The 63,608-nt window shown below is 45.2% G+C and overlaps 2 protein-coding genes across 2 annotated transcripts; one reads left to right on the forward strand and one right to left on the reverse strand.

Moving 5' to 3' along the window:
* Window positions 1-3,974: 3,974 nt before the first annotated feature.
* Window positions 3,975-25,753, forward strand: LOC116373156 (tumor necrosis factor receptor superfamily member 16-like). Its single transcript, XM_031821873.1, has 6 exons — window positions 3,975-4,599; window positions 19,840-19,972; window positions 20,105-20,470; window positions 23,535-23,778; window positions 24,018-24,160; window positions 24,407-25,753. The coding sequence occupies exons 1-6, from the start codon at window positions 4,558-4,560 to the stop codon at window positions 24,727-24,729; spliced, it is 1,251 nt and encodes a 416-aa protein (XP_031677733.1). The 5' UTR covers window positions 3,975-4,557; the 3' UTR covers window positions 24,730-25,753.
* A 7,389-nt stretch (window positions 25,754-33,142) lies between these two features.
* LOC116373160 (histone-lysine N-methyltransferase SETD2-like) lies at window positions 33,143-59,936 on the reverse strand (the record flags this gene model as incomplete). The annotated part of the gene is made up of 18 exons (XM_031821875.1): window positions 33,143-35,430; window positions 36,402-36,503; window positions 37,537-37,611; window positions 45,497-45,614; window positions 45,813-45,961; window positions 46,375-46,500; window positions 46,674-46,880; window positions 47,137-47,779; window positions 48,682-49,000; window positions 49,144-49,192; window positions 49,274-50,656; window positions 50,873-51,001; window positions 52,579-52,713; window positions 55,311-55,461; window positions 56,592-56,689; window positions 58,729-58,806; window positions 59,076-59,199; window positions 59,725-59,936. Coding segments are annotated over 18 exons (4,260 nt in total), but the record flags the coding sequence as incomplete, so codon positions are not given.
* Window positions 59,937-63,608: the final 3,672 nt, after the last annotated feature.

Genomic DNA, 63,608 nt, shown 5'->3' on the forward strand with positions numbered 1-63,608 from the left:
ACTGGTCTTTGTTGAACTAACACTTGATGTTGTACTGGTCTTTGTTGAACTGACACTTGATGTTGTACTGGTCTTTGTTGAACTAACACTAGATGTTGTACTGATCTTTGTTGAACTAACACTTGATGTTGTACTGGTCTTTGTTGAACTAACACTTGATGTTGTACTGGTCTTTGTTGAACTAACACTTGATGTTGTACTGGTCTTTGTTGAACTAACACTTGATGTTGTACTGGTCTTTGTTGAACTAACACTTGATGTTGTACTGGTCTTTGTTGAACTAACACTCGATAGCTGCTTTATTGACTGTCGTGTTTTTATCGTACCAAACATTTGTTTGTTTGTTTACATTCCCCTCAGTTGAGTCACACTGTTAATCTTTGTTGGCATGTTCCTCTTGCAGTGAGAGAGTCTGATGTGCAGCGTTTTGGCCCCGAGATCTTCAAGTGGTCGAGTCACTTTCAAAGCCTATAGTTATTTTTCCTAGTGGTTACTGATATTTATATTTGTGGCTAATATTCTCCCCCGCCAGTATTTTTATGAGCATGAATAACACTAATATTAGCCTATAGTTTTAGTAAATACACTACATGACCAAAAGCATGAGCATTAATATGGATTTGGTCCCCCTCTTTGCTGCTATAACAGCCTCCACTCTTCTGGGAAGGCAGTCCACTAGATGTTGGAACATTGCTGCAGGGACTTACTTCCATTCAGCCACAAGAGCATCAGTGAGGTTGGACACTGATGTTGGGCGATGAGGCCTGGCTCGCAATCTGGTTTCCAATTCATCCCAAAGGTGTTCAATGGGGTCGAGGTCAGGGCTCTGTGCAGGCCAGTCAAGTTCTTCCACACCGATCTAAATAAATAATTTCTGTATGAACCAAGCTTTGTGCTAGTTGGCATTGTCATGCTGAAACTGGAAAGGGCCTTCTCCAAACTGTTGCCAGAAAGTTGTAAGCACAGAATCCTCTAGAATGTCATTGTATGCTGTAGCGTTAAGATTTCCCTTCACTGGTACTAAGGGGCCAAGTCCGAACCATGAAAAACTGCCCCGGATATTTATTCCTCCTCCACCAAACTTTACAGTTGGCACTATGCATTCGGGTAGGTAGCGTTCCGGCATCCGCCAAACCCAGATTTGTCCGTCGTACTGCCAGATGGTGAAGCATGATTCATCACTCCAAGTAATGTGTTTCCACTGCCCCAGGGTCCAATGGCAGTGAGCTTTACAACACTCCAGACGACGTTTGGCATTGCGAGTGGTGATCTTAGGCTTGTGTGTGTCTGCTCGGCCATGGAAACCCATTTCATGAAGCTCCCGACGAACAGTTATTGCGCTGATGTGGCTTCCAAAGGCAGTTTGGAACTCTGTAGTGAGTGTTGCAACTGAGGACAGACGATTTTTACGCGCTACGTCCTTCAGCACTCAGCTATCCCGTTCTATTGGCTTGTGTGGCCTACACTTTTGTTTGAGGCTGAGCCGTTGTTGCTCCTAGACGTTTCCACTTCACAATAACAGCACTTGGGGCGGCAGGTAGCCTAGTGGTTATAGCGTTGGACTTGCAACCGAAAGGCTACCGAAAGGTTGCAAGATCGAATCCCTGAGTTGACAAGGTATAAATCTGTTGTTCTGCCCCTGAACAAGGCAGTTAACCCACTGTTCCTAGGCCATCATTGAAAATAAGAATTTGTTCTTAACTGACTTGCCTAGTTAGATAAAGGTTTAAAAAACTTAAAATAACAGCACTTACAGTTGCCCGGGGAAGCTCTAAACAGGGCAGAATAACAGCACTTACAGTTGCCCGGGGCAGCTTTAAACATGGCAGAATAACAGCACTTACAGTTGCCTGAGGCAGAATAACAGCACTTACAGTTGCCTGGGGAAGCTCTAACAGGGCAGAATAACAGCACTTACAGTTGCCTGGGGCAGCTCTAACAGGACAGAATAACAGCACTTACAGTTTCCCGGGGCAGCTCTAAACAGGGCAGAATAACAGCACTTACAGTTGCCCGGGGCAGCTCTAAACATGGCAGAATAACAGCACTTACAGTTGCCTGAGGCAGAATAACAGCACTTACAGTTGCCTGGGGAAGCTCTAACAGGGCAGAATAACTGCACTTACAGTTGCCTGGGGCAGCTCTAACAGGACAGAATAACAGCACTTACAGTTTCCCGGGGCAGCTCTAAACAGGGCAGAATAACAGCACTTACAGTTGCCTGGAGCAGCTCTAACATGGCAGAATAACAGCACTTACAGTCGCCTGGGGCAGAATAACAGCACTTACAGTTGACCGGGGCAGCTCTAACTGGGCAGAATAACAGCACTTACAGTTGCCTGGGGCAGCTCTAACAGGGCAGAATAACAGCACTTACAGTTGCCTGGGGCAGCTCTAACAGGGCAGAAATTTGACGAACTGACTTGTTGGAAAGGTGTGCATCCTATGACGGTGCCACATTTGAAAGTCACTGAGCTCTTCAGTAAAGCGATTCTACTGCCAGTGTTTGTTTATGGAGATTACATGGCCCTGTGCTCAATGTTATTCACCTGTCAGCAACGGGTGTGGCTGAAATATCCAAAACCACTCATTTGAAGGAGAGTCCACATACTTTGTATACATAGTGTAGGTACATGCTTATAAAAGTATATGTTGTATACAAATTAAATAGGATAATTAGGATGTCAATGTATAATATTGTAACCTAGCACTTGTAAAACCATGTAGGCTAAGCTCTACTGTCGTAGCATGTTGAAGGACAATCACTGATATTTAGCTTAGGCCTAAATCATTTCTGGGCTATTTAATAGGCCTATTAGTTACAATCAGAGGTCATCCATTTTATGGGTGTGGCCCAGGCATGCAGAAAGTAGCAGCTTTTCAAGTTCATGTTAGATCTTTTAAATGATACAAAAGGATTTCTAAGACAAACATTGGGTGAATGACACACCTTGTAAATAGTTAAGAAGGCACTGCATGGGGTCCTGGGACTTCAGAGGGGGACAAATGGAGATATCTCTCAGACACAATAGCAGTACCACTTCAAAGACTGTCTGGCTGCTGGAGAGAGAGACAGAAGAGGAAGAGACAGCCAGGATAGAACAATCAACAGAGTAGGTCACTGATATGTTACAACTCTGGTAGGCTACTGTCGGAATGTCCCAATGGCACCTTATTCCCTATCTAGTGCACTACATTTGAGCAGGGCACTATATAGGGAATAGGGTGCCATTAGGGACGTAACAATAGGCTACTGCGTGAGACTACTTTCTAGGCTACTAAAATTAAGAAGTACCTGAAATGAGTTATGTGTAGAGGCAGCTGGTCCAAAAATCTAAAATATAGAGGCCATACCATATGCCTTCCCTGAATATTTGAAAACTGCTTAAATAATGTCTGGGCTATTACATGTATATTTTAGTCATTAGCAGAATCTGTTATCCAAACCGACTTGCAAATAGTACATTAATTAAATAGCCCTGACATTATTTAGGACTAAGCTAAATATCTGTGTTTGTGCTTCAATAGTCTATTACAGTACAGTTTAACCTACTTACCGGTATTACAACTACTAGGTTACAATATTCTACATTGATATCTTAATTATCCTATATAATTTATATACAACATATATCATTTTATAAGCATGTGCTTATTTACATATCTACAAAAATATGTAGGCTATTATTTGTGTTATTAATGTTCATAAAAAAAAGAGTGTGACGGAGAATATTATTCTGTAACCCCCCTGGAGAAATAACCGGGGGTTTAAAAATTAAGACCGCAAAATACAGCCCGGGCTACATCAAAGTCCCAACTTCCATTATTTAAACAGATCCCTAAAGGCATCTTCCGGAATGTATCCCCTTTATTTATTACAGTGTATCAAGTTTCATCCCCATTTGAATATCACTTCAATGTGTTTATTGCCGTCGCGTATCAGCCAATCACAAAGCGAGGACCCGGGTTCCAGCCGTAGAGAGCTGAAGGCGTTGAAAGTGAACCAAGCGCTTGAAGATCGAGAGGCCAAAACGCTGCGCTTCAGACTCACACTCTGCAAGAGGAACATGCCAACAAAGATTGAAGTGTGACTCAACTATAGGGAATGTAACAAAGAAACGGTCTACAGTAAAAGTAGATGGTGTGTAGCCTAAAGAAGAGGATTTTTTTTACTGTTTTCCTGACGTTTTCTTTCATGGCAGTTGATTTCACTGAAGAGAAGCGGCACTCGGACTGAAGAGAAGCGGCACTCGGACTGAAGAGAAGCGGCACTCGGACTTGCTGTTGAGTTTTGGGACGTTTTTTCTTCCGCCGTATGTGTAGGATACTTTGATGCAGTTAAAAAAAATGCTCTCATTTGGTCGTGTTCTTGTTACTTTCAAAGTGGTTTCTTGACAGCTGTGAAGAGTTTTTAGGAACCTAGGTGCGCTTTTTTTGGCATTTACCTGGGTTACGTCTCACGGAGTAGGCTATTGAAGCCTTCTTTGGTCCCAAAGACTTTTGAAGGGGTATAGCCAACTCATTGTACGGGATTTTCCATCGGCGAAAAACTGTGACATGGATGCGCTTTGGGTCTGCACACTTTTTCTGTTCGTAAATGTAAGTGTCATGTCGCTCCTATTCCTGATATACATAGGCTGTAACTCACTAATATATCTCATAGGCTACTGTACAGTAATACACGAACAGATCAATTCCCTCCCTGTTATTTTCTGCTGAGAGTGCAATGTATAGTAACGCACATTACTGGCCAACATGAGGCGAATTCATTATTTAGCCAATCTGCATAAAGTTTATGATTTTGGCTGCATTGTAAACTATGTTGGCATTACGCACGCGCTACATTGTAAACTATGTTGGCATTACGCACGCGCTACATTGTAATTACATGCATTTATTTGATTTAACCCTTATTTTACCAGGTCATTTGACTGAGAACACATTCTCATTTACTGCAGCGACCTGGGGAATAGTTACAGGGGGGAGGGAGGGTGGTGGTGAATGAGCCAATTGGAAGCTGGCAATGATTAGATGCCTTGCGTCTTGGTTGTGTTACATTGTAATCTAGCCTACTTCTCACTCTACATTGACAATGTTCTGTATAGCTACAGAATGTGACATATTGTCATTATCTACAACTCTCCTGCTTTTACTCAGAGATAAACTCTGTTTTTCTTTTCTGATCTTAGTTTATCTTCCTTACCAATTGATAAGGCTTAGGCTGTATTATAAGTGTGTGTAATTGAAACGTTAATGCAGGTAGTTAAAGTCAGAATAATCCTTTCCACAGCTGGAGACGATGACACTGTGACACTCCATCTCCTTTCAAGTCCAACAGACCCGAGGGCCTGTAGAGGAGAGGAGAGGCAGCATGTCTTGTCATGTTCCCAGGGCCTAACCCTTTCTTCAAGATCAAAGCGCTGGAGATAAAACTCCGTCGGATCTTAATTCACTCTGCATTCATGTGACCCCGGAAAGATATGTATCTGTTTAATGAGGGGATAATAACAACAAACGTTCATTTTAAATGGAAAACAAAGTTTTGTTTCCCCAAAACACACCTTTGTTTCTATCACAGAGGTTTGTTTGAAAATTTAAAAAACAACATTTTTTTTGTGAACTTCTCCAATTAGTTTTCTCTGCTTAATATGAATGTTTTTTCAAACCTCAATGTATTAAAGATCATATTACTTGTCGTTGAATCACACCGGCCCACTAATGTTAGTGGTGTGATTGTCCAAGGTTCTCTGTTACATTACCAAACTGTATTACAATTCATAGATAGTGCCATAGTCCTTCCTTGCGGCAATTCCTGGTAGAAATGCGTCATGAGTAAAACTATCGCTGCGGTCTGGATATCCGGAGCAAAGAAATTATAATTTCTCTCAGTCTGTGGCGAGAGAAGGGCGACCCTGTTTGTAACAGAACAGTAAATGTAATTTCCATGTTGACGCTAAGCAGTTTTCTGATTGGTTTTCTCTTGAACTCACGAGCGCCGCTTTGCTTTCCCACAGCGACATCTTTGAGACAGTAAGTCAGCATATTGAGAACTTTAATAATACATTGCGGACAGACAAGCAGGCTTACAGTGGCATGACTATTGGTATCCAGTAGTTTGTCATGCTGTTAGGAGGAGATGGAAAGCTCAGCATATTCCCTGACTGGAACAAAACATGGTTAACAAAAAAAAAAGTTCCAGATTCCAAACGTTGACTTTTTAAAGATGACCTGCAACTGCTGATGACAGTAATCAGTGTGCAGATTAATATCATGGACCAATCAGACAGGCAAGCAGCTCTAGCTCCACCCTCCCTACACATCCCTCTGCCTTAGTGTGTCTGTCCCAAAATGGCACCCTATTGCGTATATATAGTGCACTGCCTCCCAAATGGCACCCTATTCCCTATATTGTGCACTACTTTTGACCAGGGCCGATAGGTCCACATTTTGACCAGACTTGCCCAGATAATGAGTCATGGAGGCAATTATGTGCATCCCAAATAGCACCCTATTCCCTATATAGTGCACTACAGGACCTCTATCTACATCTCCTGTTCTTCTGTCTGCTGGACATCTCAGGGTGGAGGTGGTGACACCACGCTGCTATCCTCAGGGTGGAGGTGGTGACACCACGCTGCTGTCCTCAGGGTGGAGGTGGTGACACCATGCTGCTGTCCTCAGGGTGGAGGTGGTGACACCACACTGCTGTCCCCAGGGTGGAGGTGGTGACACCACACTGCTGTCGTCAGGGTGGAGGTGGTGACACCACGCTGCTGTCCCCAGGGTGTGAGGGTCAGGGAAAAGGTGGTGACACCATGCTGCTGTCCCCAGGGTGTGAGGGTCAGGGTGGAGGTGGTGACACCATGCTGCTGTCCCCAGGGTGTGAGGGTCAGGGTGGAGGTGGTGACACCATGCTGCTGTCCTCAGGGTGTGAGGGTCAGGGTGGAGGTGGTGACACCATGCTGCTGTCCCCATGGTGTGAGGGTCAGGGTCAGGGTGGAGGGAGAGACCTGCCTCCTGGGGCTCCCCACCCTTTCATGTGCTCATCACTCTCACGTGGAAACTAGTGCTGCTGCAGACAAGGAGTCAAATATCATGTCAAATGGGATCGCACTGCAAAAAGGCCGAAGGGCGGCTTTAGGGAGTGTGTGTGCTCACGACTGGGTGACTGCACGCTTCTGTGTGTACGTGCGCTTCTGTGTACATGAGCTTCTGTGTGTATTCACACTTTTGTGTGTGTGTGTGCGTTGATTATGTGTGTGTGTTGACGGAGTGACCGTGACAGCCGTGGAGTTCATAGCCCCTTTTGAAAGCAGATAGGGCTCCATGGAGGTCTCCTCTCACCAGGGAATCAAGTCCTCTACTACTGAAGTGGAGAGAGCAACTGCGGCCCCTCAACTCTCTCCAGTGGCCCTGGAGCAGACCGATCAGGTCTGTGGGTTCTCTTTTCTCATGGTCCTTGAGCCAAGGAGGTGTCGACTGTGTAGGCTGCTTGGCTCTGTATGTAAGCAAGTCCTGAGCTACCACATAACAGTCTGAAAATGGTTTATATAAGCTAGCATATAACAGTCTGAAAATGGTTTATATAAGCTAGATTATAACAGTCTGAAAATGGTTTATATAAGCTACCACATAACAGTCTGAAAATGGTTTATATAAGCTAGCATATAACAGTCTGAAAATGGTTTATATAAGCTAGCATATAACAGTCTGAAAATGGTTTATATAAGCTAGCATATAACAGTCTGAAAATGGTTTATATAAGCTACCACATAACAGTCTGAAAATGGTTTATATAAGCTAGCATATAACAGTCTGAAAATGGTTTATATAAGCTAGCATATAACAGTCTGAAAATGGTTTATATAAGCTAGCATATAACAGTCTGAAAATGGTTTATATAAGCTAGCATATAACAGTCTGAAAATGGTTTATATAAGCTAGCATATAACAGTCTGAAAATGGTTTATATAAGCTACCACATAACAGTCTGAAAATGGTTTATATAAGCTACCACATAACAGTCTGAAAATGGTTTATATAAGCTAGCATATAACAGTCTGAAAATGGTTTATATAAGCTAGCATATAACAGTCTGAAAATGGTTTATATAAGCTAGCATATAACAGTCTGAAAATGGTTTATATAAGCTAGCATATAACAGTCTGAAAATGGTTTATATAAGCTAGCATATAACAGTCTGAAAATGGTTTATATAAGCTAGCATATAACAGTCTGAAAAGGGTTTATATAAGCTAGCATATAACAGTCTGAAAATGGTTAATATAAGCTAGCATATAACAGTCTGAAAATGGTTTATATAAGCTAGCATATAACAGTCTGAAAATGGTTAATATAAGCTAGCATATAACAGTCTGAAAATGGTTAATATAAGCTAGCATATAACAGTCTGAAAATGGTTTATATAAGCTAGCATATAACAGTCTGAAAATGGTTTATATAAGCTAGCATATAACAGTCTGAAAATGGTTAATATAAGCTAGCATATAACAGTCTGAAAATGGTTTATATAAGCTAGCATATAACAGTCTGAAAATTGTTAATATAAGCTAGCATATAACAGTCTGAAAATGGTTTATATAAGCTAGCATATAACAGTCTGAAAATGGTTTATATAAGCTAGCATATAACAGTCTGAAAATGGTTTATGTAAGCTAGCATATAACAGTCTGAAAATGGTTAATATAAGCTAGCATATAACAGTCTGAAAATGGTTAATATAAGCTAGCATATAACAGTCTGAAAATGGTTTATATAAGCTAGCATATAACAGTCTGAAAATGGTTAATATAAGCTAGCATATAACAGTCTGAAAATGGTTAATATAAGCTAGCATATAACAGTCTGAAAATGGTTTATAGAAGCTAGCATATAACAGTCTGAAATGGTTTATATAAGCTAGCATATAACAGTCTGAAAATGGTTTATATAAGCTAGCATATAACAGTCTGAAAATGGTTTATATAAGCTAGCATATAACAGTCTGAAAATGGTTTATATAAGCTAGCATATAACAGTCTGAAAATGGTTTATATAAGCTAGCATATAACAGTCTGAAAATGGTTAATATAAGCTAGCATATAACAGTCTGAAAATGGTTAATATAAGCTAGCATATAACAGTCTGAAAATGGTTTATATAAGCTAGCATATAACAGTCTGAAAATGGTTAATATAAGCTAGCATATAACAGTCTGAAAATGGTTAATATAAGCTAGCATATAACAGTCTGAAAATGGTTAATATAAGCTAGCATATAACAGTCTGAAAATGGTTTATAGAAGCTAGCATATAACAGTCTGAAAATGGTTAATATAAGCTAGCATATAACAGTCTGAAAATGGTTTATAGAAGCTAGCATATAACAGTCTGAAAATGGTTTATATAAGCTAGCATATAACAGTCTGAAAATGGTTAATATAAGCTAGCATATAACAGTCTGAAAATGGTTAATATAAGCTAGCATATAACAGTCTGAAAATGGTTTATATAAGCTAGCATATAACAGTCTGAAAATGGTTTATATAAGCTAGCATATAACAGTCTGAAAATGGTTAATATAAGCTAGCATATAACAGTCTGAAAATGGTTTATATAAGCTAGCATATAACAGTCTGAAAATGGTTAATATAAGCTAGCATATAACAGTCTGAAAATGGTTTATATAAGCTAGCATATAACAGTCTGAAAATGGTTTATATAAGCTAGCATATAACAGTCTGAAAATGGTTTATATAAGCTAGCATATAACAGTCTGAAAATGGTTTATATAAGCTAGCACATAACAGTCTGAAAATGGTTAATATAAGCTAGCATATAACAGTCTGAAAATGGTTTATATAAGCTAGCATATAACAGTCTGAAAATGGTTAATATAAGCTAGCATATAACAGTCTGAAAATGGTTAATATAAGCTAGCATATAACAGTCTGAAAATGGTTTATATAAGCTAGCATATAACAGTCTGAAAATGGTTTATATAAGCTAGCATATAACAGTCTGAAAATGGTTTATATAAGCTAGCATATAACAGTCTGAAAATGGTTTATATAAGCTAGCATATAACAGTCTGAAAATGGTTTATATAAGCTAGCATATAACAGAACACAAGGATTCTAATATAGTTCATCAGAATTCTAACAAGTCAGCATTTTTTTTGGAACAAGATTCCACTCTGATGTCATATGCAAATCGGGTCACTTTTCATGTTGACTTTCTCAACTGCCTTTTCCTGTTCAGTAGGCGAGTACGGAGACCTTTTACACAAGTCACACATTCCCTCTGAGGTCCATAAATCAGAGCTCTGTTAGTCCCAGTCCTGATTACTGTGGTCATTAAGCCCTGGGCAGGGTGGATGTTTACACACACACTCCACCCCATGAACTGGTGCACGGAGGGGAATATTTAGCTCTATATTTGGTCAGCACAATAGGAAATGCCAATGGGTCTGGATCTGCAGAGCAAAGTAGAGCTGGAGTGGACTCTGTCTGGACTTTCTCGTGTGTGTGTGTGTGTGTGTGTGTGTGTGTGTGTGTGTGTGTGCGCGTGTGTAGTGCGTGTGTGTGTAGTGTGTGTGTGCGCGTGTGTAGTGCGTGTGTGTGTAGTGTGTTTTGTGTGTGTGTGTGTAGTGCGTGTGTGTAGTGTGTTGTGTGTAGTGTGTGTGTAGTGTGTTGTGTGTGCGGTTGCCAGTTTCTGGTCTACAGCACGATGAAGCAGCAGTTGGAGACACTGCCAGACAGCATCGCTGGCACAAAACATTTATAATTCAGTGGATGGGTAATTGTATGTGTGGGGTACAGAGATGAGGTAGTCAATCAAAAATCATGTTAAACACTATTATTGCACACAGAGTGAGTCCATTCTACTTATTATGTAACTTGTTAAGCAAATGTTTACTTCTGAACTTATTTAGGCTTGCCATAACAAAGGGGTTGAATACTTAATGACTCAAGACATTATGGGGTCTTTTGTTTAGGCAAGTTACACAAAATCTGAATTGAATCCATTTCAAATTCAGGCTGTAAAGCAACAAAATGTGGAAAAAGTCATGGGGTGTGAATCCTTTGTGAAGGTGCTGTACGTTCCCAGTTTAAAATGATACCAGTAGACAATGTACACCAGATGTTGTACATTTAGCCTGTTAAGTGCTGAAATATAAACTAGTTTAGTGCAAATCCAAAGCCTTGTAATTTAGGTGCAGGATTACATTAGTTTTAGATGACAGTTAGGCTGCAGGAGGTGAACATTACAGGTAATATACAAGATGTTGTGAAAACCAGCGTGCTGTAAACATTCTAAACATGTTGTGAAAACCAGCGTGCTGTAAACATTCTAAACATGTTGTGAAAACCAGCGTGCTGTAAACATTCTAAACATGTTGTGAAAACCAGCGTGCTGTAAACATTCTAAAATGTTGTGAAAACCAGCGTGCTGTAAACATTCTAAACATGTTGTGAAAACCAGCGTGCTGTAAACATTCTAAACATGTTGTGAAAACCAGCGTGCTGTAAACATTCTAAACATGTTGTAAAAACCAGCGTGTTGTAAACATTCTAAAATGTTGTGAAAACCAGCGTGCTGTAAACATGTTGTAAAAACCAGCGTGCTGTAAACATTCTAAAATGTTGTGAAAACCAGCGTGCTGTAAACATGTTGTAAAAACCAGCGTGCTGTAAACATTCTAAAATGCTGTGAAAACCAGCGTGCTGTAAACATTCTAAAATGTTGTGAAAACCAGCATGCTGTAAACATGTTGTAAAAACCAGCGTGCTGTAAGCATTCTAAAATGTTGTGAAAACCAGCGTGCTGTAAACATTCTAAAATGCTGTGAAAACCAGCGTGCTGTAAACATTCTAAAATGCTGTGAAAACCAGCGTGCTGTAAACATTCTAAAATGTTGTGAAAACCAGCGTGCTGTAAACATTCTAAAATGCTGTGAAAACCAGCGTGCTGTAAACATTCTAAAATGTTGTGAAAACCAGCGCGCTGTAAACATGTTGTAAAAACCAGCGTGCTGTAAACATTCTAAAATGCTGTGAAAACCAGCGTGCTGTAAACATTCTAAAATGTTGTGAAAACCAGCGTGCTGTAAACATTCTAAAATGCTGTGAAAACCAGCGTGCTGTAAACATTCTAAAATGTTGTGAAAACCAGCGTGCTGTAAACATGTTGTAAAAACCAGCGTGCTGTAAACATTCTAAAATGCTGTGAAAACCAGCGTGCTGTAAACATTCTAAAATGTTGTGAAAACCAGCGTGCTGTAAACATGTTGTAAAAACCAGCGTGCTGTAAGCATTCTAAAATGTTGTGAAAACCAGCGTGCTGTAAACATTCTAAAATGCTGTGAAAACCAGCGTGCTGTAAACATTCTAAAATGCTGTGAAGACCACCGTGCTGTAAACATTCTAAAATGTTGTGAAAACCAGCGTGCTGTAAACATTCTAAAATGCTGTGAAAACCAGCGTGCTGTAAACATTCTAAAATGCTGTGAAAACCAGCGTGCTGTAAACATTCTAAAATGTTGTAAAAACCAGCGTGCTGTAAACATTCTAAAATGTTGTGAAAACCAGCGTGCTGTAAACATTCTAAAATGCTGTGAAAACCAGCGTGCTGTAAACATGGTGTGAAAACCAGCGTAATGTAAACATTATAAAATGCTGTGAAAACCAGCGTGCTGTAAACATTATAAAATGCTGTGAAAACCAGCGTGCTGTAAACATTCTAAAATGCTGTGAAAACCAGCGTGCTGTAAACATTCTAAAATGTTGTGAAAACCAGCGTGCTGTAAACATTCTAAAATGCTGTGAAAACCAGCGTGCTGTAAACATTCTAAAATGTTGTGAAAACCAGCATGCTATAAACATTCTAAAATGCTGTGAAAACCAGCGTGCTGTAAACATGGTGTGAAAACCAGCGTGCTGTAAACATGGTGTGAAAACCAGCGTGCTGTAAACATTCTAAAATGCTGTGAAAACCAGCGTGCTGTAAACATTCTAAAATGTTGTGAAAACCAGCGTGCTGTAAACATTCTAAAATGTTGTAAACATTCTAAAATGTTGTGAAAACCAGCGTGCTGTAAACATTCTAAAATGTTGTAAAAACCAGCATGCTGTAAACATTCTAAAATGTTTTGTCACCAGTGCTTGTTTTGTTGAACTGTTGTCGTCCTCACTGTTGCTCCTACGGCACTAATCTGATGAGCACCTTTTGGAGCTCTGCCCAAGCAGATCATTGGATTGGTTTGACATGTTGTGAGGTGTCACTGATTCCGGGTTCTGACCCCTCTTTAGCTGATTTCTGCCATGGAACTTCCCCGGGAAGCCTGGTTCACAACAAGGCTTGTGCATTCCAATTTGAACCCTATAGGACTCTGAACAAAACAAGTGCACCAAGTAGGGAATAGGGTGTATTTGGGACACATGCTAAATACACGACCGTTGAAAGAGACTACAAGCCATTAGCCAAGCTCTTCTCACACAACTCACTGTGATGGGCCATTCTCACATTTACATTTTCTGTCATTTAGCAGACACTCTAATCCAGAGGGATTTACAGTCAGTAGTTATTTAGCAGACACTCTAATCCAGAGTGATTTACAGTCAGTAGTTATTTAGCAGAGACTCTAATCCAGAGGGATTTACAGTCAGTAGTTATTTAGCAGACACTCTAATCCTGAGGGATTTACAGTCAGTAGTTATTTAGCAGACACTCTAATCCAGAGGGATTTACAGTCAGTAGTTATTTAGCAGACACTCTAATCCAGAGTGATTTACAGTCAGTAGTTATTTAGCAGAGACTCTAATCCAGAGGGATTTACAGTCAGTAGTTATTTAGCAGACACTCTAATCCAGAGTGATTTACAGTCAGTGGTTATTTAGCAGACACTCTAATCCAGAGTGATTTACAGTCAGTAGTTATTTAGCAGACACTCTAATCCAGAGTGATTTATAGTCAGTAGTTATTTAGCAGACACTATTATCCAGAGTGATTTACAGTCAGTAGTTTTTTAGCAGACACTCTAATCCAGAGTGATTTACAGTCAGTAGTTATTTAGCAGAGACTCTAATCCAGAGGGATTTACAGTCAGTAGTTATTTAGCAGAGACTCTAATCCAGAGTGATTAACCGACTGTGCATTCAACTAAGGTAGGTAGAACAACCACATATCACAGTGATAAGACAACCACAGCTCACTGTAGAAGCGCATGTGATCGCTGAGATGAATACCTGTTGAAACTGAGCTCCCATCACCCTGATACTGCAGATCTGTGCTAGCTGAGGTTCAGATGTTGTCTGGCTCCTCAAATAATGGTGCAATAAAACCTCTGTGCTGTTTTTCTTGGCATGAAATGTGCCCTCCTTCCCTTCAAAGTTGTGATGTTGTTCTTGGAATGAAACATACCCTCCTTCCCTTCAAAGTTGTGCTGTTGTTCTTGGAATGAAACATACCCTCCTTTCCCTTCAAAGTTATTCTGTTTCTAGTGGTGGAATTGTATCAGTGCTGTTTTGTGACTGGAATTATCAAATTAAATTAAATATTATTTGTCATGTTGGCCGAACACAACAGTGAATTCTTACTTACAAGCCCTTAAAAATAGTGTTATATTTACTAAATAAACTAAAGTAAAAATGTTTTATTAAATTAAAAGTAACACAATAAAATAACAATAACGAGGCTATATACAGGGAGTCAATGTGCAGGGGTATAAGTTAGTTGAGGTCATTTGCACATTTGGTCTGCACATGCTCTGAGTACACATCCTGGTAATCTTTCTGGTCCCGCGGCCTTGTGAATGTTGATCTGTTTAAAGTTCTTGCTCACATCGACTACGGAGAACGTGATCAAACAGTCGTCTGGAACAGCTGGTGCTCTCATGCATGCTTAAGTGTTGCTTGCCTCGAAGCGAGCATAAATCTGAGTACACATCCTGGTAATCTTTCTGGTCCCGCGGCCTTGTGAATGTTGATCTGTTTAAAGTTCTTGCTCACATCGACTACGGAGAACGTGATCAAAAAGTCGTCTGGAACAGCTGGTGCTCTCATGCATGCTTAAGTGTTGCTTGCCTCGAAGCGAGCATAAAAGGCATTTAGCTCATCTGGTATGCTTGCGTCACTGGGCAGCTCGTGACTGGGTTTCCCTTTGTAGTCCATAATAGTTTGTATGCCCTGCCACATCCGACGAGCACCAGAGCCAGTGTAGTATTCAATCTTTGTCTTGTATTGCCACTTTGCCTGTTTGATGGTTCGTCTGAGGGAATAGCGGGATTTTTTATAAGCGTCCGGATTAGTGTCCTTCTTATTGAAAGTGGCAGCTTTAGCCTTTAGCTAGGTGCAGATGTTGCCTGTAATCCATGGCTTCTGGTTGGGATATATACGTACGGTCACTGTGGGGACGACGTCGTCGATGCACTTATTAATGAAGCCTGTAACTGAGGTGGTATATTCCTCAATGCCATTGGATGAATCGCGGAACATATTCCAGTCTGTGCTAGCAAAACAGTCCTGTAGCGTAGCATCCACATCATCTGACCACTGGCATGGTGTGTGTGTGCGTGCGTTGGTTCCTGTGTGCGTTGGGCTCGTTGGAGGCTCCACATGTTGACACAAGCTGCTTCTTGGAGCAGACATCGGAGACAGCGGTTTCTCCCAAATGGCACCCTATTCCCTACGTAGTGCCCTACTTTTGACCAGAATCCTATTGGCCCAGGTTAAAAGTGTGTACTATAAAAGGGAATATGGTGCCATTTGGGAGTGAGTCGGGGAGAAATCAGAGGGTTGTTTAGCTGTTAGCAGGAGGTTAGTTGTTAGACATCTGTTAGTTCCTGTCTACCCTCAGGCTCCAGGGATAATGGCTAGTGGGTCAATCAGCCCTCAACATGGGCATGTTTCAGATGCCTGACTGCTTTAGAGGAGGGCCTTGATGGGGGGAGGAGAGTGTGCGTGTGTGTGTGTGTAAATCTCTTGTTCTTAGACATAGTGAGGGGCAGTCGGGAGGGAGCGACACACACACACACACACACACACACACACACACACCTGCAGGGCTGGGGGGGGGAACATCAAAGGCCCCCTCAAAATAGACACACATGCTTGGCTGCGGGGGCTAACTGACACACCCGCCTGGGGCTACAACGGTCTCCCCTCCTCCTCACCCTCCCTCCCTTCCTCCCACCCCTCACTGTGTCTGAGGACAAGAGACACACACACACATTGTGACTATAATGTCATTCACACCCATGTGGAATGTGTCAATGTGGGAGGAAGCCCTTTCTACTCCTTCCTCTTCCTCATGTCTCAGTGTTTTCCTTCTGCTTTGTTTTAATTCTTTCCATGGGATTAAAGCCAGTCTGATTTAAAGCCAGTCTGATTTATAGCCAGTCTGATTAAAGCCAGTCTGATTTAAAGCCAGTCTGATTTAAAGCCAGTCTGATTAAAGCCAGTCTGATTTAAAGCCAGTCTGATTTAAAGCCAGTCTGATTTAAAGCCAGTCTGATTAAAGCCAGTCTGATTTAAAGCCAGTCTGATTTAAAGCCAGTCTGATTATAGCCAGTCTGATTTAAAGCCAGTCTAATTATAGCCAGTCTGATTTAAAGCCAGTCTGATTATAGCCAGTCTGATTTAAAGCCAGTCTGATTAAAGCCAGTCTGATTAAAGCCAGTCTGATTTAAAGCCAGTCTGATTAAAGCCAGTCTGATTTAAAGCCGGTCTGATTTAAAGCCAGTCTGATTTAAAGCCAGTCTGATTGAAAGCCAGTCTGATTGAAAGCCAGTCTGATGATTATAGCCAGTCTGATTATAGCCAGTCTGATTATAGCCAGTCTAATTTAAGGCCAGTCTAATTTAAAGCCAGCCTGATTAAAGCCAGTCTGATTATAGCCAGTCTGATTATAGCCAGTCTGATTATAGCCAGTCTGATTTAAAGCCAGTCTGATTTAAAGCCAGTCTAATTTAAAGCCAGTCTAATTTAAAGCCAGCCTGATTAAAGCCAGTCTGATTATAGCCAGTCTGATTATAGCCAGTCTGATTAAAGCCAGTCTGATTTAAAGCCAGTCTGATTGAAAGCCAGTCTGATTGAAAGCCAGTCTGATGATTATAGCCAGTCTGATTATAGCCAGTCTGATTATAGCCAGTCTAATTTAAAGCCAGTCTAATTTAAAGCCAGCCTGATTAAAGCCAGTCTGATTATAGCCAGTCTGATTATAGCCAGTCTGATTTAAAGCCAGTCTGATTAAAGCCAGTCTGATTAAAGCCAGTCTGATTTAAAGCCAGTCTGATTAAAGCCAGTCTGATTATAGCCAGTCTGATTATAGCCAGTCTGATTATAGCCAGTCTGATTATAGCCAGTCTGATTTAAAGCCAGTCTGATTAAAGCCAGTCTGATTATAGCCAGTCTCATTTAAAGCCAGTCTAATTTAAAGCCAGTCTGATTAAAGCCAGTCTGATTATAGCCAGTCTAATTTAAAGCCAGTCTGATTAAAGCCAGTCTGATTATAGCCAGTCTGATTAAAGCCAGTCCCTCCTGCTAGGCTGCACTGGGCTCTATAAGCCCTTAGGAATGTCTGATGTATCCCTCATGTTTAACACACACTGGGGCTGCCTCCCAAAAGGCACCCTATTCCCTCTAGAGTGCACTACTTTTGAGCAGAGCCCGGCTAGCCCTATAGACCCTGGTCCAATGTAGAGCCCTATATAGGGAATAGGGTGCCATCTGGGCCTCAGTCTGGCCCCTCCATTACCCGGCCGGGGCAGATAAGCGCTCAGCACTCTGAAAACAGAGCCAGATCAAAATATAAAAAAGACTATTTTCAATACGCCCACCTTCTCCCCATTTCAATACGCCCACCTTCTCCCCATTTCAATACGCCCACCTTCTCCCCATTTCAATACGCCCACCTTCTCCCCATTTCAATACGCCCACCTTCTCCCCATTTCAATACGCCCACCTTCTCCCCATTTCAATACGCCCACCTTCTCCCCATTTCAATACGCCCACCTTCTCCCCATTTCAATACGCCCACCTTCTCCCCATTTCAATACGCCCACCTTCTCCCCATTTCAATACGCCCACCTTCTCCCCCCCATTTCAATACGCCCACCTTCTCCCCATTTCAATACGCCCACCTTCTCCCCATTTCAATACGCCCACCTTCTCCCCATTTCAATACGCCCACCTTCTCCCCATTTCAATACGCCCACCTTCTCCCCATTTCAATACGCCCACCTTCTCCCCATTTCAATACGCCCACCTTCTCCCCATTTCAATACGCCCACCTTCTCCCCATTTCAATACGCCCACCTTCTCCCCATTTCAATACGCCCACCTTCTCCCCATTTCAATACGCCCACCTTCTCCCCATTTCAATACGCCCACCTTCTCCCCATTTCAATACGCCCACCTTCTCCCCATTTCAATACGCCCACCTTCTCCCCATTTCAATACGCCCACCTTCTCCCCATTTCAATACGCCCACCTTCTCCCCATTTCAATACGCCCACCTTCTCCCCATTTCAATACGCCCACCTTCTCGCCATTTCAATACGCCCACCTTCTCCCCATTTCAATACGCCCACCTTCTCCCCATTTCAATACGCCCACCTTCTCCCCATTTCAATACGCCCACCTTCTCCCCATTTCAATACGCCCACCTTCTCCCCATTTCAATACGCCCACCTTCTCCCCATTTCAATACGCCCACCTTCTCCCCATTTCAATACGCCCACCTTCTCCCCATTTCAATACGCCCACCTTCTCCCCATTTCAATACGCCCACCTTCTCCCCATTTCAATACGCCCACCTTCTCCCCATTTCAATACGCCCACCTTCTCCCCATTTCAATACGCCCACCTTCTCCCCATTTCAATACGCCCACCTTCTCCCCATTTCAATACGCCCACCTTCTCGCCATTTCAATACGCCCACCTTCTCCCCATTTCAATACGCCCACCTTCTCCCCATTTCAATACGCCCACCTTCTCCCCATTTCAATACGCCCACCTTCTCCCCATTTCAATACGCCCACCTTCTCCCCATTTCAATACGCCCACCTTCTCCCCATTTCAATACGCCCACCTTCTCCCCATTCTTTCCATCCGATGTCGAAGCAGGCAAAGGGGTGTGTGTATTTGATTTCCTGATTTCTACACGAACATTGAGGTCTTATTTTTGAGTCTTTGGTTGGTGGAACTGGACTGGCCTTGACTGAGACCAGCCGAGAGAGACGCTTGTGCTCTTACTCCTCCAAACATAGCTTGTCACCATAGTTTCCATCATAGTCTTGAACATGTCTATGTGTTGGCTTGTCACCATAGTTTCCATCCTAGTCTTGAACATGTCTATGTGTTGGCTTGTCACCATAGTTTCCATCATAGTCTTGAACATGTCTAGGTGTTGTCTTGTCACCATAGTTTCCATCCTAGTATTGAGCAATATAGCTGACTGGGTCAGTGGGGGGCTGGTAGCTGTCAACCACTTAGCACTCATCAGTTTGATCTATAAAAGAGTTCCCTCATCACTGGCATCTGCAGCACCGATAAATAAATCACTATCTATCTATCTGATAATTGATGCTAAGCTAACTGTTTTGTTTCTCCTTCCAGGTTGCCCTGGGAGATGCCTGTGTCAGTGGGCAGTTCAGCCAGTCAGGGGAGTGCTGTAGCCGTATCTATCTGATCATTGATGCTAAGCTAACCGTTTTGTTTCTCCTTCCAGGTTGCCCTGGGAGATGCCTGTGTCAGTGGGCAGTTCAGCCAGTCAGGGGAGTGCTGTAGCCGTATCTATCTGATCATTGATGCTAAGCTAACCGTTTTGTTTCTCCTTCCAGGTTGCCCTGGGAGATGCCTGTGTCAGTGGGCAGTTCAGCCAGTCAGGGGAGTGCTGTAGCCTGTGTCCTCCAGGCCATGGGGTGGAGGTAGAGTGTGGGATGGAGGACACCAAGTGCCAGCCTTGCCCTGAGGGTGAGTCATGGAGGCAATAGGGTTTAGATGCTGTTGCTTATGCCATTCCCCCAGTAGACATACAGCTATAGTACATACATACTGATAACACTGTGAGATACATTCAAATCCCCTATACCTTGTATGTTCTAGGAAGGTTCTCCCCATCAGACGGTCTCTCCCCGTGCCTCCCCTGTGCCCGCTGCCCAGCTGGCATCCCAGAGCTGACCTCCTGCAGCGCCACCCAGGATACCCACTGTGACTGTGACCAGCACTTCTACCTGTGGCGGGATGGGAAGAGTGTGGCAGGGCTGTGTGCCGCCTGCACCATGTGTGGACGGGGCGAGGGGGTGGTGAGGCTGTGTGGTGCCCAGGGGAACACCCAGTGCCAACCATGTCGCCCAGGAACGTTCTCAGAGGAGAAGAGTGATATCAAGCCCTGCCAGGTCTGCTCTCAGTGCTCTGACACTGAGGTGGAGATCAGAGCCTGCCAGCTCAACTCTGACACCCTCTGCATGGGTGCGTCTCTGTGTGTATGGTGTGTGTGTATGGACTTAAAGTTGACCGGGGCAGCTCTAGCAGGGCAGACATTTGACAAACTGACTTATTGGAAAGATGGAATCCTATGACGGTGCCACGCTGAAAGTCACTGAGTTCTTCAGTACTGCCAATTTTTGTCTATGGAGATTGCATTGCTGTGTGCTCCATTTTATACAGTTGTCAGCAACGGGTGTGGCTGAAATAGCTGAATCCACTCATTTGAAGGGGTGTCCACATACACTATATATACAAAAGTATGTTTCCCATGCCAATAAAGCCCCTTAGAGAGAGAGAGAGGGGGGGGGGGGGGGGGGGGAGGGAGGGAGAGAGGGAGGGAGGGAGGGAGGGAGGGAGGGAGGGAGGGAGGGGACATGTGGCCAACACCTGTACCCACACCTAATCTGAACACTTAGCAACACTTGAGGAAACATGAGCACAGTCCAACAGAGAGAAAACACTCTTAAGTGCTGCAGTCAAATGGCTCGGAGCCGACAGCTCTTAAAAAGGGCCTGACAATCTAACTACCCCCACACCAGACCCCAGGGCCTTGGCACATTGGTGACCCCAACATGGTAACCCCTCACCGGCTCCAAATGACCAAGCCTTGGTCTAGTGGCCTGGATCTCCCCTGGTCATCTGAACATACACAGGTCACCCCATCTGACACTGTAGATAGAGGTCAGGGGAGTCCCCAGTCGTGTTTGATCCTAAAATGGTCCGGCTGTAGAAGGAGTAAGGAGGGGTTTGGGGGGGGGTGACTGAGTCAGGGGCTGTAGAAGGAGTAAGGAGGGTTTTGAGGGGGGCTGAGTCAGGGGCTGTAGAAGGAGTAAGGAGGGGTTTGGGGGGGGGGGGGGGGGGTGACTGAGTCAGGGGCTATAGAAGGAGTAAGGAGGGGTTTGGGGGGGGGTGACTGAGTCAGGGGCTGTAGAAGGAGTAAGGAGGGGTTTTGGGGGGGGGTGACTGAGTCCGGGGCTGTAGAAGGAGTAAGGAGGGGTTTGGGGGGGGTGACTGAGTCAGGGGCTGTAGAAAGGGGTAAAGACAAGGGGGGGTTGACTGAGTCAGGGGATGGTAGCTGACTGGGTCGGGGGGGGCTGGTAGCTGACTGGGGGGGGGGGGCTGGTAGCTGAATGGGTCAGAGGGGGCTTGTAGCTGACTGGGTCAGAGGGGGGCTGGTAGCTGACTGGGTCAAAGGGGGCTGGTAGCTGAATGGGTCAAAGGGGGCTGGTAGCTGAATGGGTCAAAGGGGGCTGGTAGCTGAATGGGTCAGAGGGGGCTGGGAGCTGAATGGGTCAGAGGGGGCTGGGAGCTGACAGGCCCTCACAGACTACTGCTGCTGGATTCAATTTGGCAACAAGATCATTATTCAGATAGCTGGTAGTGTTATCAAATATGTTCACTGTTTGTGACTGTGTGTTTGCATCAACTGTAGGTATGAAAGCCCTCACATTCTATACACATTCATTGACTTATTACAAAAAAACATTGTGCCAATGGTAGATGTGTCAAGGCCCTTGATTTGATGTTGAGACGGGGATAAGGACAGGGCAGATATGTAGAGACAGGGATAAGGACGGGGCAGATATGTAGAGACAGGGATAAGGACAGGGCAGATATGTAGAGACAGGGATAAGGACAGGGTAGATATGTAGAGACAGGGATAAGGACAGGGCAGATATGTAGATATGTAGAGACGGGGATAAGGACAGGGCAGATATGTAGCGACGGGAATAAGGACAGGGCAGATATGTAGAGACAGGGATAAGGACAGGGTAGATAAGTAGAGACAGGGATAAGGACAGGGCGGATATGTAGAGACTGGGATAAGGACAGGGCAGATATGTAGCGACGGGGATAAGGACAGGGCAGATATGTAGCGACGGGGATAAGGACAGGGCAGATATGTAGCGACGGGGATAAGGACAGGGTAGATATGTAGAGACGGGGATAAGGACAGGGCAGATATGTAGAGACGGGGATAAGGACAGGGCAGATATGTAGAGATGGGGATAAGGACAGGGTAGATATGTAGAGACGGGGATAAGGACAGGGCAGATATGTAGCGACGGGGATAAGGACAGGGCAGATATGTAGCGACGGGGATAAGGACAGGGCAGATATGTAGCGACGGGGATAAGGACAGGGCAGATATGTAGCGACGGGGATAAGGACAGGGCAGATATGTAGAGGCAGGGATACGGACAGGGCAGATATGTAGAGACAGGGATAAGGACAGGGCAGATATGTCGAGACGGGGATAAGGACAGGGCAGATATGTAGAGACAGGGATAAGGACAGGGCAGATATGTCGAGACGGGGATAAGGACAGGGCAGATATGTAGCGACAGGGATAAGGACAGGGCAGATATGTAACGACGGGGATAAGGACAGGGCATATATGTAGCGACGGGGATAAGGACAGGGCAGATATGTAGCGACAGGGATAGGGACAGGGCAGATACGTTGAGACGGGGATAGGGACAGGGCAGATACGTTGAGACGGGGATAGGGACAGGGCAGATACGTTGAGACGGGGATAGGGACAGGGCAGATACATTGAGACGGGGATAGGGACAGGGCAGATACGTTGAGACGGGGATAGGGACAGGGCAGATACATTGAGACGGGGATAAGGACAGGGCAGATGCGTTGAGACGGGGATAAGGACAGGGCAGATACGTTGAGACGGGGATAGGGACAGGGCAGATACGTTGAGACGGGGATAAGGACAGGGCAGATACGTTGAGACGGGGATAAGGACAGGGCAGATATGTTGAGACGGGGATAAGGACAGGGCAGATACGTTGAGACGGGGATAAGGACAGGGCAGATACGTTGAGACGGGGATAAGGACAGGGCAGATACGTTGAGACGGGGATAAGGACAAGGCAGATACGTTGAGACGGGGATAAGGACAGGGCAGATATGTTGAGACAGGGATAAGGACAGGGCAGATATGTCAAGTGGCCCCCTTCTATCCTTAGTGTTTCCTTCATGGTTCAGTGGTTCTCTAATCAACAGTCTCCCATCTATCTCCAACCAACAGATAAGAAACTCCACATCCTGTCTCGTCCCCCTGAGTCTGACGGCCCTCTGGCCGCTCCTCGCCTGCCTGGGTTAGGGTTGGTGAATGATGGAGAGGAGGCCAGCCCTGCCCCTGGAGGAGGAGCAGCCCCCAGGGCCCCCGGGTTCACCCCTCAGGATGATGGGAGCAGCAACCACATCCTGGTCTACGTATCTGTTCTGGCTGCTGTGGTGCTGGGCCTGCTGCTCTACGTCGCCTACAAGTGGTGAGTTGACAGGAGGCACGCTGCCGTCTCATTGGCTGCATCCTGATTCTCCACACTTGAAGCATTGCATTGGTGTGAGCATTGGCTGGAGGGAGTTGTTAAATGCATGACAGGGGGGAGAATTGTTTGCAAACCTTTCGATTGCCGTCATGTATTTCTGTAATAGGTTGTGATACAAATGATCCTGTTGTTATGTTTTAGTAAAGAGTGTAAACGTGTTTCCTCCCATGTCTCGTCAGCTGGACGTCGTATAAGCAGAAGCAGGCGTTGAGTAAAGCCCGCGCTGCAGAGCTGGGGACGTGTCCTGAAGGAGAAAAACTCCACAGTGACAGCGGTGTGTTCCTGGACTCACACAGCCTGCAGGATGGCCAGCCAAGTAAAGGTAACAACCAACAGCCACGACTACACTACAATTAACCTCACTGCACTACACTGTTACCTGAGTGAGAACAGAAGCCCAAGTTAAATACATGTTCTAATCTCTCTCAATGTAGAGCACATTTAGCATTTATCAGACACTCTCATCCAGAACAACTTACAGACGTCTTTTCTCATTGGCTTTTATCATCTATTATAACTGTTGAATGGACTTGTGACGATCTGTGTCTGTTGTGTATTCTACCCCCAGGTAGTAAGAGGGACAGTAAGCAGGACGGCCGTCTGTACATCAACCTGCCCCCCCACAGACAGGAGGAGGTGGAGCGTCTGCTCCAGGAGGGGAGCGGGGGCCGCAGAGGCTCCTGGAGGACCCTGGGGGCCGCGCTGGGCTACGAGGCCGAGCAGATGGACCTGTTTGGGCACGGCGAGGCCCCTGTACACACCCTCCTTTCCAACTGGGCTCAGCAGGAGGGCTCCACTCTGGGACTTCTGTGCTCGGCGCTGGCCCGCATCGAGAGGCCCGACGTAGCCGCCGCCCTCACCTGCCCTGCCCAGGGGGTGTCTGTGGTCTGAGGAAGGAGCCATGGTTGGTCCCAAATGGCACCCTATTCCCTATATAGTGCACTACTGGTAAGCTAAAGGTCAAAAGTAGTGCACTATGTAGGGTGCCACAGAGCCTTCCTCATGAGCCTGATAAGACTGGGTGGCATTCATTAGGAACCAAACGGACTGAATCAGGGAGTGACGACCTGAACTTGAACCAATAAGAAATGTTTGTTTTCCGTTGCGAAACATACTGTGTGTCCTAATGAATACGACCCTTGTGGACATAGGAGAGGATGGATGGGGCAAACAGCCCTCCTTCTCACCCAGTGGGATGGCATAGCATGCCAGGGGAGGTACTCTTGACTGCCCCATAATGCCTCAGACATTTGAACTGAAGAGGACAGTGGAAGTGTTGTTGCGGGCTCGTTGAGCTGGTTCATCCTCTATTGGAAATGTACAGTATATCCACCATTCTTCCAGTATATATATATATATATATATATATATATATATATATATATTTTACCATACTTGTGTATAATCTGCCCAAGCGTTCTAGGAATGGGTATTTATTTGCAGCAATGTCAGAAGGATCCACTCTCTTTCCTGATTTGTTTTGCAGCAATGTGAGGAAGATGCACAATAGCTGACTGTAACTAACTGAACAGGCATGGGAATGAAATATTCTGTAGAATATTCTTTACAACTATGAAATAAATGCATTCTGTTCATATTGACAATCAGTAGTGAATTTTAAGACCTTTGTAAATATTTGATCATACATTCATTGTAATATAGTGTTAGAAAGGTTTTCAAGCATGAAGGGGCAATCACAAACCTCTTTGACTGAGGATGCATGATGACTCTCTCTCTCTCTCTCTCTCTCTCAGCTTCTCCATCTTAAAGACATTGGGAGGCCTCAAATCAGTGATGTACTGGCTATCCAGAACATTATCGTTATGTAACAATCACTTATTCTGGTCTATATTCTAATGTCATGGTGTGTGTTTTTCTAAGACGTTGTCTCATATAATAAATGCTTTTGAAGGTGTGAGTGAGTGAGAGTCAAACGGTGCTCTCTGAGCTTGTTGTGTTACATGCTCTGACAAGAACAGTGGTTTCTGTCCTACCCGGACGTAAAAGCAAGCAGCTACCTGCTCTGTGGTAGTTTATTCTGGAGATAATCAATGGCCGTCTTTGTTTGTCTCAGTCACCTAACTGAACAGGGGTGTGACTTGTAACATAAATGAAACAAGTATGTGGTCATGTCAGAGGAAAGTATGGAAGACTTTCATTTACAATTGAAGTCGGAAGTTTACATACACTTAGGTTGGGGTCATTAAAACTAATTTTTCAACCACTCCACAACTTTCTTGTTAACAAACTGTAGTTTTGGCAAGTTGGTTAGGACATCTACTTTGTGCATGACACAAGTAATTTTTACAACAATTGTTTACAGACAGATTATTTCACTTATAATTCACTGTATCACAATTCCAGTTGGTCAGAAGTTTACATACACTAAGTTGACTGTGCCTTTAAACAGCTTGGAAAATTCCAGAAAATGATGTCATGGCTTTAGAAGCTTCTGATAGGCAAACTGACATCATTTGAGTCAATTGGAGGAGTACCTGTGGATGTATTTCAAGGCCTACCTTCAAACTCAGTGCCTCTTTGCTTGACATCATGGAAAAATCTAAAGAAATCAGAAATATTTTTAGACCTCCACAAGTCAGGTTCATCCTTGAGAGCAATTTCCAAACGCCTGAAGGTACCACGTTCATCTGTACAAACAATAGTAAGCAAGTATAAACACTATGGGACCACGCAGCCGTCATTGCGCTCAGGAAGGAGACGCGTTCTGTCTCCTAGAGATGAACGTACTTTGGTGCGAAAAGTGCAAATCGATCCCAGAACAACAGGTACTTGTGAAGATGCTGCAGGAAACAGGTACAAAAGTATCTATATCCACAGTAAAACGAGTCCTATATCGACATAACCTAAAAGGCCGCTCAGCAAGGAAGAAGCCACTGCTCCAAAACCGACATAAAAAAACATTCTATGGTTTGCAACTGCACATGGGGACAAAGATTGTACTTTTTGGAGAAATGTCCTCTGGTCTGATGAAACAGAAATAGTGTGGTTGGCCATAATGACAATCGTTATGTTTGGAGGACAAATGGGGAGGCTTGCAAGCCGGAGAACACCATCCCAACCGTGAAGCACGGGGGTGGCAGCATCATGTTGTGGGGGTGCTTTGCTTGCAGGAGGGACTGGTGAACTTCAAAAAATAGATGGCATCATGAGGGGGGGAAATGATGTGGATATATTGAAGCAACATCTCAAGACATCAGTCAGGAAGTTAAAGCTTGGTCGCAAATGGGTCTTCCAAATGGACAATGACCCCAAGCATACATCCAAAGTGGTGGCAAAATGGCTTAAGGACAACAAAGTCAAGGTCTTGGAGTGGCCAACACAAAGCCCTGACCTCAATTCCATAGAAAATCTGTGGGCAGAACTGAAAAAGCGTGTGCGAGCAAGGAGGCCTACAAACCTGACTCAGTTACACCAGCTCTGTGAGGAGGAAGGGGACAAAATTCACCCAACTTATTGTGGGACGCATGTGAAAGGCTACCAAAAACGTTTGAACCAAGTTAAACAATTTAAAGGCAATGCTACCAAATTCTAATTGAGTGTATGTAAACTTCTGACCCACTGGCAATGTGATGAAAGAAATAAAAGCTGAAATAAATCTCACTATCATTATTCTGACATTTCACATTCTTAAAATAAAGTGGTGATCCTAACTGACATAAGACAGGAATTTTTACTCTGATTAAATGTCAAGAATTGTGAAAAACTGAGTTTAAACTTCCAACTTCCAACTTCAACTGTAACTCTCCCCATTAGTACTGAATCTGAGGAGACTTCCATTTAACTCTCCCCATTAGTACTGAATCTGAGGAGACTTCCATTTAACTCTCCCCATTACTACTGAATCTGAGGAGACTTCCATTTAACTCTCCCCATTAGTGCTGAATCTGAGGAGACTTCCATTTAACTCTCCCCATTAGTACTGAATCTGAGGAGACTTCCATTTAACTCTCCCCATTACTACTGAATCTGAGGAGACTTCCATTTAACTCTCCCCATTACTACTGAATCTGAGGAGACTTCCATTTACAGTGCCTTGCGAAAGTATTCGGCCCCCTTGAACTTTGCGACCTTTTGCCACATTTCAGGCTTCAAACATAAAGATATAAAACTGTATTTTTTTGTGAAGAATCAACAACAAGTGGGACACAATCATGAAGTGGAACGACATTTATTGGATATTTCAAACTTTTTTAACAAATCAAAAACTGAAAAATTGGGCGTGCAAAATTATTCAGCCCCCTTAAGTTAATACTTTGTAGCGCCACCTTTTGCTGCGCTTACAGCTGTAAGTCGCTTGGGGTATGCCTCTATCAGTTTTGCACATCGAGAGACTGAAATTTTTTCCCATTCCTCCTTGCAAAACAGCTCGAGCTCAGTGAGGTTGGATGGAGAGCATTTGTGAACAGCAGTTTTCAGTTCTTTCCACAGATTCTCGATTGGATTCAGGTCTGGACTTTGACTTGGCCATTATAACACCTGGATATGTTTATTTTTGAACCATTCCATTGTAGATTTTGCTTTATGTTTTGGATCATTGTCTTGTTGGAAGACAAATCTCCGTCCCAGTCTCAGGTCTTTTGCAGACTCCATCAGGTTTTCTTCCAGAATGGTCCTGTAATTGGCTCCATCCATCTTCCCATTAATTTTAACCATCTTCCCTGTCCCTGCTGAAGAAAAGCAGGCCCAAACCATGATGCTGCCACCACCATGTTTGACAGTGGGGATAGTGTGTTCAGGGTGATGAGCTGTGTTGCTTTTACGCCAAACATAACGTTTTGCATTGTTGCCAAAAAGTTCCATTTTGGTTTCATCTGACCAGAGCACCTTCTTCAACATGTTTGGTGTGTCTCCCAGGTGGCTTGTGGCAAACTTTAAACAACACTTTTTATGGATATCTTTAAGAAATGGCTTTCTTCTTGCCACTCTTCCATAAAGGCCAGATTTGTGCAATATACGACTGATTGTTGTCCTATGGACAGAGTCTCCCACCTCAGCTGTAGATCTCTGCAGTTCATCCAGAGTGATCATGGGCCTCTTGGCTGCATCTCTGATCAGTCTTCTCCTTGTATGAGCTGAAAGTTTAGAGGGACGGCCAGGTCTTGGTAGATTTGCAGTGGTCTGATACTCCTTCCATTTCAATATTATCGCTTGCACAGTGCTCCTTGGGATGTTTAAAGCCTGGGAAATCTTTTTGTATCCAAATCCGGCTTTAAACTTCTTCACAACAGTATCTCGGACCTGCCTGGTGTGTTCCTTGTTCTTCATGATGCTCTCTGCGCTTTTAACAGACCTCTGAGACTATCACAGTGCAGGTGCATTTATTCGGAGACTTGATTACACACAGGTGGATTGTATTTATCATCATTAGTCATTCAGGTCAACATTGGATCATTCAGAGATCCTCACTGAACTTCTGGAGAGAGTTTGCTGCACTGAAAGTAAAGGGGCTGAATAATTTTGCACGCCCAATTTTTCCGTTTTTGATTTGTTAAAAAAGTTTGAAATATCCAATAAATGTCGTTCCACTTCATGATTGTGTCCCACTTGTTGTTGATTCTTCACAAAAAAATACAGTTTTATATCTTTATGTTTGAAGCCTGAAATGTGGCAAAAGGTCGCATAGTTCAAGGGGGCCGAATACTTTCGCAAGGCACTGTAACTCCCCATTAGTACTGAATCTGAGGAGACTTCCATTTAACTCTCCCCATTAGTGCTGAATCTGAGGAATATAATTCTATACTAGGAATAAGTTAATTTGTTTTTCCACAGAATGATCATAGGGCACATATGGAGATGTAATTTACAGTTATTACATGTTGGTCTTGAATCATAATACAACTCTTTAACAGTTTTATTAAATACTCCTCAATTAAACCACTTGACGGGTCACACTGTTAAGAGGTTTGGATTTAGGAGGGTATTTAAAGGGGTTGGGACAGAGACAGTATTAGGAGGGTATTTAAAGGGTTTGGGACAGAGACAGTATTAGGAGGGTATTTAAAGGGTTTGGGGCAGAGAGAGCATTAGGAGGGTATTTAAAGGGGTTGGGACAGAGACAGTATTAGGAGGGTATTTAAAGGGGTTGGGATAGAGAGAGCATTAGGAGGGTATTTAAAGGGTTTGGGATAGAGAGAGCATTAGGAGGGTATTTAAAGGGTTTGGGGCAGAGAGAGCATTAGGAGGGTATTTAAAGGGGTTGGGACAGAGACAGTATTAGGAGGGTATTTAAAGGGGTTGGGATAGAGAGAGCATTAGGAGGGTATTTAAAGGGTTTGGGATAGAGAGAGCATTAGGAGGGTATTTAAAGGGTTTGGGGCAGAGAGAGCATTAGGAGGGTATTTAAAGGGGTTGGGACAGAGACAGTATTAGGAGGGTATTTAAAGGGGTTGGGATAGAGAGAGCATTAGGAGGGTATTTAAAGGGTTTGGGATAGAGAGAGCATTAGGAGGGTATTTAAAGGGTTTGGGGCAGAGAGAGCATTAGGAGGGTATTTAAAGGGGTTGGGACAGAGACAGTATTAGGAGGGTATTTAAAGGGGTTGGGACAGAGACAGTATTAGGAGGGTATTTAAAGGGGTTGGGATAGAGAGAGCATTAGGAGGGTATTTAAAGGGTTTGGGATAGAGAGAGCATTAGGAGGGTATTTAAAGGGTTTGGGGCAGAGAGAGCATTAGGAGGGTATTTAAAGGGGTTGGGACAGAGACAGTATTAGGAGGGTATTTAAAGGGGTTGGGACAGAGACAGTATTAGGAGGGTATTTAAAGGGGTTGGGATAGAGAGAGCATTAGGAGGGTATTTAAAGGGTTTGGGATAGAGAGAGCATTAGGAGGGTATTTAAAGGGTTTGGGGCAGAGAGAGCATTAGGAGGGTATTTAAAGGGGTTGGGACAGAGACAGTATTAGGAGGGTATTTAAAGGGGTTGGGATAGAGAGAGCATTAGGAGGGTATTTAAAGGGTTTGGGATAGAGAGAGCATTAGGAGGGTATTTAAAGGGTTTGGGGCAGAGAGAGCATTAGGAGGGTATTTAAAGGGGTTGGGACAGAGACAGTATTAGGAGGGTATTTAAAGGGGTTGGGATAGAGAGAGCATTAGGAGGGTATTTAAAGGGTTTGGGATAGAGAGAGCATTAGGAGGGTATTTAAAGGGTTTGGGGCAGAGAGAGCATTAGGAGGGTATTTAAAGGGGTTGGGACAGAGACAGTATTAGATAAGTCTTCACCCAACCTGTTTTTAAAAATATGCTTTCCCTTTCCTTGATATTCCTGCTCCCTCCCTCCCCTCCATCCCAACCCCCTCCTCCACGACTTCTACTCACTCTGTCCTCAGCTGAAATCTGTTCATGATTTCTCTCTCTGTCTTTACTCTGTGCTCTAAGTGGGAGCAGGCCTGCGTCTCTCTCTAGCAGGGCCCGGGGCAGGCAGCGTTCCATGATTTCTCTCTCTGTCTTTACTCTGTGCTCTAAGTGGGAGCAGGCCTGCATCTCTCTCTAGCAGGGCCCGGGGCAGGCAGCGTTCTATGTCGTCATGGACACCAGACACTCCAGCTTAACTGCGGTCTGGAGCACACAGGCATGGGGCTGCGGAATGCACATTAACTCAGAGTGGGATGGAGGTGAGGGGGGGACCTGGTTTTCTGATCCCCACCCCTATCTTTTTTTTTTTATGGTATCTGGGACCAACAGATCAGTGGAGGCTCTTCAGAGGAGGAAGGGGAGGACCATCCTCAGCAAATTTCATAAAAATAAAAATGTTAAGACATTGAAAAAGTTGACCTATTTAGATAAAACTACACTAAATATATTCACAGCACCAAACAATTGAATGAAACACTGTTTGCAATGAAGGTCTACAGTAGCCTCAACAGCATTCTGTAGGGTAGCACCATGGTGTAGCCGGAGGACAGCTAGCATCCGTCCTCTTCTTGGTACATTGACTTCAATACAAAACCTAGAAGGCTCTTGGTTCCCACCCCCTTCCATGGACTTACACAGTAATTATGACAAATTTCAGAGGACATCCTCCAACCTATCAGAGATCTTGCAGCATGAACTGACATGTCCAACCAATCAAAGGATCAGATAATTAATCTAGAGCTAGCTAGCACTGCAGTGCATAAAATGTGGTGAGTAGTTGACTCAAAGAGAGAAAGAAAATAGTTTAACAGTTGTCAACAAATTAATTTCTTCAAAAATGAAGGAGAAGCAAGAGAGCTAGTGTCATTCTTTTTCACTTTCAGTTTCACTTACTTAGCTACAAATGCAGCTGGCTAGTTTAGCCTACTGAAACACCCTGCTCAAACAGAGGGATGCTATGTTAGCTAGCTGGCTATGACAGAGGGATGCTAAGTTAGCTAGCTGGCTATGACAGAGGGATGCTATGTTAGCTAGCTGGCTATGACAGAGGGATGCTAAGTTAGCATAGCTGGCTATGCATCGGGGCAGCAGGGTAGCCTAGTGGTTAGAGCGTTGGACTAGTAACCGGAAGGTTTCAAGTTCAAACCCCCGAGCTGACAAGGTACAAATCTGTCGTTCTGCAAACGAAACAGGGAGACACATTCCATGCATTTGTTCAATAGAAAACTCTCGTTTGCAACTGTTGGACTAATGATTACACCCTAGATCAGCTAGAAGCAGGCAAGAGTGTACAAGGCTGTATTGCATGTGTCACTGTCATCTTACATTTTTATCTCGACCTGTGTTGAAAACGTTCATTCATTGGCTAGGTTGTAGCAACCTCATGATGGGTATAGGGAACATTTGACTATCGTGTAGTAGCCTAAAACCTATCAATGTTACATTGAACTGGGTGAATGGAATATGAATGACAGTCATCCAATATGCTGGAATAGAAATAAGGCCATGCTCATGAAAAAGAAAAGTGCTCCCTCAGAGGCACAGACCGCCACTGTAACAGATGCATATCTGTATTCCCAGTCACGTGAAAGCCATAGATTAGCGCCTAATGAATTGTTTTCATTATATGAAAAATATATGAAAAAGTAAAATATTTGAAATTGTTGCATTTATATTTTTGTTCCGCATACATATTTCAAATCAGTAAACAGGGCATCTACATCTTGTCAAAAGTAGTGCACTAAATAGGGAACAGGCTACCATTTGGGATGTGAACAGCCTGTCCCTCCATATGCACCCTGTATTGAAGGGGTAAGTACACAGTGAAACGGGGATTGGGTGGTATGCAGTGCACTACTGGGTGTCTAACCATGTAGTGGAGGTACTTCTCACTCTAGAAATATTTCAATAGTGTGCAAGTTGAAAATGGAATACACATTTTTACAAAAACTTTATTTTTCTTTTAAAATGTTTGTACACTCAGTATGACAATGTGCTTGCACAGTACTTACAGTAGAGTTGGGGTGAAACTCTTTGTACATACAAAAAAAAAAGAAGTCTCAAAACAAACAAAACAGAAAAATGCTGCAACCCCCACCACCAAAATAAAATAACTTTCAAACAAGAGGCTGTGAATCGGTGGAATCCTGGCTTTAGCTTACAGAGGAAGGAGGTGTTGATTTGAGCTGCTGGAGCAGACAGGGGTACTCACTTCGACCCCCCCCTCCCCTTCATTCACCTGTGTTTGGTATACTGACACCAGGCTATTGACAGGTTATATCACGGACCAACAGTCCATCCTTTCACAAAGACTCTGCTTACCTAAACATTCTCAAAACTATTTCTCAATATATTCACATATAAAGCACTATAATACAAGTGTGTTTGAACATGGTTTTAATGCAATTTAAATGGTGGTGTGAGAGTTACCTAAAGGATTAACGACCCCAAGCCTATGAACCGGTAACCCTGACGACAGGACACAAACCTTGTTACCCCGGAGACTAAGGAGTAAAACAGCTTGTGTAGCAACAAGACGACAGCACAGGCACCTCTGATGCCCGTCTAAAGGAATTATAATAGTAAAAAAAAAGAGTTAAAATGACCACGCCACACCCCATTGAGGAGGGGGGTCGAAACAGAACGGGGGACACACTGACTGACACATAAGCATCATGTGTCTGATAGCATCCAAATCCTGTTCACTTCATAGTACAAGTTAATTAAAGACAAAAACATTGATCAGTAACCCCATCCCCTGCTGTTCCTTATTCACCACCAAGTCCTCTTGAACTGTCCGTCTGTCTGTCTCACTGAAAAGAACAAGCTTCATAAAAGTTCATTCTTCAATTTTTGTATATAAAAACAAAATGTACTCAGGGAGGGAGCATTGGAACATGGACTATGTCCCAAATGCACACTATTCCCTACATAGAGCTCTCGTCTAAAGTAGTGCACTCTGGGATTCCCCTATGGGCCCTGGTCTAAAGTAGTGCTCTTTTTAGGGAATAGGGTGCTATTTGGTAAGCAGCCATGGAGGAATTCCCATAAGTACACCAGTCAGCACGATAGAACAGAACCCAGCCTCCATCCGAACCGATCCCAGCCTCCATCCGAACCCAGCCTCCATCCGAACCGAACCCAGCCTCCATCCGAACCGATCCCAGCCTCCATCCGAACCCAGCCTCCATCCGAACCGAACCCAGCCTCCATCAAGCATTCATATAACAACAGAGGCTCCGGAGGATTGTGGTCTGAAGGAAGGGAGGGCACCAGATACCCTAGTCGAGTTAATGGCTGGCTTGGGGGTGTGGCAGGCGGGCGCACCAGGGGAAAGCCTGTCATATGGACAAACAGCGATTTTGTCTTTCTTTACATGGATCCATTTTGACCAGTTAATTGCCACTGCTGGACTTCATACAGCAACATCCCAACAGTGGAAAAACATTGAAGAGCAATTTAAAATGATGGTAAGTCTGACTCTTTCATGAATCCTTTTCAGACAGGGGAGGAAGAGTTCTAGAGAGAATATGTAGATAAGATTTGAAAACATTGTTAGTTAGGTAAGAAAGTTAAACTGGAAAAAAAAATGTAGAAAGCTAACATGATAGTGACACTATAGGTCAATGTAGCACCCCTCTCTGGGTCTGAGTGCCAAACAGCACCCTATTCCCTACATAGGGCACAGAGAATAGGGTGCTAGTTGAGACGCAAGCCTAGGTGTCGCACACTTCTCTGTGGACACTTCACCTGGAGCCTCCGCCCCTTGGGAGACACCTCCCTCCTCGTCATGATTCTCGCCCCCCTCCCACTAGTCCCCTCCCATTAGTCAGTGGGCCCGGCGGCAAGCCTTCAAGGCATCAGTTTAAGACACAGTCTTAGTCAACATAAATATGTGTCTGGAGTGATCCCACCTCCACAGTTCAGTTTCCCAGCGTGACTTGACTTTAATCTGGGTTTCAGTGTGTCTCCTTTCACCGTTTGTGGGCCCCAAACAACTGTAGCCTAATCATATTTTCAAGTCTTGATCCCCGTTCTGTTCCTCCAGTCAGACGCAGTGTTAGTCCAGCTCAGTGTCCTCTTTGGGCCGGTAGATGTTGCCGAACTTCTGCATGTATTTCTTGATGTACTCCTTGGTCTTGTGCTTCACGTTCTCGTTGCACTCCAGGTCCTCTGGGTTCTTACAGGACTTCAGCTCCTTGTTCATCACGCCGTGAGTTAGCTGGAGGAATAGAAAGGGGGAGACAAGGAAGATGTTTCTCCTGACAACAACATCGGTAATGGGTAACTTTCCCATAATTCCCAAGTTTTCTAGAATCCTGGTTTGAGGATTCAGGATCTTCTGCTAATTCCGTCCTGATTCCATGAATCTTCCAAACATGATTTCTGGAAAACCTGGAAAGTTATGGGAATTTTACAACCCTGCAACAACAAAAGTGAAACTAGCTCCATCAAAAGGAAGAATGGAGGTTAGGGTCACACTGTGAAGAGATGAGGGTTTCATTCTGACGGATCCATTTCATGAGCTTTGTTCTCCTCCTAAAAATGTAGACAGTCAAATGTCAGGGCTGCGTCCCCAAAAATCTCAGCTTTCTATAGAAAACGAGTCAATCCAAAACGTTAGCTAGCGCTCTAGTTTTTAAGAGGTTCTGCTTTAAGGGTTTGTTCTGCACGGTAATTAAATTAAAAATGTGAACATGCCAGTTTACTTGGCCTCTCTTTTGTTTATTGTGACCATGTGCTCAAGAGTAGTAGTGTGTCCAAATGGCACTCCATTTAAACAAGTCCCCACCAAGTTGTGGTTGTCAACCCAGAGAAACACTCAAAACTACTTGAGGGGAAAAATCAGAGCTTTATTGCCCTTTGAAAAAAAGAATGCAGGCTGAGCATTGAGTGAGAGAGAGAATGTCCCAAATGGCACCATTTTCAATACATAGTGCACTACTTTGGAATAGGGTGCCATTTGGGATACGAGCAGAAGCAGTGGGAGCTGAAGGTTCAGGCGTTTAGTTCTGGTCTGAGGGAAGAGCTTTAGTGAGATGTGAAGGGGAAAACCTTTATCCTTTGAAGTTAATTGCTATCCAGGACTTTAATTCAATACTCTGACTGTTGGGAGAGGTTCATGTTTTGGATGGTTTGAGACAATAAAATACAAATACCCAAATGATTGCTTTCCACACACAACCCCCCTACCTTTCTGGCAAGGTGTTTGAAATCCTCGGTGTTGACAATGCGTCCCAGTTTGCAGTCTGGTTTCCGGAACGGATTCAAGCAGGTCACAATGAACTGTGACATCTAAACACAGGAAATAGGAGGTCAAATCGATCGTGTAGAGATGACATTCATTACATTTCAGTCATTTAACAGACACTCTTATCCAGAGCCACTTACAAGTGCATTCATCTTAATAAGATAGCTAGGTGGGACGACCACGTATCTCAGTCATAGTCAGATGGGCTTCACATTAACTTGTAACTTTTTTAGCCACTTGTCAAAATGTGCAAACGCGGTCCCAAAAAAAATAAATAATAATAATAATAAATAATACATCTCACAAATACATAATTGAAAGACCACTTGTGCCTGTTGGCTGGATATCCTGGATATCACCATGTGCAATGCCAAGCGTCATTTGGAGTCATGAATCACAATTCACCATCTGGCAGAAGAATCTGTGTTTGGCAGATGCCAGGAGAATACTACCTGTCCCACCCAATACATGGTGCCAACTGTAAAGTTTGGTGGAGGAGGAATAATAGTCTGGGTCTGTTTTTCATGGTTTGGCCTAGATCTCTTAGTTCCAGTGAAGGGAAACCCTAACACTATAGCAATAAATGACATTCTAGACAATTCTGTGTTTCCAACTTTGTGGCAAGTTTGGGGAAGGCCCTTTCCTGTTTCAGCAGGACAAATGCCCCGTGCACAAAGCGAGGTCCATACAGAAATGATTTGTCAAGATCGGTGTGGAAGAACTTGACTCTCCTGCACAGAGCCCTGACCTCAACCCCATCCAACACCTTTGGGATGAATTTTAACCCCGACTGCGAGCCAGGCCTAATCGCCCAACATCCGTGCCCGACCTCACAAATGCTTGGCTGAATGGACGCAAGTCCCTGCAGCAATGTTCCAACATCGAGTAGAAAGCCTTCTCAGAAGAGTGGAGGCTGATATAGCAGCAAAGGGGGAGACCAACTCCATATTAATGCCCATGATTTTGGAATGAGATGTTCGATGAGCAGGTATCCACATACTGTTGGCCATGTGTAGTTGAGGAGGAGGTGAGGAGAGGAGGAATCACAGGAAGACTGAGATATGGACGCTGACTCACCTCTTTCCGGAACGTCTCCTTGCTCCTCTTGGCCAGCTCACTGGATGTGTCTGCCTCTGCTGTCTTAGTAGAGAACTGTGGAAACACACACACACACACACACACACACACACGAGAGAGAGGTCAGGGAACATGTCAGTCTATAGAACAGTCACGTTTCGTTTGACTAGCTTGGTTCGGCCGTGGATTCATCTAAACGGTCGCCTAGCAGTCTGTCTGGGTTATAGCTACTGTCATTTTCTCAGCTGTGGCAGACAGCAGCAGGCGGCAGCCATTTCTTGGAGCTAAAAAGGCCCAGATCAAAGGAAGTGAGGCTGTATCAGCCACATGGATGAAACATGGCAGGTGTGGAGCCGAGGCCCCGGACTTCAAGGCCAGTGGGGAAGGCAGGCAGGCCACACCTGGTCACCAGCCCCCTCCAACAGGAAAGGAGGGAGCCACACAAAGCAGGGATATCCTGCCAGGATAAAGGCAGGGCTCCCTCTCCGGCTAACAGTACCCACCCTACTCAGACCCAGACAGGCAGTAGACAGTTGATCCCCCCCAGAGACAGGCAGTAGCCAGTTGATGCCCCCCCCCAGAGACAGGCAGTAGCCAGTTGATGCCCCCCCCTCCCCCAGAGACAGGCAGTAGCCAGTTGATGGCCCCTCCCCCAGAGACAGGCAGTAGCCAGTTGATGGCCCCTCCCCCAGAGACAGGCAGTAGCCAGTTGATGCCCCCCCCCCCCCAGAGACAGGCAGTAGCCAGTTGATGGCCCCTCCCCCAGAGACAGGCAGTAGCCAGTTGATGCCCCCCCCCCCAGAGACAGGCAGTAGCCAGTTGATGGGCCCCCCCCAGAGACAGGCAGTAGCCAGTTGATGGCCCCTCCCCCAGAGACAGGCAGTAGCCAGTTGATGGCCCCTCCCCCAGAGACAGGCAGTAGCCAGTTGATGCCCCTCCCCCAGAGACAGGCAGTAGCCAGTTGATGCCCCTCCCCCAGAGACAGGCAGTAGCCAGTTGATGCCCCTCCCCCAGAGACAGGCAGTAGCCAGTTGATGCCCCTCCCCCAGAGACAGGCAGTAGCCAGTTGATGGCCCTCCCCCAGAGACAGGCAGTAGCCAGTTGATGGCCCCTCCCCCAGAGACAGGCAGTAGCCAGTTGATGGCCCCTCCCCCAGAGACAGGCAGTAGCCAGTTGATGGCCCCTCCCCCAGAGACAGGCAGTAGCCAGTTGATGGCCCCTCCCCCAGAGACAGGCAGTAGCCAGTTGATGGCCCCTCCCCCAGAGACAGGCAGTAGCCAGTTGATGGCCCCTCCCCCAGAGACAGGCAGTAGCCAGTTGATGGCCCCTCCCCAGAGACAGGCAGTAGCCAGTTGATGGCCCCTCCCCCAGAGACAGGCAGTAGCCAGTTGATGGCCCCTCCCCCAGAGACAGGCAGTAGCCAGTTGATGGCCCCTCCCCCAGAGACAGGCAGTAGCCAGTTGATGCCCCTCCCCCAGAGACAGGCAGTAGCCAGTTGATGCCCCTCCCCCAGAGACAGGCAGTAGCCAGTTGATGCCCCTCCCCCAGAGACAGGCAGTAGCCAGTTGATGCCCCTCCCCCAGAGACAGGCAGTAGCCAGTTGATGCCCCTCCCCAGAGACAGGCAGTAGCCAGTTGATGGCCCTCCCCCAGAGACAGGCAGTAGCCAGTTGATGGCCCTCCCCCAGAGACAGGCAGTAGCCAGTTGATGGCCCCTCCCCCAGAGACAGGCAGTAGCCAGTTGATGGCCCCTCCCCCAGAGACAGGCAGTAGCCAGTTGATGCCCCTCCCCCAGAGACAGGCAGTAGCCAGTTGATGCCCCTCCCCCAGAGACAGGCAGTAGCCAGTTGATGCCCCTCCCCCAGAGACAGGCAGTAGCCAGTTGATGGCCCTCCCCCAGAGACAGGCAGTAGCCAGTTGATGGCCCCTCCCCCAGAGACAGGCAGTAGCCAGTTGATGGCCCCTCCCCCAGAGACAGGCAGTAGCCAGTTGATGGCCCCTCCCCCAGAGACAGGCAGTAGCCAGTTGATGGCCCCTCCCCCAGAGACAGGCAGTAGCCAGTTGATGGCCCCTCCCCCAGAGACAGGCAGTAGCCAGTTGATGGCCCCTCCCCCAGAGACAGGCAGTAGCCAGTTGATGGCCCCTCCCCCAGAGACAGGCAGTAGCCAGTTGATGGCCCCTCCCCCAGAGACAGGCAGTAGCCAGTTGATGGCCCCTCCCCCAGAGACAGGCAGTAGCCAGTTGATGGCCCCTCCCCCAGAGACAGGCAGTAGCCAGTTGATGCCCCTCCCCCAGAGACAGGCAGTAGCCAGTTGATGCCCCTCCCCCAGAGACAGGCAGTAGCCAGTTGATGCCCCTCCCCCAGAGACAGGCAGTAGCCAGTTGATGCCCCTCCCCCAGAGACAGGCAGTAGCCAGTTGATGCCCCTCCCCCAGAGACAGGCAGTAGCCAGTTGATGGCCCTCCCCCAGAGACAGGCAGTAGCCAGTTGATGGCCCTCCCCCAGAGACAGGCAGTAGCCAGTTGATGGCCCCTCCCCCAGAGACAGGCAGTAGCCAGTTGATGGCCCCTCCCCCAGAGACAGGCAGTAGACAGTTGATGCCGCCGCCCCCCCCCCCCCCCCCCCCCCCCCCCCCAGAGACAGGCAGTAGACAGTTGATGCCCCCCCCCCCCCCCAGAGACAGGCAGTAGATGCCCCCCCCAGAGACAGGCAGTAGACCCCCCCCCCCCATGCACCAAACCAAGGTGGTGAGGATCAAAGGGAACCACAATAGATTCACACACAGTTCTCCTTCGTGCTTCCTGAGGGGTGGTGTGCCCACGGAGCGTACCAGGGAGAAGCATTCAGACTGATAAGACAACACATTATGAGCTAGTGTTTAACCTAGATTATTTTCCAGGTGGGATGCAAAGCCCTCTAACCAAAACACCAAATTATTATCAGGGGTCAACAGAGCTAAGGAATATAACATTTAAGTGGTGTCAGAAACTCAGTGGTTATCATTTCAGGTCCTGGTCAGTAGAGACAGACAGAGAGAGACACAGGCACCACTATCAAGACATGTTGGAAATGGTCCTTGAGCTCATTGCTTTTATTGGCCAACGACATCCCATCGTAAAGAAAGAGAGAGATGGAGACATCTCATCGTAAAGAGAGAGAGAGAGAGAGAGAGATGGAGACATCTCATCATAAAGAAAGGGTCTCTCCCTCTCTGGAGACACACATATGAAAACATTTCAGCTCAGAGACAAAAGGGCCCAGTGCGTAGACGCTAAACCAAGAGACCACAAACCTGGTTTCCATTACGATCAAAGAAGAGGGGAAACAAATGACAGAAAAGAGAGAGAGCGAGCGAGAGCTCAAGAGAGAAATGCATAATAACCATTCCTACTACAACCCATATAGGCCCCCTCAGATCAGACCTATGACACTCCTGCCCACCCCATGCCCCCCACTCCCACAAAGAGGGCCTCAACATGGAAGTCACACATACACCCATCCTAACAGGCCCAACCCCCAGTCTTACACTAGCCCAAGCGAATGGCATGTACCAGATGCTCAGCAGGTTCTGCTCACACTTACTGGTCTGAGGCCAAACCACACGATTAACAACATTGGACACTTTATGGAACACAAAGCATTCACTATCTCATCCTGGAATATCCAAGGCCTGAGGTCATCTACCTTTGGCCTAAAGAGCAGGAACCCAGACTTCACTAAAGAAATACAGACATTGTCATCCTACAAAAAACACGGTATAGATGGACTCATTGGTTACTCTCTAGGTTACAGAGAGCTGGTAGTCCCATCCACCAAACTACCAGGTGTGAAACAGGGAAGGGTCTCAGGGGCTTTGCTTATTTGGTATAGAGCAGACCTAACTCACTCTCTTAAATTAATCAAAACAGGAACATTTTATATTTGGCTAGAAATTCAAAAGGAAATGAACTAAACAGAGAAAAACACCTATACCCCCCTACTAGAATACCCATACTTTAATGCAGACAGCTTCTCCATCCTGGAGGGGGAAATCAATAATTTCCAGGCACAGGGACATGTACTAATTTATGGCAACAAACACCTACCTGGAAGTGACAGCATTCCCTTACCCATCCATATAACCCCCTAGGCACAACTACGACAATCTAACCAACAAAATGGGTCAACTCCTGCAGCTCTGTCACACGCTGGGTATACACACACATAGTCCATGGTAGGTGTCGAGGGGACTCCTATGGTAGGTACACCTACAGCTCATCTCTTGGCAGTAGTACCGTAGACTACTTTATCACTGACCTCAACCCACATTCTCTCAGAGCGTTCAGTCAGCCCACTGACACCCCTATCAGACCACAGCAAAATCACAGTCTACTTGAACAGAGCAATATTCAATCATGAAGCATCAAAGCCAAAGCAACTGAATAATATTAAGAAATGCTATAGTTGGAAGGAAAGTAGTGTGGAAACCGAACCAAATAAACTATTAGGCAAATTCAACCCCTGTTAGACAACTGCCTAGACTAAATGTAATAGTGAAGATGTAAACTTGGCAGTAGAAAACTAACAGTATTTCTCAGCTTCCCTATCAAATCAAAACTGTCAAGACAACCTATGAAAAGTAGCAACAATGACAAATAATTTGATGAAGCAAAAAAAACCTAAAGAAAAGAAATTGAGAAACCTATCCAACCAAAACCAGACCCAGAAAACCTGAGCCTACGCCTTCACTATGGTGAATCACTAAAACAATACAGAAATACACTACGGAAAAAGAAGAAACAGCACGTCTGAAATCAGCTCAATGTAATTGAAGAATCCATAGAATCTAACCACTTCTGGGAAAATGCTAAAGAAACAACACGAAGAGCTATCTATCCAAAAACAGAGATGTGTGGATAAACCACTTCTCCAATATTTTTGGCTCTATAACAAAGAGCAAAAACATATACATGATCAAATACAAATCTTAGAATCAACTATTAAAAGACGAGCAGAACCCACTGGATTCCAGAACACACTGGATTCCAGAACCCACTGGATTCTCTAATTACATTGAATGAACTACAGGACAAAATACAAACCCTCCAACCCAAAAAGGTCTGTGGTGTTGATGGTCTCCTCAATGAAATGATAAAATATACAGACCACAAATTCCAATTGATATGCATCAACAACAACCTTGGGAAAATTGTCTGCATTATCATCAACAGCAGACTTGTACATTTCCTCAGTGCCAAACAATGTAGTGAGGAAATGTCATATTGGCTTTTTACCAAAATTACCGTACGACAGACCACGTATTCATCCTGCACACCCCACTTGACAAATAAACCTAAACAAAGGCAGTTCTCATGCTTTGTTGATTTCAGAAAAGCCTTCCACTCAATTTGGCATGAGGGTCTGCTATACAAACTGATGGAAAGTGGTGTTGGGGGAAAAACATACGACATTATAAAATCCATGTACACAAAACAACAAGTGTGATAAAATTGGCAACACACACATACACATTTCTTTCCACAGGGCCATGGGCTAAGACAGGGATGCAGCTTAAGCCCCACCCGCTTCAACATATACATCAACGAATTGGCGAGGACACTAGAACAGTCTGTAGCTCCCATCCTCACCCTACTAGAATCTGAAGTCAAATGTCTACTGTTTGCTGATGATCTGGTGCTTCTGTCCCCAACCAAGGAGGGCCTAGAGCAGCACCTAGATCTTTTGCACAGATTCTGTCAGACCTGGGACCCGACAGAAAATCTCGTAAGACAAAAATAATGGTGTTCCAAAAAGGTCCAGTTGCCAGGACCACAAATTCAAATTACATATAGACACCGTTGCCCTAGAGCACACAAAAAACATACCAGTTAAGATCTGACTAAAAAAAATATATACTTGAATCAAACCATTGAATCAAACCATTGCCCTTTATGGTTGTGAGGTTTGGGGTCCGCACATCAACCAAGAATTCACAAAATGGGACGAATACCAAATTGTGACTCCACATGCAGAATTCTGAAAATATATCCTTGTACAACGTAAAACACCAAATAATGCATGCAGAGCGGAGCAGGAATGATATGTGGGTTGGATCTTGTAGCTCCTAAACCTAGTTCACCCTTACCTTCAGATGTTGATGAAGATGTGTGGGTTGATTTAACAGCTCCTAAACCTAGTTCATCCTTACCTTCAGATGTTGATGAAGATGTGTGGGTTGATTTAACAGCTCCTAAACCTAGTTCACCCTTACCTTCAGATGTTGATGAAGATGTGTGGGTTGATTTAACAGCTCCTAAACCTAGTTCACTGCATCAAATCAACTGCATCTGCAGCTAGCGTTATAGTGTCTGTCTACATCCCAAATGGAACCCTCACCCCTATGTAGTGCACTACTTTAGACCAGGACGCATAGGGTAGTGGTGCACTATGTAGGGAATAGGGTGCCATTTTAGGATGTAGCCTCTGTATGACACTCCAGACTAGAGGCCCTTCGGGGGGGTGATTTTCTCTCCCAGGAGAGGAACCACAGCTGAAAATGATCCCTTTTCCAACATCTTCAATTAACCGATGGGAGGAACACTATCATCATGTTTTACAGGCAAGCACAGACATTCCAGGAAGCAAACCAAGCTCAAATAGTTTTGCTTTCGCACCGATGTGTTAGACTAGATCTGTTTTTCACACCATCATCTATTAGAAAAACCTCTCGTGTCCAAAAACCACAAGGCAATGTAATGGATATTATAGCAGGGTTTCTACTCCTAGACACACACCACTAGGGGCTCGGACCTAAAAGACTGTATGGAACTCTGCTGACCATGTTTGACCATTGTCCCGTGGACAAATGACACCTTAGTCCCTGGACAGTGCACTACATTTGACTAGAGTCCTGTGTGAATCTGATGCAACCGTGAGACATGAGATTTGGGCCCTATTCAAATACCTTAATAACCACCCACCCACCCAACCTTCCGTCCTTCCTTGAGGAAATCACTGACCTACCAGTCAGATTGGTGAAAGTAATGCGATGAAAGGAAGCCATGTTTTCATCTATCAACTAACATACAGATCAGTGCCCACGTTTCCATCCAACCTTCTTATACGAGTAAAGTACTTGTCATATATTGTTGTTGTTGTCATGACAGGCCTGATGGAAACACAGTAAATGTGTCAACAAATCAAAACCCTCTCCACAAGGTGAGATCTTTTTGTGTCTATAAAATGAACAACGCGAGAAATGTCTTCAGAAATGCTTTTATGCTCAAATATTGATATAATAACCATTATATGGAAGTAAACTTGGAGTCATGCGATGACATGTTGTGTGGTCCTCCCACTACGACTGGTCAGGAACGCCTGCAGTTTATTAGGCTGCATATGAAATAAATGATTCACTTCACAGGGTGATGAGCTTGATGCTCCTTTCCATTAAACATCCAGAGAAAACCATCAATAGGGTTGAAAATGAGACGGAAACCCATTTAACTTGGATTTAAAACCATCAATAGAGTTGAAAATGAGACGGAAACCCAATTAACTTGGATTTAAAACCATCAATAGAGTTGAAAATGAGACGGAAACCCAATTAACTTGGATTTAAAACCATCAATAGAGTTGAAAATGAGACGGAAACCCATTTAACTTGGATTTAAAACCATCAATAGAGTTGAAAATGAGACGGAAACCCATTTAACTTGGATTTAAAACCGCAAAAAGTATTGCATGTGCACCGTCATCACACAGCCTTTCATCTGCAACAAGTCAATTTGATGGAAACATCTCTGGAGGGAAAATACACAATGGTTTTTATGCAGATTTTAGAATATTCGTCACCAATTGGATGGAATCTGTCACCAATTGGATATCTGTCACCAATTGGAAACCTAGCTAGTGATTATATCAAGGAAGGAAGGATGCATTTGAAAGGCCTTGGCCTGTGTGTTTTCAGGGTCAAAGGTCACCTTGGAGGGGTTCTCGTCGTAGGTGGGCGTCCCCAGGTCCATCTCAGCCTCGTGGTCTAAGCTGTGAGAGTCTTCACTGACCCCGTCCCAGCTGCTGGGAGGATCCCACTGAGTCTGCCTGTAGGAGGGAGGGGTTAGATACACAGTAAGACACACAATCCCAGGCAGACAAACGCAGCCAGACACACAGAGTTAGTCAGACATGTGCAGTCAGACCAACAAGCTGACAGATACACACACAGTCACAAAACCAGACGGGCAGAGACCCGGGGCAGAGACCCGGGGCAGAGACCCGGGGCAGAGACAGGCAGCCTACCTGGTGATGACGTGATAATAGTAGATCTTTCCCTCTCCGTCCCGTGCTACTTTCCAGCTGGGGGGCAGGACAATGGTTTTGGGTTTGGGAGGAGAGGGAGGGGGCAGGTCTATCATACTGTTGGGGACTAACAGAGTGTTGGGCATCTCCTGCACAGAGGAAAAGAGGTAGGTGAAAAGACAGGAAGTCTCCTCTAGTGGTTAGAAAACAACTGTTTATGAGGCCTTCATCATGATAAAAAACACGGTATGAAACCGCTGGACAAGAATCAAGACGACCATCACGTTGATACACTGCCTCCCCCTTGTGGTAGCTTGGGGAAGGGTACGGCCAGACAGATTTGGTGTATGAGGTAGTGAGACAATGTTTTTGTTTTTTTCAACGGAGTCATCCGCTGACGGATGACGGACAACCGAGAGGATGCGCAACATGTCGATTGTGAGTCTGCAACTAGTCTGAAAGTCATTGACTTTGTGTGAAGTTTTAACAGACAACTATGGACAACGATTAATGCATATATTTCCTCAGTGTTCATGCGTCTGGGTCTGGCTAGAGGCCTTACCTGCTGGACAGTCTGTGAGGTGACGATGGTAGTGACCGTACCCCCCTGCTGAACCACCACTCCTTGCTGGTGACCTGTGTACACCGGCTGACCATGGAGGTAGTTGGCAGCCGGATCAGCGTAGGCCTGGCCAGAACAGGGTTGACAGATCACACAGAGATCATACAGATACTCAGAGAGAGACCTTCTGATCTAGTCATGAAACAGGTCTTTTTTCCCATGCGTTGTTTGAAAGCCTCCATCTACGAAGGGCGATATGTGTTGAGTGTTCATGGACACTGTGCAGTGTGTGTGCCTACCTGCAGGACAGGTGTGTTAGCCTGTGGATAGGCCGTGGGGATACTGTAGATGGTCTGACAGGGCTGGCCCTGGTAGTAGATGGCTGTCTGGGTGGGAGGTGGTGCTGGGACAACCTGGTACTGTGGTGCTACCTGGGTCTGTACCGTCACAGCCTGCTGGGTGGTAGGGTCCCACAGCGTGGCGTAACTCCCCTGGCCTGCCGACACCTACAACAATAATATAGGACGTTTGGAGTTAGGGGACCAGACGGAATTTGCAACTTGCACCGATGCGGCCAATTAAAAGTGTTTACTCGCACAGTCAAGTCAAAGGGACCAAACGAGACCAATGGCAGCACTCTGGAGCCATGAATAATAATGAATGTTATTTACATTTATTTGCTTTTCAAAACACCGAAAGTCACTTTACAATAAAAAATTAAATACCCTGTTAAAATGATGAGAAATATAAAAAGTAAAGCACCTGAGGGGGCGCTGACACGGCTGACAGCACGCCTACACCCGGGTCCTGGCCCGCCACGCTGGGCTGCTGGGCATACTGCTGGGCGGTGCCGGGGTGGAGCTCCAGAGGCGTAGTGTGTTGGTGGATGTGTTGGGAGATGCTGGAGACTGGAGGGGGCTGGGAGGTAGAGGAGGGAGAGGTCATGCCAAGCTCGGTGATCAGAGCCTGGGGAGGTGTCTGCTCCAAGACCAGAGTGGCTGGGACCAGGGGCTCCACGGGAGGGGTAGGCAGCAGCACCTTGCCTGCGTTGGGGTTGACGGGGTCCACGTAGGTCTGGAGGGGGTAGCCAGGGGGGTAGTGGATGAAGCCAGCTGGGCTGGTATTGTATGTCAGGGCTGCATCGTAGGCTAGAGTCTGGAGCTGCTGCTGCCGTTGTTGATGTTGTTGTTGTAACTGTTGTTGTTGTAACTGTTGTTGTTGATGTTGTTGTAACTGTTGTTGTTGATGTAACTGTTGTTGTTGATGTTGTTGTAACTGTTGTTGTTTCTGGACCTCGCGCTGGGCCACCTCCTGCTCAAACAGCTTCCTGCGCTCCTCTGTGGACAGCTTGGTGCGTTCCTTGGTGATGGAACGGGTCTTCTTACTGCTGTTAGCCAGGTCAAACCTAGAAACACACAGTCAATACTACTGTCTACAGAGATCAACACAACAGACATTTCTACAAGTCAACAACAGTTTTGGTATGCGTCCCAAATGGCTCCCTATTCAGTACACTACTTTTACCCAGAGCCCTATGGGACCCTATTCAGTACACTACTTTTACCCAGAGCCCTATGGGACCCTATTCAGTACACTACTTTTAACCAGAGCCCTATGAGACCCTATTCAGTACACTACTTTTAACCAGAGCCCTATGGGACCCTATTCAGTACACTACTTTTAACCAGAGCCCTATGGGACCCTATTCAGTACACTACTTTTACCCAGAGCCCTATGGGACCCTATTCAGTACACTACTTTTAACCAGAGCCCTATGAAGTACACTACTTTTAACTAGAGCCCTAATGGGACCCTATTCAGTACACTACTTTTACCCAGAGCCCTATGGGACCCTATTCAGTACACTACTTTTACCCAGTGCCCTATGGGACCCTATTCAGTAAACTACTTTTGGGAAAAGGGTGCAATTTGAAAAGGAGCCTAAAGTCCTCAAGAGTTTTGTTTCTAAAAGCGTGGAAGTTTTCTAGAACGATTCGGAAAGTCCATTCAGTCCTACAGTCTATAGCTAGTCAGTCTATATGTTGATGTTCCAGCCAGTCCTACAGTCCAAGGACATGTGATCATTCATAGCTAGTCAGTCTATATGTTGGTGTTCCAGCCAGTCCTACAGTCCAAGGACATGTGATCATTCATTGCTAGTCAGTCTATATGTTGGTGTTCCATTCAGTCCTACAGTCTAAGGACATGTGATCATTCATAGCTAGTCAGTCTATATGTTGGTGTTCCAGCCAGTCCTACAGTCCAAGGACATGTCAGTCTATATGTTGGTGTTCCAGCCAGTCCTACCGGTCCTCCTGTCTCCTGCTGCTCCTCTCGTATGCTGAGGGCGGTGGGGAGGTGGAGGCACGTCGCCGCCGTCTCTCTGTGCTGCGGGGTGTCTTCTCAGAGTCTCTGTCCCAGTCTCTCTCTCTATCTCTCTCCCGGTCTCTCTCCCAATCCCTGTCCCTTTCTCTATCTCTCTCCCGGTCACGTTCCCTGTCCCGTTCTCGTTCTCGATCTCGTTCCCGGTCCCTCTCCCTGTCCCGCTCCCTCTCACGTTCCCTCTCACGTTCCCGGCTGCCGGAGGGGGTGCGAGCCGGGGCAGCGTCTCGGTCTCGACTACGATCTGTATACGTGGAACAATGGAAACAGGTTAAAGCCTCACACCAACGGTAGGCTGTCAGCACTGTTGAAAATAAAACGTGACACTAACAGGTGTGGACACAGACCTGGTGAGAGAAAGAGCAGGAGAGAGGGACAGAGGCCTACCGTGTATCTCTTTCTCCACCTGGCTCTTCTTGGGGATCCTGTACACCTCCTGAAGGATGAGTCACACATGTAAATAACAATAAACTCAGCGTGTGTGTGTGTTTATTTATTGATCAGTGTTTGTCCTTGCCTTCAGGTCCTTCCAGCTGTCCAGCAGCCTAGCAGCCATGTCTCCTATATCCACAGCACTGAGCAGGGCTTCCTGGCTCCTCTCGCTCTCTACATCAGACACACCCTCCTCCTCATCCTGCGAGGGCGTCCCCACCGCCGCAGGCTCCACGGGGACCACCGGAGAGGGAGGTGGAGGGGCCTCTGAAGCAGGGGTCACTACCTGGGCAGCGTCCTCAGTGCCAGGGGCCACCTCCAGGGGACCCTCGGGGGCCACCTGGCCTGGATGTTCCTGGCTGCCTGGAGCCTTTTCTGTATCTTCAGTCCCAGTCTCTGCTGTGGTGGTCTCCTCTTCCTTCTCCTCGGCAGGCTGCTCCGCTGAAGGGGTCTCAGTAACTTCCGTCTGAATATGTGATGATTCCTGGACCTCCACGTTGGCCTGCTCTCCTGCCACAACCTCCCTCTCCTCCACTGACTGACTTGCCTGCTGCTGCTCCTCCTCCTCTCTGTTCTCCTTCTGTCCCTCACTCCACTCGTCTTTCACCTCCTCGTCACCGCCCTTCTCATTCACCTCCTCCTGAACTGTAGCGTCTTGGCTCTCCGCTTGGGGTTCTGTGATCTCCATGGTCTCCACCACCTCCTCTGGTGTCTCCTTCAGCTCTGTGACTGGCTCTTCTGGCAGCTCCTCCGTTGTGGGAGTCTGAGCCTGGACCTCAACCACCAGCTCTGTGACTGGCTCTTCTGTCAGCTCCTCTGTTGTGGGAGTCTGAGCCTGGACCTCAACCACCAGCTCTGTGACTGGCTCTTCTGTCAGCTCCTCTGTTGTGGGAGTCTGAGCCTGGACCTCTACCACCAGCTCTGTGACTGGCTCTTCTGTCAGCTCCTCTGTTGTGGGAGTCTGAGCCTGGACCTCAACCACCAGCTCTGTGACTGGCTCTTCTGGCAGCTCCTCTGTTGTGGGAGTCTGAGCCTGGACCTCAACCATCAGCTCTGTCTTGGACCGTTTACTGCTCTCCACTGGAGGCTCAGATGGCGAGACCTCCTCGTCCTCCATCTCCTCTTCATCCTCCTCTTCCTCCTCCTTACCGTCCGAGGCCTTGCTGGCGTCCGACATGGCGCTGTCCAGGCTGTTCTCGCTGATCTTGAGGCGACGGTAAACGGCCCGTTTGGGAGTGTCGCTGTCCAACTCAGGGCCCAGTTTGGCGACAGAGGCAGAGGAGCCGTCGGGAGTGTTGAGAGGGGTCTGGGCGCGAGACATGTTCTCACTGGAGTAGCCGTCCTGTTCAGCCCCGGGGGCCTGGGGGAGGGAGTGTGTTTGGGCCCAGCGCTGGATGAGGCTCAGGACATGACTCTCCTCCAACATGTTCTTAGTGGAGATAGGCAGCGCTGACAGGGTCTTCATGATCTGGAGACACAGGGAATAGTCAGTTGGTAACAACACACACACCTTGTTTTGATATTCCTAGAACCTTTGAATTAAAACAATCTGAATTGGTTTATTCTGAAGTGGATTCTCATATAGATTCAGTGATCATGGTTGTCATGATCACAAGTGTGAGGGATGAGCAACCGACATTAAATATAAAAACATGTTTTGACCCCGAACGGATTTAATTGTCACCTGAAACTGCAGTTTGATGTTGTTGACACTGTTGCCCTTGGCTTCAGAGAGCTCCACCATGAAGATCCACAGTAGAGACAGACCGTGATGGTCCAGGAACTGCTTCAGACAGGATGGGCTCTGGGTATCCTGTTCATACACAACCACCAAGTCAACATTATGGTAGAGAAACCCTCCACACAATAACACAGTACACAGACATCCCCAATACAATACATCCTCCACACAATATAACAACCTATTAAATCACATTTTATTTGTCACATTCAAAATAAATAAAAATAAATAAAACAAGCAACTGAAATAAAATGTTGGTCCCAAATGACCAGGGCCTATAAATATATACATCTATAAGTATAGTGCACTATAAATGACCAGGGCCTATAAATATATACATCTATAAGTATAGTGCACTATAAATGACCAGGGCCTATAAATATATACATCTATAAGTATTGCGCACTATAAATGACCAGGGCCTATAAATATATACATCTATAAGTATAGCGCACTATAAATGACCAGGGCCTATAAATATATACATCTATACGTATAGTGCACTATAAATGACCAGGGCCTATAAATATATACATCTATAAGTATAGCGCACTATAAATGACCAGGGCCTATAAATATATACATCTATAAGTATAGCGCACTATAAATGACCAGGGCCTATAAATATATACATCTATAAGTATAGTGCACTATAAATGACCAGGGCCTATAAATATATACATCTATAAGTATAGCGCACTATAAATGACCAGGGCCTATAAATATATACATCTATAAGTATAGTGCACTATAAATGACCAGGGCCTATAAATATATACATCTATAAGTATAGCGCACTATAAATGACCAGGGCCTATAAATATATACATCTATAAGTATAGCGCACTATAAATGACCAGGGCCTATAAATATATACATCTATAAGTATAGCGCACTATAAATGATCAGGGCCTATAAATATATACATCTATAAGTATAGCGCACTATAAATGACCAGGGCCTATAAATATATACATCTATAAGTATAGCGCACTATAAATGACCAGGGCCTATAAATATATACATCTATAAGTATAGCGCACTATAAATGACCAGGGCCTATAAATATATACATCTATAAGTATAGCGCACTATAAATGACCAGGGCCTATAAATATATACATCTATAAGTATAGCGCACTATAAATGACCAGGGCCTATAAATATATACATCTATAAGTATAGCGCACTATAAATGACCAGGGCCTATAAATATATACATCTATAAGTATAGCGCACTATAAATGACCAGGGCCTATAAATATATACATCTATAAGTATAGCGCACTATAAATGACCAGGGCCTATAAATATATACATCTATAAGTATAGTGCACTATAAATGACCAGGGCCTATAAATATATACATCTATAAGTATAGCGCACTATAAATGACCAGGGCCTATAAATATATACATCTATAAGTATTGCGCACTATAAATGACCAGGGCCTATAAATATATACATCTATAAGTATAGTGCACTATAAATGACCAGGGCCTATAAATATATACATCTATAAGTATAGTGCACTATAAATGACCAGGGCCTATAAATATATACATCTATAAGTATAGCGCACTATAAATGACCAGGGCCATCCCAGACAGCCAGTGTTCATTGGTGGTGGGGGGGTCAGGTGTGCTTACTTGGATAAGTTTGAGGCAGATGAGTTTCTGCTCCATGGTCTCCACTCTGACCATCAGCCTGCAGAGAGACACCACCTCCTTCTCATCATACAGACCCTCCCCGTTCTCCAGCAGAGCCTCTAGTTCCTCGTCCACCTGGCGACACAGCAGACCAGCTTTAACACACTGAGCATTAACAGACCAGCATTAACACACTGACCAGTAACAGACCAGCATTAACACTGACCAGTAATAGACCAGCATTAACACACTGACCAGTAAGAGACCAGCATTAACACACTGACCAGTAACAGACCAGCATTAACACACTGACCAGTAACAGACCAGCATTAACACACTGACCAGTAACAGACCAGCATTAGCATTAACACACTGAGCAGTAACAGACCAGCATTAACACACTGAGCAGTAACAGACCAGCATTAACACACTGAGCAGTAAGAGACCAGCATTAACACACTGAGCAGTAAGAGACCAGCATTAACACACTGAGCAGTAAGAGACCAGCATTAACACACTGAGCAGTAAGAGACCAGCATTAACACTGACCAGTAAGAGACCAGCATTAACACTGACCAGTAACAGACCAGCATTAACACTGGCCAGTAACAGACCTGCATTAACACACTGAGGAGTAACAGACCAGCATTAACACACTGACCATTAACAGACCAGCATTAACACTGACCAGTTACAGACCAGCATTAACACTGACCAGTAACAGACCAGCATTAACACTGGCCAGTAACAGACCTGCATTAACACCCTGAGCAGTAACAGACCAACATTAACACCCTGAGCAGTAACAGACCAGCAATAACACCCTGAGCAGTAACAGGCCAGCATTAACACCCTGAGCAGTAACAGACCAACATTAACACCCTGAGCAGTACCAGGCCAGCATTAACACCCTGAGCAGTAACAGACCAGCATTAACACCCTGACCAGTAACAGACCAGCATTAACACCCTGACCAGTAACAGACCAGCATTAACACCCTGACCAGTAACAGACCAGCATTAACACCCTGACCAGTAACAGACCAGCATTAACACCCTGACCAGTAACAGACCAGCATTAACACCCTGACCAGTAACAGACCAGCATTAACACACTGACCAGTAACAGACCAGCATTAACACACTGACCAGTAACAGACCAGCATTAACACCCTGACCAGCAACAGACCAGCATTAACACACTGACCAGTAACAGACCAGCATTAACACACTGACCAGTAACAGACCAGCATTAACACACTGACCAGTAACAGACCAGCATTAACACACTGACCAGTAACAGACCAGCATTAACACTCAGCATCAGCAGTAACAAACAGTCGTTTTTTACTACACTTGTAGCTTTTGCCAGCGTGAGCAGAGCATAAGCCACTTTATCAAGTGTTCTCTGGCCTGAATCGTGCCAAATTCTTGACAATAGGACAGCGTAGCGAATTTTTACAATGAGCCACTTGAGCCTCCTATGCCAAGGTTTCATTGAACATGAATGGGAGAGTCTCACGCTCAGCAGAAGTTAGTGTAGCTCTATCAAGACCACAGATAATCCATTCGACGTACTAAACACAGAACTGACAAAACTACTACTTCTCTGCAAAACTGAAGCAGCTTTCATGGTGATTGGGGGGGGTAAAATTGCCAGTCCTTTTGTGTTCAGTAGCAGTGTTATTTATGGAAAGGAGAAGACACTGGAGCTCTCAGAACAATTAGCCTAAAGCTAGTACAAACCTGACCCCTATCTGCCTCTCTGGACCATGTCAGCGTCTCTAATGGCACCATTCCCTATATAGTGCACACTTTGTACCAGAGCCCTGGTTAAAAAAGTAGTGCACTAAATAGGGAATAGGGTGCCATTTGAGACACAGTTCATCGCTGCTGGGGGTTTCAGCAGATCATCCGATCAGAGGTATGAAATAACTACATGCCACTGTAGTTAATCTATTGGCCTGAGTTTAAAGATGAACTCAATGGCATGGGTCAACAGCAACAACAAATAAAAAGTGTGGAATCCTAACTACCAGGGTGAAAACATAAACCTAGATCGCAGGGGAAGAGAACAGATTGTAGCGTCGGCAGTTGTATTTCAAATGAGTTGAATTCTATATTTACACACTAGGAGGTTGGGATAATACTGTGCAAATGATGATAATGCCATTTTAGTGTAATAGCTGTTTGAAAAGGCTGAAATTTCAGCCCAGCTTGGTGGGATAATGGTTTGTCTTCCCGGGTGACACGACATCAGGCGGTAAATTAGTTAACTGACAAATAAGAAAGAGTTCCAAACCTTCTCCTCTCTACTCAGTCCACTCCCAAACAAAAACAGTCCTAGCTACATTCTTGCTGGAGTAATTGCTCTTCGCTAAGAATATATTGTTAGTTTTTTTGACCATTTTAATTGAAAACAATCACAGTAAGGTATTTCATTGTTACCTCAGAAATGATTTGATATTGAGATAAAAACAGGTGCATTGGACCTTTAAATATTCCCTATGGTTGATAGAGACATGAACTCCACAACAGGTCACTTCCCCAACACCTTTTTAAGTGATGGCTGTTCAGACAGTCAGTCCTAGGTTCGCAACATGTTGATCACTTCTTTGTATTGAAGATTCCCCAGATGTCCTACTTATTCCAGGAATCTTCCAAAACAGCATTTATGGAAAACCTGGGACTCTTGGGGGGAGTGCCATTACCAAACCTGACCCAAACACTCACCGTAGTGAGTGCATTGCTCACGGAGGTGTCCTTCTTGCGAGGGCGCTCTTTCTTCATCTTCCCTGCCGCTGCTCTTACACTGACCCTGTTCTCCCCGCCCAGGAAGCCTCGGCAGCTGGGAGCCCCACAGAAGCACTTCTGGGCCTCTTTCCTGGCGTGTACAGAGGAGAAGGAGTAAAAACACTACACCATAGCTATGTGGTCGGTCCAGAGAGCAACACGGGCTTCATAATGTATCGTTATGTTGTCAATGACTACAACAGCAGGGAGACGTATTAGAACAGACAAACATTGATATGTTACAACAGACAGTTAAAATCCAAAGAGAGAATCTGCGTCCTAAATGGCATCCTATGAGTTTTGGTCAAAAATAGCTCACTAAAAAGGGAATAGGGTGCCATTTGGGACAAAAGTAGAGAGAGACACTAACCCATATCTCTGGAACTGGTAATCGAAGGGAGAGAGAGACACTAACCCATATCTCTGGAACTGGTAATCGAAGGGAGAGAGAGACACTAACCCATATCTCTGGAACTGGTAATCGAAGGGAGAGAGAGACACTAACCCATATCTCTGGAACTGGTAATCGAAGGGAGAGAGAGACACTAACCCATATCTCTGGAACTGGTAATCGAAGGGAGAGAGAGACACTAACCCATATCTCTGGAACTGGTAATCGAAGGGAGAGAGAGACACTAACCCATATCCCTGGAACTGGTAATCGAAGGGAGAGAGAGACACTAACCCATATCCCTGGAACTGGTCATCGAAGGGAGAGAGAGACACTAACCCATATCCCTGGAACTGGTAATCGAAGGGAGACAGAGACACTAACCCATATCTCTGGAACTGGTAATCGAAGGGAGAGAGAGACACTAACCCATATCCCTGGAACTGGTAATCGAAGGGAGAGAGAGACACTAACCCATATCCCTGGAACTGGTAATCGAAGGGAGAGAGAGACACTAACCCATATCCCTGGAACTGGTAATCGAAGGGAGACAGAGACACTAACCCATATCTCTGGAACTGGTAATCGAAGGGAGAGAGAGACACTAACCCATATCTCTGGAACTGGTAATCGAAGGGAGAGAGAGACACTAACCCATATCTCTGGAACTGGTAATCGAAGGGAGAGAGACACTAACCCATATCTCTGGAACTGGTAATCGAAGGGAGAGAGAGACAATAACCCATATCTCTGGAACTGGTAATCGAAGGGAGAGAGAGACACTAACCCATATCTCTGGAACTGGTAATCGAAGGGAGAGAGACACTAACCCATATCTCTGGAACTGGTAATCGAAGGTAAGCTCTGTACCAGCTGTGACGGTCTTGGAGGTGAAGAACCCAACTCTCAGCTGGCCGTTCACAGTCCACTGAAATACAGAAACCAAGAAAGAAACATTAGCGAGGTCAGGATAAAACAAACTTGGTTTTGACTTTGCTGATAAATACTTTGTTGAGGGAAAGTGTACTTGTCATGACCGTGATGTGCTCTTGTCTCACCCAGCCACCTTAAGACGAATGACTAATTGTAAATCCCTCTGGATAAGAACGTCTGATAAACGACTCAAATGTCAAATGAAAATCCCAGCCTGAGACGCAGCTCACTGATAAAGTAGCCTCAGTGCCAGTCTGTGTTAGAATGCAAACTTCTTGTCGCTCATTGTCATGTTTGGCTTGACAACGGCAGCAATGGAGCTGACAAGAGAACACACGCACAAGGTACCAGCCTAAAAGTAGAGCGAAGTACAGGCAAATATGGTTCTGAACCAAGACAAGTGAATGAAATGCATTTACATTTTACAATGAACTGTCCAGTGAAATTCTTACTTTTAAATGCTCATAATCTGTTAACTCGTACGCAAATAAATGTTGTTGACTCGGTCCTATACTTGTATGTGGCCGAAGCATCAATTAGAGAGAAATAAACCCCACCTCAAACTTATAAATCAAACAGACCTTTTCAAAAACACTTGCTATTTCCTCATATAGAGGATAAGGTCGTGTTTTTAGCCGAGGCGGCTAACTGGCCAGTCAGCTATTTACTGTCTATAAAAATATTCATGACGGTATACGCCCACCCCATCCATCCCGTTTTTGGGGGTAAGCCCACCCCATCCATCCCGTTGTTGGGGGTAAGCCCACCCCATCCATCCCGTTGTTGGGGGTAAGCCCACCCCATCCATCCCGTTGTTGGGGGTAAGCCCACCCCATCCATCCCGTTGTTGGGGGTAAGCCCACCCCATCCATCCCGTTGTTGGGGGTAAGCCCACCCCATCCATCCCGTTGTTGGGGTAAGCCCACCCCATCCATCCCGTTGTTGGGGTAAGCCCACCCCATCCATCCCGTTGTTGGGGTAAGCCCACCCCATCCATCCCGTTGTTGGGGTAAGCCCACCCCATCCTGTTGTTGGGGTAAGCCCACCCCATCCTGTTGTTGGGGTAAGCCCACCCCATCCTGTTGTTGGGGTAAGCCCACCCCATCCTGTTGTTGGGGGTAAGCCCACCCCATCCTGTTGTTGGGGTAAGCCCACCCCATCCTGTTGTTGGGGTAAGCCCACCCCATCCCGTTGTTGGGGTAAGCCCACCCCATCCCGTTGTTGGGGTAAGCCCACCCCATCCCGTTGTTGGGGTAAGCCCACCCCATCCCGTTGTTGGGGTAAGCCCACCCCATCCTGTTGTTGGGGTAAGCCCACCCCATCCTGTTGTTGGGGTAAGCCCACCCCATCCTGTTGTTGGGGTAAGCCCACCCCATCCCGTTGTTGGGGTAAGCCCACCCCATCCTGTTGTTGGGGTAAGCCCACCCCATCCTGTTGTTGGGGTAAGCCCACCCCATCCTGTTGTTGGGGTAAGCCCACCCCATCCTGTTGTTGGGGTAAGCCCACCCCATCCTGTTGTTGGGGTAAGCCCACCCCATCCTGTTGTTGGGGTAAGCCCACCCCATCCTGTTGTTGGGGTAAGCCCACCCCATCCTGTTGTTGGGGTAAGCCCACCCCATCCTGTTGTTGGGGTAAGCCCACCCCATCCTGTTGTTGGGGTAAGCCCACCCCATCCTGTTGTTGGGGTAAGCCCACCCCATTAAAAACATATAAAAGCTGCTTTTTAACGTAGTTTTTCTTCCAAAAAATTGTAATGAACTATTTCACTCATATTATAACAAATTATAGATCCTATTTCATAGAAATCTGGAAACACTGGACAGATACCAGGTAGCCTAGTTTGTTCGCGCATTGGGCCAGTAACCGAAAGGTTGCTAGATCGAATCCCCGAGCTGACAAGGTAAAACAAAATCTGTCGTTCTGCCCCTGAACAAGGCAGTTAACCCACTGTTCCTCATTGTAAATAAGAATATGTTCCTAACTGACTTGCCTAGTTAAATAAAACATACCGAAAGGGGCTCCTGGGCTACATACCTTCTGGGTCTCACAGTTGGGCTCACAGCTGTGGTTCATGAAGCGAGAGCAGTTCCCCTTCAGTGTGGCATCTATGATCTGAGAAGACACAGAGGAAAGGAGTTTCAGGTAACATTACCTGTCAGTTGGAAACAATACAACACTTGGTGCATCCCAAAATGGCACCCTATATAGCCACTACTTTTGACCAGAGCCAAATCAGGGTGTCATTTGGGATGCACACCTAAAACTTGTTGGGGTCTGGTAGTGCACTTTATAGGGAATAGGGAGCCATGTTGGACGCAGCCTATACTTGTTCCTGTTTCAGGAGTTCAGTGGACGACATGTCAACGTTCCAGTGGTCTCACCTCGTTATTCTTCAAGGCCATGAAATAGTAGTGGATGTTCTTCATGCTAGCGTATTTTTTCACCCGTGTCTTGAACTCCTTGTGGTCCAACACCTCTCCGCAGTACTCCAGCACAAAAGTGTTTCTGAAATGTGATTAAAATGGGGGGGGGGGGGGGGGGGTGAGCATGACTCCTTTGTGTACAGCTTTTAGTACAATGACCAGGGCTCCATCTCATTTTGTCTTTACGCAATTCCTCGCATCCTATCGCCACACCTCCTTCTCAACCGTACTGGAGAAGGTCCAAGGGGTTTCTCTCAGACCTTCCTCTCCTATGTGTGTTGAGGAGGCGAAGAGATAGGATGCGAGGAATCCAGGTTAAGATCTATTGAGAACGAGCCCTGGGCGCTAGTTATAACTTTATTATGAATCAAGGAGTACAGGGCTCCTGAGTGGCGCAGCGGTCTAAGGTACTGTATCTCGGTGCAAGTGATGTAACTACAGTCCCTGGTTCGAATCCAGGCTGTATCACATTGGGCAGCGCACAATTGGCCCAATGTCGTCCAGGTTTGGCAGGTGTAGACTGTCATTGTAAATAAGAATTTGTTCTTAACTGACCAGCCTAGTTAAATAAAAGGTTACATGTAAAAATAAGATGTAAGGGCCTTACGGTATCAGGTCCCTGGCCGCCCTCAGTCCCCAGCCCTTATCTTCAGTCAGGATGACCTCAAAGTCTGCATGCAGTTTCATCTGGAAACGCCGGTTGGAGCAGTAGCCTTCATTCAGGCAGCGCGACGAGCTGCAAAAGACAAGGACATTACAGTTGTTTTCATTTTGGCCATTTAGCAGACGCTCTTCTTCAGACTTAGTCAGTGCATTCGACTAGGTTAAATAAGGCAACCACATATCAGTCATTGCAAATCTTCCTATGTTTGAAGATGAACTGGTAAAGGACCAACGATGTAAAACTATCGTGCATTCGGGAAGTATTCAGACCCCTTGACTTTTTCTACATCATTACATTACAGCCATATTCTAAAATGGATTAAATGCTTTTTCCCCCTCATCCATCTACACACAATACCCCATAATGACAAAACAAAAAACAGGGGAAAATTTTGTATAATTTTATTAAAAATAAAACTTGAATATCACAAAAGTAAATCAGACCCTTTAAGTAGAACTTTGTTGAAGCACCTTTGACAGCGATTACAGCCTTGAGTCTTCTTGGGTATGACGCTACAAGCTTGGCACACCTGTATTTTGGGAGATTCTTCTCATTCTTCTCTGCAGATCCTCTCAAGCTCTGTCAGGCTGGATGGGAGCGTTGCTGCACAGCTATTTTTCAGGTCTCTCCAGAGATGTTCGATCGGGTTCAAGTTCGGGCTCTGGCTGGGACATTCAGAGACTTGTCCCGAAGGCACTCCTGCGTTGTCTTGGCTGTGTGCTTAGGGTCCTTGTCTTTTTGGATCTTCGTACTTTGCTCCGTTAATCTTTCCCTTGATCCTGACTAGTCTACCAGTCCCTGCCGCTGAAAACATCCCCACAACATGATGCTGCCACCTCCAGATGTGACGCTTGGCATTCAGACCAAAGAGTTAAATCTTGGTTTCATCAGACCAGAGAATCTTATTTCTCATGGTTTGAGAGTCCTTTAGGTGCCTTTTGGCAAACTCCAAGCAGCCTGTCGTGTGCCTTTTACTGAGGAGTGGCTTCCGTCTGGCCAGTCTGCCATAAAGGCCTGATTGGTGGAGTGCTGCAGATATGGTTGTCGTTCTGGAAGGTTCTCCCATCTCCACAGAGGAACTCTGGAGCTGTCAGAGTGACCGTCGGGTTCTTGGTCACCTCCCTGGCAAAGACCCTTCTCACCCAATTGCTCAGTTTGGCCAGCTCTAGGAAGGGCCTTGGTAGTTCTAAACTTCTTCCATTTAAGAATGACGAAGGCCACTGTGTTCTTGGGGACCTTCAATGCTGCAGACATTGTTTGGTACCCTTCCCCAGATCTGTGCTTCGACACAATGCTGTCTCGGAGCTCTACGGGGAATTCCTTCGACCTCATGGCTTGGTTTTTGCTCTGACATGCACTGTCAACTGTGTGACTTTATACCGGGCGGTAGGTAGCCTAGTGGTTAGAGCGTTGGACTAGTAACCGAAAGGTTGCAAGATTGAATCCCCGAGAAGACAAGGTAAAAATCTGTCGTTCTGCCCCTGAACAAGGCAGTTAACCCACTGTTCCTAGGCCGTCATTGAAAATAATAATTTGTTCTTAACCGACTTGCCTAGTTAAATAAAAGGTAAAAAAAAAAGAATAGACAGGCAAGTTCCTTTCCAAAGCATGTCCAATCAATTGAATTTACCACAGGTGGACTTGTTTTCCATGAAAACAGATGAAATTAGTTGCAAAATGAATAGGAAACAGTCAAGATGTTGACATGGTTATAAATAATGATATTTTTATTTAAATAATTGGGTCCTTCAAACTTTGCATCATCAAAGAATTCTCAATTTTTAGCAATTACAGCCTTCCAGACCTTTGGCATTCTAGTAATCTGAAGTGACGCCACGAGTTGGAGTGGCTTGATGGACACTTCTTACGTACCATACGGTCAAGCTGCTCCCAACAACAGCTCAATAGGGTTGAGATCCGCTGACTGTGCTGGCCACTCCATTATAGACAGGATACCAGCTGACTGCTTCTTCCCTAAACAGTTCTTGCAGTTCGGAGCTGTGCGTTGGGTCATTGTCCTGTTGTAGGAGGAAATTGTCTCCAATCAATTAAGCACCGTCCACAGGGTATGGCATGGCGTTGTAAAATGGAGCGATAGCCTTCCTTCGACAAGATCCCTTTACCCTGTACAAATCTCCCACTTTACCACCACCAACGCACCCCCAGACCATCACATTGCCTCCACCATGCTTGACAGATGGCGTCAAGCACTCCTCTAGCATTTTTTTTCTGGGTCTCATGAATGTTCTTCTTTGTGATCCAAACACCTCAAACTTGTTCATAACACTTTTTTCCAATATTCCTCAGTCCAGTGTCTGTTCTTTGTCCATCTTAATCTTTTATTTTTATTGGCCAGTCTGAGATATGGCTTTTTCTTTGCAACTCTGCCTAGAAGGCCAGCATCCCGGAGTCGCCTCTTCACTGTTGACGTTGAGACCGGTGTTTTGCGGGTATTATTTAATGAAGCTGCCAGTTGAGGACTTGTGAGGCGTCTGTTTCTCAAACTACACACTAATGTAGTTGTCCTCTTACTCAGTTGTGCACTCCCACTCCTATTTCTATTCTGGTTAGAGCCAGTTTGCGCTATTCTGTGAAGGGAGTTGTACAGTTGTTTCTTGGCAATTTCTCGCATGCAATAGCCTTAATTTCTCAGAACAAGAATAGACTGACGAGTTTTAGAAGAAATGTCTTTGTTTCTGGCAATTTTGAGCCTGTAATCGATCCCACAAATGCTGATGATCCAGATACTTAACTAGTTTTAAAAAGGTGGCCAGTTGTATTGCTTCTTGAAAATCAGCACAAGTTTTCAGCTGTGCTAACATAATTGCAAAAGGGTTTTCTAATGATCAATTAGCTAATCCAGGTTTATCATTTTAAAAGGCCAACACAACGTGCCATTGGAACACAGAAGTGATGGATGCTGATAATGGGCCTCTCTACACCTATGTAGATATTCCATTTATTTATTTTAAACTGCCGTTTCCAGCTACAATAGTCATTTACAACATTAACAATGCCTACACTGTATTTCTGATCAATTTGATGTTATTTTAATGGACAAAAAATAAACAGTAGTACATGTTCTGAATTGTAGTGTACGTTTTTTAATTATTTTTTTAAATACATTTACACACCAACAATTTTTTAAATAAAGTTGACTGGGGTATTGGGTGTAGATTGATGAGGACATTGTTTTATTTAACCCATGTATTAGTTACAGTTGTCTCCTATCACGGCCATTAAACTCTGGAACTATTTTAAAGTCACCATTGGCCTCATGGTGAAATCCCTGAGCGGTTTCCTTCCTCTCTGGCAACTGTTAGAAAGGATGCCTGCATCTTCATAGTGACTGGGTGTATTGATACACCATACAACATGTCATTAACAACTTCCTGTTCAAAGGGATATTCCATGTCTGTTTTTATGCATTTATTTGTAACCTTCTACCAAGAGGTGCTCTTCTTTGCAAGGCATTGGAAAACCTCCCTGGACTTTGTGGTTGAATAGGTGTTTGAAATTCACTGCTCGACTGAGGGATCTTACAGATAATTCTGTGTGTGGGGTACAGAGGAGGTAGTAATTCAAAAACCATGTTAAAACACTATCATTGCGCACAGAATGAGTCCATGCAATTTATTATGTGACTTGTTGTTAAGCATATTTTTATTCCTGAATTTATTTAGCCAAACAAAGTGGTTGAATACGTGTCGAGTTAAAACATTTCAGCTTTTCATTTATTATTCATTTGTAAACATAATTCCACGTTGATATTCTGGGGTATTGTGTGTAGGCCAGTGACACAAAATGTAAATACATTTTAAAACAAA

This window comes from Oncorhynchus kisutch, unplaced genomic scaffold, assembly GCF_002021735.2.
Source record: "Oncorhynchus kisutch isolate 150728-3 unplaced genomic scaffold, Okis_V2 scaffold4026, whole genome shotgun sequence".
NCBI classification, from domain to species: Eukaryota; Metazoa; Chordata; class Actinopteri; order Salmoniformes; family Salmonidae; genus Oncorhynchus; species Oncorhynchus kisutch.

Coding starts and splice junctions, on each gene's coding strand:
- LOC116373156 (XM_031821873.1), top strand. CDS start 4,558: ATGGATGCGCTTTGGGTCTGCACACTTTTTCTGTTCGTAAAT. Junction 20,471..23,534: donor CTCTGACACCCTCTGCATGG/GTGCGTCTCTGT, acceptor TCCAACCAACAG/ATAAGAAACTCCACATCCTG. Junction 23,779..24,017: donor CTCTACGTCGCCTACAAGTG/GTGAGTTGACAG, acceptor ATGTCTCGTCAG/CTGGACGTCGTATAAGCAGA.